A 72,089-nucleotide genomic window follows, 5' to 3' on the forward strand; every position below is an offset into this window, starting at 1 on the left:
AAAGGGGGAGTATTCTTTTTATTTGATATTGACAAAAAGGGGGAGATAAAATGATGAATTGATTTTCGAATTGATTTTCATAATTGTTTTGTCATCATCAAAAAGGGGGAGATTGATAATTTACTCTTAGTAATAAAATGGTTTTGTTAATGACTATATGAAAATCAATCTCTACAAAATAGATTACATAAATGAGAAAATAACTTTTATAATATGAAGCAAGGCATGGATTATACAAATGAGAAAATAAATTTTAATATGTGAATTGTAAAGAAAGGTATGGATTATATGAATGAGAAAACAAACTTTTAATACATGAATTTTGAAGCAAGATATGAAATCCTATAAAAGAATCATTGAGTTTGGTTGAGTGATATTTATTTCAAAATATACTTTTGATAATCTCAACTTGCTTTCAAAAAGATCTAAATGAGGTTTTGTTAAAGTTTTCTATGTTTTCAAAAGGATAGTCGACTATATGTTTCTTTCTGTTGACTATGCTTTAGAATAGTCGACTATGCTGTTAAGGATAGTCGACTATGCTGATTTGATCTGTCGACTATGTGAGGCATCTGTCGACTATCAAGTAAGGATAGTCAACTATGGCATTTCATCTGTCGACTATTTTTGTTCTGTAAATTCAAAATTTTCTTCACATTTTCTCATCTGTCGACTATACTCTTGTATCTGTCGACTATGGGATTTTTGTATTAAAAGATAGTCGACTATCACTTTCTGTCTGTCGACTATGCTTAGATTCATTTGTAAAAATAGTCGACTAACCTATTTTCTCTGTCGACTATGTATTTCACATAAACTTATAACGGCTAGTTTTTGGCGCATTAAATGCTCGCCCAACCACCCACAACGGTCCAAAAATTCAACTTGCCCACCATCAACTATAAATTGGTGGTTGAAGACGCATTAAAGGCTGCTGAAATACATTGAATATCTTGAACGATCGTGCCTTCACTGTTACATCGAGCTTTTAACTTTTCTCTCTGTATTTTCATTTAAGAGGCTTTGATATTTTACTGTTCTATTACTTTCAAGCCTCGATCCTTCATTTAAAGAGAGAATTTGTAATTAAGAGTTGTACTCTTAGAATCTCTATTTTCATTCTCTGTATTTTTTTCCTAGCGGTAGCTAGAGGGCCCATTAAGTTGGGAGGTTGTAAGTTCCCTAGTCAAGGACTAGAGGACCTGCTCGTATTGAGTAGGGGGTTTGAGAGTAAAGATTGGTTTTAAAAATCCTTAGTTGATAGCTAAGGTAGTGGACTAAGTTTGGAAAGCTGAACCACTATAAATTCGTGTCTTCACCATTTTCCATACTTTTCTTGCTTACCTTTGCATTTCTGTTTCTACTGACTTTGATTGTTCATTGATAAATTCCATATTTACTCTTCACCATTTGAAAGTATCTTTGCTTCTCAAAATAAATTTTTTAATTATACCAATTCACCCCCCCTCTTGGTGTGTGTCATATCAGTTCAATTCTATCAGCAACAAGTTTGTATACGGGACTTGGGTGCCAATGTGTGGCTTATGTGGGCCCCAAGAACCCTTTATATGCAGTTGATTTTATGTTATGTATTTAGAAATAAAGCACGTATAAATCATGACATGGTGTGGTTGCATTGGCATGAATTACATGGGGTGTCATGAGAAGAGTCATATCCTAAACCTATAGCTTTTCTTTCATGAGCTTGCTGAGCCTTGTAACACCCCAATTCCCGGGAGCGTTAACGTAACGTAAGATTCTGGGATAATTTTTTTTTTAAACAAAAACCCATCACAAAAACCATTCCCCGAAAATCCCGTTACACCTTCTCAGTATATCAACTATGAACCACTAATAAACCAAGACAGGTTCACCAACACAAATGCGGAAGCTAGATGGAAACCTCAACAGGTCATAACCGAAACCACTTTATTTATATATAAAGTTGCACCAACGTTTACATGACGTTTTCAAAAATAAATAACATAACTGAAAAGACATAATGTAAACTATCCGCTAATCGCCGTCACTCCTCGACGATTCCTTTCCCTTTTGCATCGCTGCCTTCACCTGGAACGTTTGAATATTCCAGGGACAAAGTCCAAATTAGATGATGAATCATCTAAGTGAGAGTTCAAAACACATTTTTCATGAATAATGCAAGACATGAAATAAACCAATATACCCGGTAAGCCCTAGCTCAAGAGAATTTCCACGCGCTTAACCCTACCATGGGGAAAGAGCAATCTCTCTAAAAGCTATGCCACCACACCGACTCGACGACACGACGACGCGACGCGATTCTAGCTTAAATGGGGCTGACAACGCATCTCACCAGAATACGTTCCCACCTTAAGCATCCAGGAACCACCATACAATCCCAACTCCAAAATTTCACATGGACCACCTAGTCGTCCTAGTGCAACTTCCCTGGCCAAACGGCCTGGCACGGAAATCAAGGCGGCTATCCTAACATGCACACCTAGCATCAGATACCCCTATTATTCCGTCACGCCCTTGGAGAATTACGGCTACACTATCCAGACAACATCCTAGGCTGACATCCCACATGAACAACACAGTATGGACCACCTAGTCGTCCTAGTGCAACTTCCCTGACCAAACGGTCTGGCACGAAAACCAAGGCGGCTATCCTGACATGCACACCAGCATCAGATACCCCTATTATTCCGTCACGCCCTTGGAGAATTATGGCTACACTATCTAGACAACATCCGAGGCTGACATTCCATACGTACACATAAAACCCAAGACAATGCCACAATTCACAATTCAATGCATCGTATAAACAACATTTATAAAATGCAATGCACAGTTCAAAACGTTTAGGGACAAACCTCCCTTATAAATCCAACCGTCACTGGTTACCATTTTAATGCACAATACCATTTTGCATGAAATCACCATATGTTCAGATAGAACAAGCACAATAAATCAAGTTTTGGAGGAGAACCACTCACAAGAAAGCCAAATTTTGGTAGCGAACAACTCACCTTGAACGAAACTCAGAACACCTCGAATCTTGTGCCCAACCTCAATTTTCGTGCAACTCCTCAAGTCTTTTAACCAAACCACCTCCTTACAGGTCCTCATGCGCTGCCTAAGTGCTCTACGCGTGTGATGCCTCGCGTATGCTTTAAAAACCCTCTATCCACTAAACCCGAAGCACTCTCGTCTAGCACAAATGTATCACAACTTCGAATGAGAGAATCCTTAGCCTTGAGCCCCTATTTATATGTTTAGGAAACTTAGCCACCAAGAAATATATATTCTGCAATCGTTTCAAATCTTTCAAAATCTTTTCCAATCATTCCAAATCTTCTAATATTTTCTATAATCATTCCAAATCTTTTGATATCTTTTGCAAATCATTCCAAAATCTTCTAAGATTCTCTACAATCATTGTAAATCTTCTATAATCATTCCAAATCTTCTAATATCTTTTGTAATCATTCCAAAATCTTCTGAGATTCTCTGCAATCATTGTAAATCTTCTATAATCATTCCAAATCTTCTAATATCTTTTGTAATCATTCCAAAATCTTCTGAGATTCTCTGCAATCATTGTAAATCTTCTATAATCATTCCAAATCTTCTAATATCTTTTGTAATCATTATTATCTAAATCAAATCTTTTCTTATCCAATCAAATCTTATATAAATCTTATCCTTAAAGTCATCATGAGCCTTCATCTTATCTCTAACGTCATCATGAGACTTCATCCTTATCTCTAAAGTCATTTATGAAGCTTTTTCCTGAATCTCCCAAATGCCCCTAGTAAAAAGATTTCAAGAATTACACTTTGGCCCGAACTTTTGGATAATTGCACTTAGACCCTTTTCAACATGGTCACCGGGCTAATTTTTAATTGTATTTTAGTCCCTGAAAAATGGACTAATTGCGCTAATGCCCCTAATTTTTCGGTAAATTACACTTTTACCCCCAACCTCAAAAATTACGATTTTGCCCCCGGCTCAAAAACTGAACTTCTCTTTAAAGACCTTTATAACCCTTTGAAATATCCCAAAACACTCTCTTTAAAATTCCGAAAAAATATCGTTTCGATCTCCCTCCGTCAATTTCGAAAAAACTGCACTTAGGCTCGAATCTTCGTTTTAGCTACAAACCCTTTTGTTTCTTCCAAAAACTACTGAAGGGTTACTCTATATGCCAAATATGAACTTCCTTGGGGTTCCATTGACTTCCCGGATGCCCCGTACGATAATTCGGTATTTCAGCCTAAATCACAATTGCCTTTTTTTAGCTGTACCGGGAACCGTTCCCGATCCAACTTCTTTTGATGCCTAAAATCATAACTCGTATTACTTGTCGATACTATACCATTTTCCTTGGCTATCTAGGGTCCAGGGTACTCCCTCTGACTAATTCGATCTTCCAAAGTTGCGTTAGTGTACCCTATAGTCTTATTTTCCACAAAGTCCATTTATGCCCTTCATCAAATATTATTTATGACCTCAAATCATTCTCGGGTATTACAAGCCTCGCGACTCATGTTTGCTTTACATTATTCCAAGTAAGAACATCCCGAGACCGCATGAGTGTATGCGCGGAGTTGGGTCCAGATAATCAAGTCACGATAGCAACTAGCAAGTGCAGAGCTCTCCCGAAACTAGACCCTGGGTATTATTGTGCATGTGTTAAGGTTAATGTTTTATGTTTGAGATATATGTGTATTATGTAAGCCAAATGGGTTCATGGTGATTCGGGTTTTTTTTATATTTTTAAAATAAAAAATAATTTGAAAATGCTGAAACAACGCATCCAATCCATTTCAGTGCTTCATAGACCATCAGATACTCCCTTGGATTAATTTAATATACATGCAAGAATATTTCAAAAGCAATAATGATAAATGGGGACATTTTATATACAACATCTTCAATATTTGTTTAAATTATATCAATTATTATTATATTTTTAAAAATAAGATCGACTCCCTTACTTTAATTACCATAGTCGCACTCTTTGCTGTTAGGAAATTTTGTTTGTAATCATATTTTTTTTTCTCTTCGCAGCCCACTTTTAATATTTCTACAATATCTTAATATAAAAATTTATATTTACCCTTCATTTAAATATTTGACACTCAACCATCCATTATTACTTTTCAAGCGCATGCACTCACTTTCTCGACCACCATCGCCACAACCACTTTACTCACCTACAATTGAACATCGCGCAACCACTATTATTCAACCCCGAGTATTACGCAGCCACTATTATTCGACACCAAACATTGCTCAGCCCAGTTCTCCTCACCATAACCAATTATCAGCTACTATCAGCAATTACTATCAGCGATAGAAGATTATTATCCTCAAATGTTTATGCAAAGTTTAACGAAGAAGATAACGAGTATTCCTGTTTCGGGGAAAAATAACATAATTTATAGCATCTATTACTAGTCAAATCACATAATTTACATATACATACACGATGGATGAATTAAAAAAATAAGATTAATTAAAAAATAAAAAATACCCCTTCAGTGCCTTGAAACAACCCCGGGGTTCAAGGGTTGGGGGATGCCCTAAATCTCGGGGTTTGGGGGACTCCCCAAACCCTAGGGTTCGGGCGATTTGGGGTTCCCCAGACTCTGGGGATCAGGGAATCCTTAATCGCTTGAACCCCAGCCTTCTGAGTGTTTGGGGAACCCCGAATCTCAGGGTTCAGTAAGTACCCCGAATCCATGGATTCGAGAAAAATTAATTCTCTCGAACCCATAAGTTTGGAAAAAATTATTTTTTTCAAATCCATAAATTCGGAGAATTGCATTCTCCCGAATTCAATTATATAATATAATGTTATACTATTATATAATATATTATACAATAGTATATAATATATACTAATATATACTATCCATTCTCCCGAACAATGGATGCTATTATATACTATTATATATTATATATATAATAATTTTATATATAAATTATTCCAAATGTATATAAATTATTTCGAATCATCGTGGCCCGAATCTTTAGATTAATATTATATTTATTTTTTCTTAAATTAATGTTGCTTTAATTTTAATTTTTTTTCAGTTAAATGCAAATCATAATAAAATTATGTTTATTTTTATTTCTTTAAAATTTATATTAAATTTATGATATTTTGTCATAAATTAAATAAAATAAAATTAAATAAAATTTAACAGTAAATACTAAAATAAAAGATTATTACAAATAATTTAATACACGTTCAAAATTTATAATTATAATAATACAGCAAATAACAACAAATAATTCTAGTGATTTGAAGAAAAAGAAGAAGAGAGTTTGATGTGCGTGAGGTGTCTTTTTTGAGGGATGGTGTTTGGAGGGTATGTTTGGAATATAAATGATTGCAGAAAGTAATAAATGTGGTTGTAAATAGTAAAATATAATATTTTACTTATACTGGTTGCGGAGAGTAAAAAGTATGGTTGCAAATAGAATTTTCCTTGCTGTTAACCAAGGATACTTAATTTTGTGAAAATCACCAAAATACCCTTCCGCTATCTATACTTCAAAAATCACACCAAAAAACTTTTAAAATACCATTATTAGCGAATATTAATAATGGATTTCTTCTCCATTGCCAACCTTAATTAGGGGAGTGAGAGAGAGAGAGATGGGATGGGGAGATTTAATTTGGATTTGATTCGCCTAAATTTATGGGTTTGTCTTTTAACACAAAATAAAGAGAGAAATGTACAATAAGATTAGAGAGGTAACTAAAATAGAGTGTAATTAACTCAAAATTACATAGCTTTAGGGTGTTTTTGAAATAATAACAAATTTAGGCTGCGTTCTCTTTACTTTTCAATTTTCAGTTTTAAATTTTGAATTCATTTTCAGTTTTCTGTTTTGGTAGTTTGTTTTTAGAAAATTAAAAACGCGTTCTGTTTGTCATTTTGAAAAACTATTTTTCAAAACAGAAAATTAGAAAATGCGTTCTCTTTGAAATTTTGAAAATATATTTTTTAAAAATATTTTATTCAATTAATATTTTAATAATATTTTAGGTATTTACAAAGAGAGAGAGAGAGAGAGAGAGAGAGAGAGAGAGAATGGGGGGAGGGAGGGGGGAGTCATGGTCATTAATGTCTATCAATTAAAGTGAGAAAGGAAAAAGGTGGAAATAGAAGAGAAAGAGAGATATAGAGATATAAATATAAGAATATTTTAGGTATTTACAAAATATTAACAATAATTTTAAGACGAAACAAGGAAACTGATACGGGGTAATAAAAGTCAAGGGAGGTCTATATTATTTTTTAAAAATACAAGAGTGACAAGTGCAATTTAGTAGTAATAGAATAATTTAGTGTTGGGATCGCTAGCGATGGCTAAGTGGTGTAGGGTCTTCGGCCTACAACTTCTCATATGATAGGGCCACCGGTCTCCTCTTGAGACTCGACTAGATAATGGCTTGAAGTGAAGGAATATGATCATGGAAGACTATCACTCAAGAAATGAACATTGGCTTGAAACAGATTCAACTTGGTTGTGTCTAGGTTTAGTTCAACTCGACATTGTCTTATGCTTACTAAACAATAGTAGAGTACTTGGCATTTTATAAAAGTTTTGAGACTTGAGTTTTGCCTTGTTACGTGTATATACTCATAACTCTTTTGATTTGACTGATAATAATCAAATTTATCAAGAAAGATATGCATATTATAAAGATAGACATTTTACTTATTATATATAAGCGCATTTATCATCTTGTTACAAGAGAACATAATCAGACTTCTTAAAATAAAGAGATAATGCTCAAACGGTCAAAAACTGTCATTTCTTTCTTCTCTGAGTAACGACTATAAAATTCAAAATCTAACAGAAAATACTCGAGTTATTTTTAAGCTTACTCGACTAATATCAATCCTTACTTAATATGATATACTATGTAATTGATTATATGAAGGGTTTACTTGAGTATGACCAAGTTATTACTCGACTAATGTAGAAACCATAGAAACTTGCATTATTCACTCGAGTACAAATACATGATACTCAATTAATTTTAAAACCAGCCAACATCCAATCTATCTTTACTCAATTAAAAGGATTATTCACTCGAGTATAAAATTACATTAGATTTATCAAGAAACTTTTACTTGTGTAAAAAGATACTCATAAGATTTAACATAGAAATACTCGATTATCAAAAAGGTTTACTTGTAACACCACACTTTCTCTGGCATGTTATAACTTAGGAAAATTGTGGGATAATACATTTTTTTCTTTCAAAACTAATGCTAAACCATATCATTCCTCGTATCCATCCCAAACTTTCCATACGTCTATCTCAAAAGAGAATTATTATATATATCAAATGCGGAAGATAGAATCAAATCTAACATCTTAACATTAATCATAAATCAGTTCTTACATCCTCATTAACCAAAAATAAGGTTATACATCATCATTCCTCAAAATGTTCAGAATTTGAAATAGCAGAACTTAAATATATGAGTTACATAATATACATGCAATTCATCATGCACTTTACTAAGTGACATTTCATGTCTCATTCATCCTCGTTTCTGCTACAATATCCATCTAGAACGTTTGAATATTTTAGGGGCAAAACCCAAGTTAGATGATGAATTATCTAAGTAAAGGAACAATAAACATATTTCGTGCATGGATGCAAAATGTTCTTTTCCATATCATTTCAATTTGAGCCGACCGTACCTTATTGCTACTCCCTATTTTCACAACCTCCTTACCAGGCCGAGGTGTATGGGTGCACCATTGGAAGAGCAGTAGTCCCGACCCGTACTCTCAAACCCTTATGCAAATGTATGATAAAAAATATCATCGTGTACATATGCATATTTCATCATCAACCCATGTAAATGTAATCTACATGAACATATTCACATCAAGACATGATAACATGATAAAATTATTTATTTAAAATCAGGTTTTAGGTAGAACCACTTACCTTCTCAATCTTATTGGGCTACCTTGATATTCGAGTCTTGCCTCAAAATACGTGCATTGTCTAGATTTGCGTGCCAACCTCAAAATTCGCACAAGTCACTTCAATAAGTCTTATAGCACCCTAATAATCATATTTATTTAAATAAGTATTAAAACTTATTTTTTCATAATTTCTTGCATTTTCTTTATTTTTCTCTCTATTTCTTCCTATTTTTCCTCAATAAATTCAAACTAAATATTTCTCAAATATTTCACTATAAAAATTCATAAAATAACATTCCTAAATTTTTGAAATTTTCTACGAAGTTTTACTCACCTTAACTTAGTCTCTCATGCTTTTTCGGTATGTGTGCTCTGACCTCAAAACGCGAGCCCGATCAATTTACTGGCTTCGGAATACTTCTCTAGCCTCAAAATAATTTCCAAATTTATTTTGGCATTTTCTAGAATTTCTCCACATTTTTTTCCTTTTTTTATAATTTTCTTTTTTTCCTTCTTTTCTTTCTTTTTCTTTACTTTTCTATTTTTCTTTTTCTTCTTTTTTTCTCCTTCTTCCTCACTTCATCTTCAACCTCCTACTGCTCTTGCGCGCGAGCAGCCAGGCCAGCCAGCAGCACGCCCGTCCCCACGTTGCCGGCCCTGCCACCATCCTCCCCGACCGCTACCAGCCACTTCTCATTGTCGCACGACCACCGTCGCCAGCCACCTGCACTGCAAGCCATTCACAGCCACCGCCTGCATGCAGCCACCTGCCATGGATGACCCCTACAGCTTCTCACCTCAGCCATCGCCGGCTACTCTGATGTCGCTGGCCGCCACGGCCACCAATTGCAGCCTTTGCACCACCATGAGCCTTCAACCACTGCCCTACTCTAGCTCGAGCTTGCGCCCATAGCCGCTTGGAGCTTGCGGTTATGGCCGCTTGTAGCTGCAACCAGCCACCACGATCAGCCATCTCTCTCTATCTCTCGCAAGCTCTTGCTGCCATGTTCGGCTATCAACTCTCTGCCTCAATCTCTCTTGGCTCTTTCTTCTCATTTGGCCACTCTTTGCTTCAAAACTCTTGGCCATTTCCTCTGTTTCTCTCTACAACTCTCTAATTTCTTCTTGCTTCATTTCTCTTCAATTTCCTCCCCTATTTATAGAAAACCCACAGTAGCCTCAAGCCTTGTCTTGGCCAATCACTCCGACCAAAATCTCGATCCCTCTGCATCCTTTCGGTGGACATTGCTTCTTTCCGTGGAAATTGCTCATTTTGCAATTTTTTTTTCACAAAAATACTCAATTAAAGCGCAACCCCACATACATATATTATATATATATAATATATATTTCACATATTTGATGCCCATAATTTATCTTAATTACACATGGTAATTTCTCCAATTATAAATACACCCTCTAACATCCAATTAATTTGCATTACAATACTGAAAATGCAAAATTAATAATTCATAACTTACTCAATAGTGACGATTTCATCCTAGTATCCTCACCGAGCTATTGATTCATCCCGAAATCACCTCAATGTTGATCCTTACGAAACCAGATCCTCCTCAGGATTTCATTTATTTTTCGAAAGTCTCCTATGATGATTTGGTTTTTCAGTCTGAATCGAAGTTGTATTTTAGCTGTACCGAAAATTGTCTCAATTCTGATTTCTTTTAATACCATAAATCCTATCTCAGGATGCTCGTTGAGATCATATCTATTTTCTTAGACAATTACACTCTGGGGCATTCTTTGTAGTCGATTTAACACTTATAATTGTAAAAAATTATACTTAAGTCCTTAATCTTTTGATAATTTTACCTATAACTCAAGTTAAAATTACTCTTAAGTCATTTAGAAAATTTGGGATATTACATTCTCCCTTCTTTACAAAAATTTCGTCCTCGAAATTTGCCATATATTCTAAATCTCAAATTTTCATCATCGAATTTAGCACTTGACTGATCAAATAACTAGAGAAGAACCTACGTCATTACCTTTTTTCATAATAATCATGTTGTAGCTATTCATAGGTAATCACATATTCCAAGTAAGACTATACCATCTATAATCATATCTTAATCACAAGACCTTTGACACATATATCCTATTCGAAACTCGAGGATGCCATCGCTCATCTCAAAATTAGAACCCCTAGGTTAGCCATGTTCATCAATCCCTAGACAAATACACTTGTCAGTCACACATGCCTTTTGAATTTCACTTTTAAAGCCCATAACCACATATCCTAGTCCTTGGGCCACGAGTCTCAACCCGAACTTTCATCCAAGCCGGTACACACATCATCATAATGAGCCTGCGGCTCTTATATTCACATCATCAATTTGTTTTTTTAATTTTTGCTTTCATTAAATCATCTAATCAATACCCTTATACATATCACCTCTCTATTGTCGATTCGTTTCCCTTTATTATTATTATTATTATTATTTTATTTTATTTTATTTATATATATATTTTTTGTACTATCTCATGGTTTCGATCTCTTGTAAATGTTTTAAACATATGGAATGAAAGTTATGTTTTAGTTACTCTAATGTCTCATTCCCTTATCTTACCCTCGATTGTATATCAATCTTAAAAATGTCCCAGCCTCTTACAATAATTTATCAAATCGAGGTAAAGATACTGACTCTTAATTATCACCTCTTTTAAAACCTGATAATTTATGTCCCTAGTCAAGCCACACATAGCTGAGTATCAAATAACCTCAAGTTTATTAATAGCAAATTCAAACTTATTTATCAAGAATTGATTTCTATACATCTTCTGAGAATAAATTCTAGCACATCTGTCATCACTTGTTTTCTCTCAAGCATGTCGAAAGAATCACACAATCATCACAACAATCCATAAATGTCTCACCAACTAAAGCGCGTAGATACTTACTTCACCTATAGACTCCAATTCTTACCGGATTTCTTCCTGAAAACTCTAAAGTTTCTCACGAATTCTTAGATTCTCAATGGTTCTTAAAATCAATCATTTAAAGAAATTCCTCAGGAATCTCAAACTAATTTATCTCTGAAGACCTCAAATCAGACCACGATATCTAGTTCCAACTATCTTTTATAAATTTGAAAACAACCGAACCTCAAAAATCTCTAAGGACTCTTTACCCAAGCGTATCTTAATCTCATAATAATTTAGGTCCCTAAGTGGTTACACTCATTCACATGTCTTTCCTCACAGATTTTTGAATCCCAAGCCCACTTGGCACACTAAATCGTAATCACAAATTCTGCCGACTAGGCTTTTCATCATCCTCCCTTAGGGTCGATACGACTTATCTCACGATCCCACTAGTATTGTCATACTAGATACCGAGGTTAATCTACCTCTTGAGCCTCACAACGCTCGTCTCATCACCTATTCACAAGATGACCACGAACCCTGATGCAATTCCTTAAATAGGACACAGTCCACATTTAAGACATTACTTGCTCCTCTTTCCTTGGATTGTGTCTTCACAAAACGGTCTATCTTATTCTGGGTTGATTCCTTTCCAACCTTGTTCAACACGCTAGTGACACACCTCACACCCTAGTTCGTTGGGACTTGGACCCATCATTTTAGCCAATACTATTTTCCTATCTTTAGAATAGAAATATCTAAGTCTGACATCATATCTTTTGTCTTGACCCAAATCCTAAGGTTCTCGATCTACACATTTTATTTCCGAGACTCTAAATGATTCTCGAAAATACTTATCATTCAATCCTAACTCAACAGCTAGGCTATGTCACATCATACTGATCATCCATGATTCAATCATTCTCGATAACTACCAGTCATCCTATCATTCATCGTAATGATTTCAACTAATGACCTTAAATCAATAGTCTCCAAATTTCTTAGATCTATAATCATGGTTACCGAACCATCCTTACGTTTGAATCATATCATTAGACCCTATCTTTCATAGTTAGGTCATCCTGACTAGTTGTCTTATCACTTAACAAGGTTAGATCCTCAATTAAAAATCTCTAAGATTTTAACTGACAATCCACGAATCTCTAAATAGGGATTTCATTCTACGAACCATTAGTTTATTTTTCCCTTTAGTTTCCACTTGGGGTTCTTACCAACTGGTTCTAACGATATCAGATCCCCTTAAATCTCCAAGTTATTATTCCCTAAATTTCAAAATAAGGTTAAACTATGAGAATTCTCAACTGAAATAACAGTTAATCTCGAAGTCAAACTTTTCCAAGTCTGTAATTATCAATTCACTTTGATACCAATTGTAACACCCCACTTTCTCAGACATGTTATAACTTGGAACAATTGTGGGATAATAATTTTTTTTCTTTCAAAACTAATGCTAAACCATATCATTCATCGTATCCATCCCAAAATTTCCATACGTCCATCTCAAAAGAGAATCATTATATACATCAAATACGGAACCTAGAATCGAACCTAACATCTTAACATTAATCATAAATCAGTTCTTACATCCCCATTAACCAAAAATAAGGTTATACATCATCATTCCTCAAAAAGTTCAGAATTTGAAATAGCAGAACTTAAATACATGAGTTATATAACATATATTCAATTCATCATACACTTTGTTAAGTGTCATTTCATACCTCATTCATTCTCGTTTCTACTACAATCTCCATCTAGAATGTTTGAATATTCTAGGGGCAAAGTGTATGGATGCAAAATATTCTTTTCCATATCATTTTGATTTGAGCCGACCGTACCTTATTGCTACTCCCTATTTTCACAGCCTCTTTACCAGGCCGAGGTGTATGGGTGCACACTTGGAAGAGCAGCGGTTCTGGCCCGTACTCTCAAACCCTTATGCGAATGCATGATAAAAAATATCATCGTGTACATATGCATATTTCATCATCAACCCATGTAAATGTAATCTACATGAACATATTCACATCAAGACGTGATAACATGATAAAATTATTTACTTAAAATCAGGTTTTTGGTAGAACCACTTACCTTCTCAATCTTATGGGGCTACCTCGATATTTGCACTGGGGTTATCTCGATATTTGCGCCTTGCCTCGAAAACATACATTGTCTCGATTTACGTACCAACCTCAAAATTTGCACAAGTCACTTCAATAAGTCTCAAAGCACCCTAATCATTATATTTATTTAAATAAGTATTAAAATATATTTTTTCATAAGTTTTTGCATTTTCTTTATTTTTCTCTCTATTTCTTCCTATTTTTCCTCAATAAATCCAAACTAAATATTTCTTAAATATTTTCTCAAATATTTCACTATAAAAATTCATAAAATAACATTCCTAAATTTTTAAAATTTTCTAAGAAATTTTACTCACCTTAACTTAGCATCTCATGCTTCCTCGGTATGCGTGCTCTGATCCCAAAACGCGAGTCCAATTAATTTGCTGGCTTCGGAATACTTCTCTAGCCCCAAAATAATTCCTGAAATTATTTTGACATTTTTCAAAATTTTCTCCACTTTTTTTTTCCTATTTTTTATAATTTTCTTTTTTTCCTTCTTTTCTTTTCTTTTTCTATTTTTTTTCCCTTTCTATTTTTCTTTTTCTTCTTTTTTTCTCCTTCTTCCTCACTTCATCTTCAACCTCCTGCTGCTCCTGCGTGCGAGCAACCATGCCAGCCCGCTGCACGCCCTCATTGTCGGCCTTGCCGCCATCCTCCCCGGCTGCTACCAACTACTTCTCATAGCCGCGCGACCACCTGCACCACAAGCTACCAGTGCCTCGCAGCCACCGCCTGAGCACAGCCACCTACTTTGGATGACCCCTGCAGCTGCTCACCTCAGCCATCGTCGGCTACTCCGATGTCGCTGGCCACCACGACCACCACTGGCAACCTCTCCACCATCGTACGTCCTCAGCCACTGCCTTGCTCCAGCTCGAGCTTGCGACCATGGCCGCTTGGAGCTTGCAGTTATGGCCGCTTGTGGCTGCAACCAGCCACCACGATTAGCCCACTCTCTCCATCTCTCGCAAGCTCTTGCTGGCATGCTCGGCTATCAACTCTTTGCCTTAATCTCTCTTGGCTCTCTCTTCTCATTCGGCCACTCTCTGCTTCAAAACTCTCGGCCATTTGTTCTCTCTCTCTACAACTCTTTAATTTCTTCTTGCTTCATTTCTCTTCAATTTCCTTCCCTATTTATAGAGAAGCCACAGTAGCCTCAATCCTTGCCTTGGCCAATCACCTCGACCAAACTCTCGATCCTTCTACATCCTTTCGGTGAACATTGCTTCTTTCGGTGGAAATTGCTCCTTTTGCAATTTTTTTTCACAAAAATACTCAATTAAAGAGCTACCCCACATACATATATTTTATATATATAATATATATTTCAGACATTTGATCCCCATAATTTATCTTAATTACACTTGGTAATTTCTCAAATTATAAGTACACTCTCTAACGACCAATTAATTTGCATTACGATATTGAAAATGCAAAATTAATAATTCATAACTTACTCGATAGTGACGATTTTGCCCCAGTGTTCTCACCGGGCTATTGATTCATCTCGAAACCACCTCAAGGTTTCGTTTATTTTTTGAAAGTCTCCTATGATGATTCAGTTTTTCAACCTAAATCGAAGCTGTATTTTATCTGTACAGAAAACAGTCTTAATTCTGATTTATTTTAATACCATAAATCCTATCTCGAGATGCTTGTCGAGACCATATCTGTTTTCTTAGACAATTACACTCTGAGGCATTTCTTGTAGTCGATTCGACACTTATAACTATAAGAAATTACACTTAAATCCTTAATCTTTTGATAATTTTACCTATAACTCAAGTTAAAATTACTTTTAAGTCCTTTAGAAAATTTGGGATATTACATTACTCGAGTACAAAAGATCGATACACGATTAGAAAAAATTCCTTACTCGATTATCTTTTTGAAAAAATAAAAAATTGTATAACATACTTGAGTAGGAGATTATGATAGTTGATTATAAAACATTTTTTACTCGATTAAACTGATACGAGTAATTGACTAATTTGCAAATGGCTTGAGCGTTACTTGATTAGATTCAAAGCATACTCGATTAAATGAGAAAATATATTTTCAGTAAATTTGGTTCATTAGTGATATCCAAAACATTTTTAAGTATTATTGTGTTTGATAACTTTATACTTAAGCATGTTTTCGAAATAGTTGAGTACATATTCTTATTAATCAAGTATATTCTCAAAGTAATCGAGTATATATTGAATATAATCAAATATGTCATAAAGCATGTGAGAGTCAATCGAGTAATCTTTTTGTGTTAATGGAGTAAAGTTTTTGAAAATATTTTGTAAAAATCCAATCAAGTATGTTTTGTATATATTCAAGTAAGGCTCAAGTTATTTTCAAATTAGTCGATTATATGTATATATATAATCGAGTAAAGATGTTTTATAATCGACTATCATAATCTATTATTTGAGTATATTATGCAATTTTCTGTCATTTCAAAAATCAATCAAGTAAGGAATTTTCATAATCAGTATCAATCTTTTATACTCGAGTAAAACTTTTTGATAATTGAGTATCTTTATGATAAATCTTCTGAGTAGCCTTTTAATCGAGTAAAACTTTCTTTATAATCAACTAATGTGTTTTTATACTCGAGTGAATTATCTTCTTAATCAAGTGAAGGTAAGTTGGATGCTAGCTAAGTTTTTTGTCTTAAAATTAATCGAGTATTAAGTGTTTGTACTCGAGTAAAGTTTTACATTAGTGAAGTAAACTTAGACTTGTAATTGAATAAATATTGCAAGTTTTTGAGGTTTCTATATTAGCCGAGTAATGATTTGGTCATACTTGAGTAATCCCTTCATATAATCGATTACATAGTATATCCAATCGAGTAAGATTTTATATTAGTCAAGTAAGCCTAAAAGTTAGTCGAGTATCGACTAACAAATTTTAATAAATATAGTCGTTGGATGCATTGAATTTTGTCAATTTTATCCTTTCAGTTCATTAAATGCATTTCAAACAACATGAATATACTTTTATGAATTTATATTGTTGTTTAATGCTCATAAAAACAAAAAATGACAATTGTGACTCAGTTGAATCATTCCAAATGTCATTTGCCATATCAATTAACATTTAATGCAGTAAATCTATAAATAAGATAAGAAGTTACCTGAAAAAGATTACAGTGACAACAACAACACTTAGAATATCTGCTTCTCAAGAGCTTCAAACAATCATTCAAAACATTTTCAAAAGCCTTCTGCATCTCACAAGTTTATATATATTATTATTCTTTTGTGAGATTTTTTAAAAAGAGTGTTTTATATTCAAATCTTGTAACTCTCTTTCAAGAGAAAAGTTTCAATTCTTGTTGTTTTATCTTATATTTTTCTCTTGAAAAATCACTACACAATATTTGTGAAACTTGTAAAGGTTAAACCTAATCTTTAAAAATGTTGTTTGATTGTGACAGAGCCAGGTGTAAACAACCAACATTTGTAAATGTTACGCCTTATCTTTTGAAAGACAGTGGTTGTGGCTGAAACTTGTTTGAAAAATCCAACTATAAAGATTAAGTAGCTGATATTGTGAAAAACTACAAGATAATAGTATACACTTTGTGTGTTTGTCAAATCCTTGATTGTGAACCAAGATAATAAACTAAGTTTTATAACTAAACTACTTCAAATCCCGTGTGCTGTTTTTTTAACTTTCCTTACATTCTTATTATAGTTTTATTTATTTAAGGTCAATTTTTAAGAGGGTAAAAAAGCTTATTTCACCCCTCTTAAACTAACAGATTCATCAAAAACCAATCACAAAATTACAGTGATAACGATAGAATAACACAATTGCAGCTGGTGGGAACAATAGCATGAAATAATGAAAACAAACATATTATGTCAAAAGTAACAAAATATAAAAAATATTGCATGACAAGCAAGCGATAAATTGTAAAAAACCATTTGCTCTCGATGCATATCAGAAGGCAAAAAAATATGATCTATTGCTAAATTCGTTTTTTTCTGCAGTGAGATGGGTGTTTTATAATTGTTTTGAACTTTGCCAAATAGGTTAAGTTACGCTAAACACCCATTGAGTCAACAACAATAATATAAGGTTTGTTGTTGATGGATTGATGATAGAAAGCAATTTGATACCACAGCCAATCGGCTAAAGGCAACAATGGCAACATAACATTGGCAATAAGGGAGAAATGGATGGCAGGCTACTGGTCATTGATGAAATCGGTCAAGAAATGGCATCGATGATGCAGACAACATCCATTAGGTTTTCTAACAATGTGCAAACTTTCGACCATTTCAACTTTTTAACTTTCCAATTCCCCCCATACTGTAGAACCCTCCCTTACTGCCTCCCTAAGCCCACCCATTCCCCAAAGTCTCATGCCTTTTTACTCTGTATATTTATGCTTGGCTTCTTTAATGCAACTTTTGACAACTAGTTAATTATCTAAATTATTGATTATTGATATAGAATGTAAAAATAAAACTACTAAAATGCTTATCCCATATATATAAGAAACAACAATTAGGAGGCAGCTGTTTGCAGTAACTCACTCGGTTTGAGAAATTTAATAAAGCGACAATTTTTTATTAATTTAAATAAATATTTGGTCCCAAACATTTTTCCCAATCAAGTAATGTGAATGATGGGAAAGGGCCAACTACCATCACAAATTCACAATTAGTGGAGGCTTTGAATGGGAACCCTTCAGACTGCAACTTGGATATGACGTTATAAATTAATGCCAAGCTTCATTTAAAAGAAGACTGGACAAATTCACAATGTTTCTTTTCACAACTATCCAAATGAAGCTTCATTTGGATATGCTGTTACAAATTCACAATGTTTCTTTTGACAAGACACGGTGGTGGTGCGTGCATGCACACGCACTAATGTTGGACTTGGAGAAGCTTTTAATATCATACATATTTTCTGGAACTTGGCTCAGCTGGGCTATGCCGTTCGCACCCTCCTACTTATTACATCAGCTATATATATATATATATATATCATTTTCCAAAACAAGATGCAGGAAAATGTACTTTATGTAATGTTTGACTAATTTATCAAATTAAGTAATTATATATCAAAGAATTCTTCTCAAACTTTTAGGTCTGAGATTATTTTATGATAAAACTTTTTCTCTTGTTACAATGAGTGCCCTCACTAAGTCATGAATCCCTTGTCAGCTTCCAATTTCAATACCTGACTACATCAAAATTAAGACTTTCCAATTTACCCACTCTCTACATTAAAATTTAATTCCATGTCTTACTTCAAACAGGAATTAATCTTAAAATATTTTTTAGCTTCCACCTACTTATTATTACTCCAAAAGTTAATTTTGCTATAATTTATTAGGATTAGTGCCTTTTAAGTTAAGGTGCATGTAAAACACTTTTTTTTTTTCAATATCATATTCTAAAATATTTGACCATTAAACAAGAGTGTGCTTAACTGTTAAAAATAAAATATATTAAATACATCTTAATAAATATCTTAAGAGCTACTGTTATCAAAATCCAATTTATAATATCATATGATGAATCTTTTACTGAGATTAAATAACATATTCAATACGTCCCTAACAAATCATCATCGCAAGACAGGATTAAGACAGAAATACGTGACTTACAAGTTTTCAATTGAAATGGTGGAATAATAAATTGCAATATTCTTTCATACATATAAAATAATTTTTTTTATCCAACATCATTCAAAACTACAAAGGCGACACAGTCTAAAAGATCTGATCAAGAAGATCTGTTACATAACATGGTCGAAACAGTGGCCTTATATTATATATAAAGGCTAAAGGCATAATCAGCCCTTTCACCATTTAATTATTTAGCCCCCTTAACTTAAACAAGGACCTATTAAATCCCTCAACTTCCAATTTTGAATCTATTAGATACCACAACTACTAATTTTGTAACAGCTACATACCTTAGTGCAGTAGGAATAGCGTGTGAGTCACACGTGCTATATGATATGGGCCCCATATTAACCAAGCAAATGGGAGCATGCCATGTGTCCAAATCTGCAAGAGAGGAAGAGGCCGGCGGAGACGACAAAGAGAAAGCGAATGGGACCGACAAAGCGAGAGAGGGGCAGAGAGAGGAAGAAGACGACCACCTGCCCACCAACCCCAATCAATGCCATCGCCGCCCCCCCGACCCAAATTGATGCCTGTGCCGCCCCCCCTCAACGCCATTGCCGGCCACCTGCATGAGGAAGGCGAGCGGCCAACCGACCGCTCGCCTCCCATGCTGTCAGCTCAGATCTGCCCGCCCCACGCCCAGCCTCTACTATCGACGGCCCCCCAACCCTGGTCGATGCCTCCCATGCCGCTGACGACCACCGACAGAGAAATAATGAGAACAAGAGAGGGGCAGGTGGCTAGTGAGAAGGAAGGAAGAAGAAGATGATGGTGCTGCGGCGGTCGTTGGCAATGAGAAGGAAAGAAGAAGAAGATGGTGTTGCGACGATCGCTGGCGACCAGAAATAAGGAAGAAGAAGATGAAGAAAATGGTGCTGCAACTGCGGCAGTCACTGGCGACGAGAAGGAAGGAATAAGAAGATGAAGGTGCTGCACGCACCTCAATAGCGTGTGTAACACACGCGTTGACCCAAGTATTTACTTGGTTCAAAATTGGAAGTTAAGAAACCTAAGAGGTCCTTGTTTAAGTTAAGAAGGCTAAATGGTGAAAGGTGAGGGAGTTGATTATGTCTTTAGCTTATATATAAATACAACATAAGTTAATAGGGTAATTGTTTGTGTTGTTGCTTAGAGCATAGTAATAAATTATTTTGTTGGAAAATTTGTTTTCTAAGCTCTTAAGATGTTACAAGAAAGAAATTGTCAAATAATGTAAAGTATTCATTAAACACTTCTATATTTAAGTTAGATTAGTAAAGATTGTCAAAAAATCATAGAACTCTTAAACTATTAAAAGAGACTTACATTAGAGGATAAATCCTCCTCTATTTATAGTTGAATTGGAGGGGTTTTGTGATAACACTACAAGAAAAATCAGTTTTAGTGATGGAAAAATCCGTCACTAAAAACATAAAATCCGTCACTAAATTTTTCTGTGACGGGTTTAGTGACGGGGTAAAATCCGTCACTAAAGGGGGCGTGACAGAATTTTAGTGACGGGGTGAGTGCTACCCGTCGTAGATCTGTGACGGGATAGCAATTCCGTCACAGATTTGTGACGGGACACCCGTCACAGATCTGTGACAGGGCAGTAGTACTCGTCACAGATCTGTGACGGGAAAGTGCTGCCCGTCACAAATCTGTGACGGGAAAATAGTGCCCGTCACAGATCTGTGACGGGGAAGTACTGCCCGTCACAGATTTGTGACGGGGATTCCCGTCACAAATCTGTGACGGGGAACTGTCCGTCACAAATTTGTGACAGATATGACAAGCCGTCATAGATCTGTGATGGGAAGTACTGCCCCGTCACAGATCTGTGACAGGCGCTACCCATCACAAACATTCTTAAAATAAAATAAAAAAATAATTAAAACGAACAATCTGTGACGGGTAGTACCCCCGTCACAGATCTGCGACGGGAGTACCCGTCACAAATATTCTTAAATATAAAAAAAATAATATTAAATAAATAATTTTATTTAAAAATAATAAAATTAATATGATCAATCTGCGACGGGACAGCCGTCGCAGATATTTTTTAAATAAAAAAAATAATTTTGAAAAAAAATATTAAATTAATATTAATATTTTAAATCAATAATATATTTTTATGAAATTAATATATTTTTAATTTCAAAAAAAATATTTTTAATTTTTAAATTTATAAAATTAAAATTTATATTTATTAAAATTAAAATTAAAATTAAAATTAATATTAATATTTTCTTTTATAAGAATAAAAAAATTTAAAATAACAAGAATTTTTTTAAAAATTTAAATAAAATATTAAAAATAACATTAAATAAAATTAATATTACCCACATTCACATTAAAAATAAAACAAATTTAACATTAATTTTTTAAATAGAATTATCTAATTTATTTCATATGTTAGTTTTAAAATTTTTAATTAAAATTTTATTTATTATTTATTATTTTTTATATTTTAAATAGAATTTTTTTATATTTTTAATAGAATTTTTTTAATTTTTTAATGTATACACATAAATATTTTCTTATGACAATAAGAAAATATTAAGTTTATTTTTAGTATATATTTTTAGTATATAAACTTAAAATATTAAGAAAATATTTTTAGTATATAAACTTAATATTTTTAGAAAATATTAAGTTTCTTAAAATATATGCTTTCATAAATAGTAAGTTTATTTTTAGTATATAATTTTTTACGTATTTTATTTAAAATTACAATATTTTTCATTAAAAATATATCTAAACTTAAAAATAAAAAAATAAACATTATTTACACATGCACGAGTTTCCTAGTCCAATTATTACATATCAAAATAACTAAATAATTAATTAGTTGTAGTTTAATTATTTAATTAAGCATTACAAATAATATAAACAATTAAACTAAAACTAAACTAATTAATATAAAAATAAACTGCTAAACTAACACAAAAATAATAACTACAAATAAACTAACACAAAAATAAAATAACTACAACTAAACTAACACAAATAAATTATAATTAAACTAACAAAATATAATTAAAACTAAAACAAAATAAAAAACATAAAATACTTAGCTTGAGAGCACCGAAGATAACTGAAGAAGAAGAAGAACCAAGAAGACTGTGAAGAACCAAGGAGACAAAGAGATTGTGAAGAAGAAGAAGAACCAAGGAAATTGTGAAGAAGAAGAAAAATCGAGACAGTGAGAGAAAGGGAAGGGGGGCCGTTCAAAGGTGTGGAGGAAGAGTGGGAGGGAAAGGGGGGGCGTGAGTTATTTTAAAGGAACGATTGCGACGGGATGTCAGTCCCCGTCATAGAACTGTGACGGGGCGTCAGTCCCGTCGCAAAACTATGACGGGACTGACAAGGCTCGTCGCAGTTTTGCGACGGGGCGTCAGTCCCCGTCACAGAACTGTGACGGGGCATCAGTCCCCGTCGCAGAACTGTGACGGGGCGTCAGTCCCGTCGCAGTTCTGCGACGGGGCTGACATGTCCCGTCGCAATTCTGTGACGGGGCGTCAGTCCCCGTCGTAGAACTGCGACGGAACATCAGTCCCGTCGCAGTTCTGCGACGGGAAACCTCGCTCCCGTCGCTGATTTGCGACGGGAGATTATTTTTTGTCACTATTTTGTGACGGGATACACTATCCCGTCACTGATTTGAGACGGAAATAGATATCCCGTCACAATTTTGTGACGGTAATTTCAGACCATCACTAAACCACTTTAGTGACGGCTTTCCATCACTAAACCCGTCACAAATTAGTGATGGGAGCATCCCCGTCACAAAACCCGTCACTAAAACTGATTTTTCTTGTAGTGTATAAGTATCATAATATCCCAATATTGCTTAGGATTTGCACGATTGTAGGTAAGTTTTATCCTTCACATAATTCTTGGAGCAAATTTTAGAGATATGTGTTTGCACATGAGATATGTCCATAGTTGTTAAACTCCCAATTTTACGAGTACGATTTTACGATTTTTTACATTGAAAACACTTACGATTTTAAAGTTGAATCGCACTCGATTTTACAATTTTATATGTCGAAAACCCTATTACGATTTTAACAACCTTGGATAGGTCTCATAGGGAATGAGTTTACGGACTCCAAATGAGGGAGTCTCCTAGAGACCTTCAGGTCTCTTGGGAGAGTTTACCTTATGGAGTTTTTCTAAGGTTTCTTGGCAATCTTCTAGTCTCCCAGGTTTTTTTTGATTTTTTTTCTTTATTTTATTCATTGTTTTTGGACTTCCTTTTTAAAATGGCCTTGGTTCAATGTAGGTCGCATAAAAATAAAAATAAAAAACGAATACGATATGAAATGAAAATAAAAAAATAATATTTTTTAAAAAAAAATAGGACGCAGAGAAAATGAGTAAGTAAAAAAAATATAAAGATCTTTTTGTAAATATAATTTTTAATATAAATATAAATTTTATTATTCATCAGGGAAATATAAATACAAGTTTTTTTTATTTCTAACGTGGAACACTAGAAATAGAATTGATTTCATCTTTAATATGGTTGTGGAACATAAATACGTTTCTATTATTGCAAAATGATCTTGAAAAGTTTTCAAAATTTTAGAAACAGCTTAGAAACGACAACTTTTTATGTTTCTTGACATTTTGAGATAGATAACATTTCAAAAATACTAAAATAACATCATTTTGATAGTTCTGTGCAATCAAAAGGTTCCATATGGGCCTTAACCTATTCCTGTCAGTTTGATATCTCCATATTTGATAATACTTGTAATAATTCGAATTAATAAGACATGGTGTTTGATCAATGAACTAGAAGAATTTAATTGACTTGGGTAAATAGTAAACTAAAATGAACATATTGTTCGTTTTTAAGATTTTATTAAAGCATTACATTATAACTTGGGTACCAAGATTCATCTGATCACCAGTACTGTTAATGATTTCTAATAATAATAATGAATAAAAATCATATGATCATGTCAATTAACAAATTGACAGGCTGATGAACGGAAAGAACCCAATGGGGTGGAGTGGAATGGAACCATCAGTCGGGAGTATTTAAGGTTGTCGTCATGGCTTGGAAGGTTGATTTGATATTGTATGAGATGGATGCTGACGTTGTATAGTTTTGACTTAACACTGGGTTCATGTCAGATGGGTCATCAATGAGCTCAGCCTTCTTTTTGTTTGGCTTTGAATCGATTGGTGTATCAAAATTTGGGAAGTCTATATATATTTCCCCGAAAGAAGCAAGTAGTTTTCCAATACGATATTAGTCTAATCATTTTTGGCGGCCAAAGAACTTATTAAATACACGTGTACAACATACATATAAAACAACAAAAGTTCGTAAGTCAACTCAAAATATAGACCCCAAAAGTCCAACCTGCACGATTCATCAACCAACCGAAGCCTCGACCACCAGTTCCTCTCTCTCTCGATCTGTCTATGTATCCCCATAGAACACCCATGTTAAACCTATATTAACAAGCCAACGCAAAGCGCGGAAACGCGCACGCAAACACTCACATAGAGGCTGATCAAGTTCACAGTGCATATACAGCATATATATAGATTTTATCAGCAAATTAAGATCAGAAGAAAGGGTACCTGTGATCTGTTGATAATTAGTTGATCTGTTGGAGAGCTTCTAAATATGCCGAGAAAAGGAATGAGAAGCCTATGGTTTTCCACGAAGCCACCATCATCGTTTTTGGTTTCACACAGCCCTTCTCCTTCAAGGAGGCTCTCTGACGCAGCCATGGAGCGAAGTATTGCAGCTGCGGAGACGATGATCATGAAATGGAACCCGGAAGCTTCGACCTTCGCCAAAGTTACTTCCCTCTTCTACGAGAACCGTGGAGAAGCCAGAGATTTCATCAACTCCGTTGCTGAATTACATAAAGCAATGCATTTCCTAGATAAGGAAGATCCGCAATCAGAGAAACTCGTGCGTAGTCAGAAACTGATGGAGATTGCCATGAAGCGACTTCAGAAGGAGTTCTATCAGATTCTATCCATGAATCGAGCTTACTTGGATCCGGAATCAGTTTCTGCAAGATCATCGCTAACCTCGACACGATCTAGCATGTCGGATTATGACGATGACGATGGGTCCGAGGAGGAGATTCGTATCGCAGGAGAATCCGTCACGAAAGTCGAGCAAGTTTCGGTCGCTGTCATGGCCGATCTGAGACTGATAGCCGAGAGTATGATATCAACTGGTTACGGAAAAGAATGTCTGAAGATATACAAGACTATGCGAAAATCGATTGTTGATGAAGGTATATATCGACTCGGTGTTGAGAGAGTCAGCAATTCGACGATTCACAAGATGGATTGGGAGCTGGTAGAGATGAAAACGAAAAATTGGTTGAGTGCTGTGAAGATCGCAGTGAAGACACTATTCAATGGGGAGAGAACTCTCTGTGATCACGTCTTCGCAGCCTCCGACACCATCAGAGAATCATGTTTCGCTGAGATCACGAAAGAAGGAGCGCAAATTTTGTTTGGATTCCCTGAACTTGCGGTGAAAAACAAGAAGAACTCGCCGGAAAAGGTTTTCCGCATGCTTGACATGTACACCGCAATCTCGGAAAACTGGCCCGAGATCGAGTCCATCTTCTCATTTGAATCCACCTCCGCCGTACTATCACAAGCCATCACCGCGCTGGTCAAGCTCGGCGAATCTGTTCGGACAATGGTAGCCGATTATGAATCGGCGATCCAGAACGACAAATCCAAGTCGCCCGTTCCCGGTGGTGGAGTTCTTCATCTAACGGTTGCAGTCATGAATTACCTGTCTCTCCTCGGCGATTACAGCAACATTCTGCCGGACATCCTTGCCTATTCTCCACTGCCGGAGAAATCATCCTTACCTGAGTCTTATTTTGATTCCTCCAACTCCAACGGATCTCCCAAACGGGCTATCTCCCTCCGGTTCGCGTGGCTGATCCTCGTCCTCCTCTGCAAACTCGACAGCAAAGCTGCCCATTACAAAGACGTCTCCCTCGCTTACCTCTTCTTAGCCAACAATCTCCAACACGTTGTCGACAAAGTACGCAAATCGAATATCAAGTACCTCGTCGGCGATGATTGGATCTCAAAGCAAGAAGCCAGAGTCAAGCAGTTCGCCTCCAGCTATGAAGGGCTAGCGTGGGGGTCCGTTATGGAATCGCTGAGGCGAGATCCAACGGCAGGGATGTCGGCGGAAGAAGTAAAAGAATGTTTGAGGAGATTCAACAGAGCGTTGGAGCAGGCGTACCTGAAGCAATCTGGGTGCGTCGTGGACGATAGCAATCTCAGGCAGCAAATCAAACTGTCGATAACGAGGAAGGTTGTGGAGGCGTATAGAGAGTTCTACCACACGCAGGGAGTGGAGGCGTGGAAAGGAGATCGGCATTTGGTAAGATTTGCCCCTCAGGATGTGAGAAATTACCTCTCTGATCTGTTCTTTGCTACTGTAGAGGCAGGGAGTTCTTCGCTGCCATCGAGATTGCGATCTCACCGATCTCGATTCGTTTTGAAATGCACTTTATTCTTTCTATTTCGTGGCCGTGGCGATGCATAGGAAGTTGGGTTCTTCATTTTTCACATGTAAATCCACTTCTTCCGGGAATTATATATTCTATTTTTTTAATTTCATCTTTATTATTTTTTTATTATTTTTTTATTTTTTTGAAAAGAAAAATTATTTATTTATTTTTTAGACCTGAGAACCATCACTCAAGTAGCATGGAAGCAGAAATTAGAAAACAACATTTTTCCAAAAAGGTAGAACCGAAAACAAGAGTAAACCGTAAATTTACAAAATATAAGAGTTTTTTGTAAATATAATTTTTAATATAAAAATTATAAAAAAATAATTCAAGCATAAATAATAAACATAAATTCCATAATGTATTCAAATAAATATAAACCTAAAGTCCACAATGCATTCAAACAACTATCAACGATATTTATAAAATTCTATATCATCCTTACATGACTTGATAATAATTAAAAATAAATAATAAATTTAAATAACAAAAGAAAATAAGAAGCAGGAACAATATTCAGCTTCATCTTTAAGAAGAAAAAATTATTATCCTCCCAATCTTCACCAAATTCAAAGTGATAACTGATTTTGATGTATATGTGATGCATAAATGAATCAAACACATAACTCATAGACAGAACTCCATATTGTAGTTGTACATAACTCAAATAACAAAGCAATCCATATCTAAAAGCACACTAACTCAAATAAGATAACAAGTAGTGAAGTAGTAAACAAACACAAATACATAGCTTAGACTTAAAAAGAACACAAACACACGAGAGGAAGGAATACTAATAGCTAGTTAGTCACAAATGTCGAATGAACAGAGAGAGAGATTAGGGAATAACCAATAACCAATGACGAAGGAAAAGGGAACGATCAACGATCAGGGAAGAGGGCACCATTGGGGGAACGATGGTGATGGAATACTAGAACAGCAAGAGGGGACTTCGAGTTCGGGATTTGGAGTGCTAAAAGAATAAGAAGAAGAAAGAAGTAGGAAAAAGAAGGTCGGTCGTTGGAATTCGTGCACTAGGTGAGAGGTAATATCGTCCACGTTTTTGACAAATTTTTAGAATTTGTGAATTGACCTGAAACTTTTCACTTATTATAGAAATAACCTGTAAAACGTTTTGGGCTAATTTTTACTTTTTTGAAACAAAAAATGGTTTAGAAATACTGAAATAACATGTTTGATCCGTTTTCGTACTTCATAGACCATCACATACTCCCTTGGATTAATTTAATATACATGCAAAAATATTTCCAAAGTAATGATGATAAATAGGGACATTTTATATATAGCATCTTCGATATTTGTTTAAATTATATCAATTATTATTATATTTTTAAAAAATAGGATCAACTCCCTTGACGTTAATTACCACACTCACATATTCTTTACTTAATTTTGTGAAGATCACCAAAATACCTTTCCTCTTTCCATTTTTTAAAAAGTGTCCTCTAAAATACCATTTTAAGGCATAATCTAAAAAAGTGCCCCAATACAATAACTTTAATGAGGCACAACAATTAAGTGCCCTATAAAATATCATGTTAAGACACAATTTAAAGAAGTGCCCCAATAAAATAACTCTAATGAGGCACGACAATGAAATGCCCTAATAGACAAATGTAAGTGTCTTAATAGATAAATCTAATAGGGCAGAATTTTTGAAATGCCCCATTAAAATAATTCTAACAAGACACTCTAACAAAGTGCCCTAACAGACAAATCTTAAGTGTCCCAATAAAATAATTCTAATGAAACTTAGATATACTATAAAATAAACATAGACACATATATTAATAAGATAATGTGCAGATTAGGTGGTCACGTGTGTGCAAGAAGAAGGAAAGGTTCAGGGTTCGAGCTGAGGGAGAAGTAAGTTAGAGTTAAGAGATGGCCTTGTGGGGGATATGAAAAATAAATTTATAGTGATTTTTGAGGCATTTTTAAGTGTCGCAACAAACTTAAATTTATAGTTGTTTTTAAGGCATTTGTAAGTGCCTCAATACGTTTTTGGGACACAGTTACATGAGGCATTATTATTAATGCCCTAATAGTTAAAATGCCCCAATAAACTATCTATTAAGACATTTTTAAATGCCTTTTAATCCAAAATTTGTTGTAGTGCATACTCTTCTAAAATTACATACAAAAAAAATTAAAAATACCATTATTATCAAATATTGACAATGGATTTCTTCTTCATAACCAACCTTAATTAGGTAAGAGAAAGGGAGGGGGGGATTGGCCGGACTTGGGTTTGATTCGTCCAGATTCATGGGTTGTCTTTTAACACAAAATAGAGAGAAAGAAATATACAATAAGATCAAATGTGTAAATGAAATAATAAAAAATTTAAAAGTGTAATTGATTCAAATTTGCATAGTTCGAATGTGTCTTTGAAACAACAAAAAATTTGAATATCTAAATGAAAAAAATATACAAATACAGGAGCTAAATATGTATTTGGCCAAGATTTTTCCAATGAAACCCCAAGATGGGTTATCTCTACCCACTGTCGATGTTCAGAATTAGTCGATCGTGATTCGTAGGCCCGCAATGAGAAGATTAGCACAAGCACAAAGTGGAAGAACGAAAATAGAAGCAAAGATAAACAGTACACAGGAAAATTTTATGTGATTTGGCCAGAACAATGCCTACTCCACGACTACTGTAACAGCCCGCCTTCTTGGGCATGTTATGCCTTAAGAAATTTGGTTAAAATTTTTTTTTGAACATTATTTTAAAATTCCCTAAGACCGTATCTAGTGCCAGATAAGATATCTAGACTAGAAATAAATGTAAAGCGGAAGCTGAATCGAACCTGCTCATGGTAATATAATTTAATAATTGTACATGGCATTTAATACAAGTTAATACATAAGGCGTTTGATGATGGAACAATATACATAAATCTTAAACTAATCATGGTACATTCACTTGCATTTTGATGTCTCGTGTCACTACACATCACCACTCTCTGAATCATCTCTGCAAGTCCCGGCTGGAACGTTAAATGTTCCAGGGACGAACCCAAGTTAGATGATGAATCGTCTAAGTAAGAATACCAAATGCAATGCTATGAGTGTATGCAATGTCTTTCATCGTAGGTGTCAACTACACCCCTCATGCTGCCTATCATTTTAGCGGCCACCTCTTCGAAGTCGGGGTGTATGGGTGCACCCTTGATAGGCCAGCGGTGTCAGTTCGTACTCCTACGGCCTCATATGCACGTGATCAACAGTATCATTGTGCATGTATGCATTTCATAGTTATGCCATTGATGCAGTCTACATGATGGTTTCATATCATAGCATGCCAATATGATAAAAGCGTTTACGTTTATAACTGTATTAAACTCAGGCAGCATACTTACTGCTAATTTGTCTTGATCTATGTGCCAAGCGGCTATCCCTTAATTTCCTTGCTCACGAGGACCCCTACAACATAGATTTATTTTTAGAATACCAATTGCTAATTTTTTCATAATTTCTTCCTTTTTCTTTTATTCCTAAGCTCTATCTCTTCCAAAATTACATAATAATTATCTAGGCTTCATAAAATTTTACTTTCTTTTTACCAATATTCCTTAAATAATATTCTTAGTATTCTGGAATTTTTCTTGTAATTTTCTAACTTTCATTCCTATTTTCTCTTATTTTATAATAGCTAAATATGTAATTATTACATAATAATTACCTAATCTTTCCATTTATTAAATTTCTCTTCACTAATATTTCTCACATAATATTTATAATATCCTGAAATTTTCTTGGAATTTTCGGAATTAAAAATCTTATTTTTCTCTATTTCCATAATAGAAAATTCCATTTAATAATTAATAAATTTAGCATTTCCAGAAATATTTTTCACAAATATGGCATACATAAAATTTCTTATTTAATAAAACTTTTTACAACATTTTCTTTCTTCTATTTCTATTTTTCTTTATTTCTTTCCTTTTCTTTTCTTTTCTTTTCTTTTCTTTTCTTTTCTTTTTTTTTTCTATTTTTTTGATGGGCGCGTGGGCTGCACGCGCCATCTTCCTACTCGCGGGCGCGTGCAGCCATGCGCCCGTGCTGGGTCGTCTTCTCCGGCGGCCCCTTGGCCGCCGGCGGCCCCTCCGAGCTTCCGAGCTTCAAAACGAAGCTCTCCCCCTCCTATTTTCGACCTCCAGAACCCAAATATAGCATTAAAATTGGAGAAAAATAATATTCCTTAAATAATATTCTTAGTATTCTGGAATTTTTCTTGTAATTTTCTAACTTTCATTCCTATTTTCTCATATTTTATAATAGCTAAATATGTAATTATTACATAATAATTACCTAATCTTTCCATTTATTAAATTTCTCTTCACTAATATTTCTCACATAATATTTCTAATATCCTGAAATTTTCTTAGAATTTTCGGAATTAAAAATCTTATTTTTCTCTATTTCCATAATAGAAAATTCCATTTAATAATTAATAAATTTAGCATTTCCAGAAATATTTTTCACAAATATGGCATACATAAAATTTCTTATTTAATAAAACTTTTTACAACATTTTCTTTCTTCTATTTCTATTTTTCTTTATTTCTTTCATTTTCTTTTCTTTTCTTTTCTTTTCTTTTCTATTTTTCTGATGGGCGCGTGGGCTGCACGCGCCATCTTCCTACTCGCGGGCACGTGCAGCCACGCGCCCATGCTGGGTCGTCTTCTCCGGTGGCCCCTTGGCCGCCGGCGGCCCCTCCGAGCTTCAAAACGAAGCTCTCCCCCTCCTATTTTCGACCTCCAGAACCTAAATATAGCATCAAAATTGGAGAAAAATAGCTCGAAATACCTCGATTTAAGGCTTGAACTCTCGGCTCCGGCGAAGTCGCGATTTTCCGGCGACGCTCGGATCTCCCTCTTCGCTGCTTCGTTGGCCTCCAAACTCTCCAGAAACGAAGCCCACGACTTGTAGATCAGAACCCTACTCTCAAATCTCTCAAACCCTCTCCCAATCGACCGATCTAAGCTTTGCAATTTTCGGATGGGTTGGCTTGTGCGAACTGGGCTATTTATAGCCGAAAAAGCACGCCACTCATGTCAAATCGAAGCCCACGTGGCCGGGACGGCCATGCCACCGATCAATCGCCATTAAAAACCCCCCCTTGCTTCATTAATTCCTGGTTGCAGGCGACCATGCGCGCTGCCTGCAACTTCCGGATTTTTCGGATTTTCCTGATTTTTTTTTTTTTATACACGATATACATATTTATATATTTACATAAAACGATTTCTTTTAATCTTAAGTTAAATCACATTAATCTTACTACTTTTTATTTACATATTTATATCTCACATACATACTTAAGCCATAATTAATTTAAACCATAAACTTAATATCATATAGACTAAATTTATTTATTGAGACTTAGGGTATTACATTCTCCCCTCCTTACAAAAATTTCGTCCTCGAAATTTAATCATTCCTCACTCATTCTAATTATAGGGTTTTCAAACAGGTATGGATAGTTGAGTTTCATATCTTCTTCTCGTTCCCAGGTTATTTCTTCGCTTACGGGGTTTCTCCACAAAACTTGTACCAGGGGAATTGATTTGTTCCTTAGAACTTGATCCCTACGATCCAAAATACTGACCGGTCTTTCTACATACGAGAGATTTTCTTGAATCTCGATAGTTTCAGCCGGCATTATCTGGGAAGAATCTGGCTCATGCTTTCGTAGTTGCGATACGTGAAACACGTCATGGATGTTTGATAGAGTCAAGGGTAGAGCGAGTCGATAAGCAACTGGTCCAATTCTTTCCACTATATCGTATGGCCCTATATATCGAGGGTTTAACTTGCCCTTTTTCTTGTTGCTTCTAGTCACCATCCTTAGTAGAGATATCTTCAGGTATACTTTGTCGCCTACTTGAAACTCTAATTTCCTTCTTCTTGTATCTGCGTAGGACTTCTGGCGATTCTGAGCTTCCTTAATTCTTTCTTGAATGATTTTTATATTTTCTGTCGTTTTCTGAACTATCTTGGGTCCCAAGATTTGTCGTTCACCTACCTCAGTCCAGCATACCGGGGACCTACATTTTCGGCCATACAAGGCTTCATAGGGAGCCATTCCAATGCTGCTGTGGTAGCTATTATTGTAAGCGAATTCTACTAATGGTAAATGCTCTTCCCAGCTACCCGAAAAATCAATCGCACAAGCTCGCAACATATCTTCTAGGGTCTGAATGGTCCTTTCTGATTGACCATCTGTCTGGGGATGATAGGCCGTACTTAGCCTAAGCTGAGTACCCAAACTCTCTTGTAGACTTCCCCAAAACCTAGAAGTGAATCTTGGGTCACGGTCTGATACGATGCTTACTGGCACTCCGTGTAATCTGACAATCTCATTCACATACTGTTGAGCTAATTTGTTGATTGGTTGACTTACCCTTATGGCCAAGAAATGAGCAGACTTAGATAGTCTGTCGACTATTACCCAAATAGCATCGTTTCCCTTAGGACTCCTTGGCAGTACAGTCACGAAATCCATCGTGATGTGCTCCCATTTCCACTTTGGAACTTCCAATGGTTGCAGGCTCCCACCAGGCTTTTGGTGTTCAATCTTAATTCTCTGGCAGGTGTCACATTGACTAATGTACCTTGCCACGCTTTTCTTCATTCTTGGCCACCAATACACAGTCTTCAAGTCTTGGTACATCTTGGTGGCTCCGGGGTGGATCGAGTATCTGGATTGATGGGCTTCTCCCAAAATTGTTTGTCGCAATTCCCTCACACGAGGCACATATATTCTTCCTTGAAACCGAAGGATGTTTTCTCTTACCTCAAATTCTGGTTTCCTTGCTTGCCCATATTCATCAATCCACATTTTGATTCGGGAGTCTTCGGGGTAGGCTCGTCGTATTTGATCCATTAGCTCTGGCTGTACTGTAAGACTAGCTACGTAGGCCGAGTTTCCTCGGGAAACTACTTTTACTGTCATCAGGCTAAATGCTTCTACTAGCTTCCATTCTGACACCATCATTTCAGCCACACAAGCAGTTTCTTTCCTGCTCAGGACATCTGCCACAACGTTAGCTTTACCGGGATGGTATTGAATAGTACAATCGTAATCTTTTAACAGCTCCATCCATCTCCGTTGCCTCATGTTTAATTCTTTCTGTGAGAAGACGTACTGTAGGCTCTTATGATCAGTAAAAATTTCGAACTTCTCACCGTACAAATAATGTCTCCAAATCTTTAGAGCAAATACCACTGCGGCCAATTCCAAATCATGGGTCGGGTAGTTTCTTTCATGGTTCTTTAGCTATCGAGATCCATAAGCAATGACTCTCCCGTGCTGCATTAGCACACATCCTAAACCGTTTCTCGAGGCGTCAGTGTAGACCATAAAACCTCCTGATCCGTTTAGCATAGCCAGGACTGGAGCGGTTGTCAGCTTAGCCTTAAGTTTCTGAAAACTTTCTTCGCATCGTTCGTTCCAGTCGAACTTTACCCCCTTCTGAGTTAACTTGGTAAGGGGTGCCGCAATGTTTGAAAACCCTTCCACAAACTTTCTATAGTATCCTGCCAATCCTAAGAAACTCTTAACCTCAGTGACTGACTGGGGTTTCTTCCAATTTGTCACAGCTGTAATTTTGACCGAGTCAACCGATATCCCTTCGGCCGATATAACATGTCCTAAAAATGACACCTGGTACAACCAAAATTCACATTTTGAGAACTTGGCATACAACTTATGTTCTCGCAATGTTTGCAATATTATCCTTAAATGTGATTCGTGCTCTTCTTCCGAGGGAGAATATATTAGTATGTCATCTATAAACACGATCACGAATTTGTCCAAAAATGGCCTGAAGATTCGATTCATGGTGTCCATAAAAGCCGCTGGGGCGTTGGTTAGTCCGAACGGCATCACCAAAAATTCATAGTGCCCATATCGAGAACGAAACGCTGTCTTAGGCACGTTTTCGTCCTTGATCCTTAATTGATAATATCCTGATCTTAGGTCAATCTTCGAGAAGACCTTGGCCCCTTGCAATTGATCGAACAACTCCTCGATTCTGGGGAGTGGGTACTTATTCTTGACCGTTATCCTGTTGAGCTGTCGATAATCGATACACATCCTCAGACTCCCGTCCTTTTTCTTGACAAAAAGTACTGGTGCTCCCCATGGTGACATACTAGGTCTGATAAATCCCTGTCTAGCAATTCTTGAAGTTGGGTTTTTAATTCCCTCAATTCTGCAGGAGCCATTTTATACGGGGGTATCGAAACCGGACCTGCTCCTGGTATGATCTCTATCGAGAACTCGATCTCTCGCTAGGGTGGCAGTCCAGGTAATTCTTCGGGAAACACATCCCCGAATTCTTTAACGAGTCGCACTTCTTCGATCTTTAAGGGCTCATTGCTTTTCTCTTGAACACAAGCCAAGTATCCCTGTGCCCCTTGACACAACAGTCTTTCAGCCTTCAGAGCCGAGATCCACTTCTGTTCACTTACCCTCATTTGCCCTCGAAACTTGACGTTCAAGTCGCCGCTATTAAGGCAGACTGTCTTAGCTTTACAGTCCACTGTGGCGTTGTACTTAGTTAGGAAGTCCATTCCTAGAATCACATCAAAATCTTGAAATTCCAGAAGAATTAGATTGACTGAGAACTCAACTTCTCCTATTTGAATCTTTCTATCTTTGTACCCTGATGAAGTTTCTAGAGACTTCCCCATTAGGGTTGTGACAATCATTCGACAATTCAAATTTTCTGGTTTGTCCCCTACTATTTTAGCAAATGCATGCGAAATGAATGAGTAACTTGCACCTGAATCTATTAATGCATGCATGGGGATACCAGATAGAAACATAGTACCTTCAATTACTGTTGGATCCTCTGCCGCATCCTGCCGTGTTAGATGAAACACTCTTCCTTGATGTGCTCTAGCATTCCCAGACGTCCCCTGGGGTTGGCTTATCAGTCGCGGCTTGGGACAGTCCTTTGCGAAATGGCCCGTCTGCTGGCAGTTGAAACAAGTAATTCCTTTCTTTGGACAGTTCTGGTTGAGATGCCCTATTTCTCCACAATTGTAACACCCCTTTGTCCCTAGCCGGCACGGCCTTCTTGGGTGCTGCTTCTGGCATTTTGCGCATGGGGTACCAGGCTTGAATTTCGGCTTCTGGGGTTCTAGCTTCTTGCCAGCTCTATGATTGCTCCCCTGCTGAATTTCTCCTTGGATAGCGTCAATCCGGCTCAGGTTAGCCTCGATGGTATAGGCTTGCAGTACCGCTTCTGTATAGGTCTGGGTACTTGCACTACTCAATGCCCTCTGAAGTTTTAGGTTTAGCCCTCCCAAAAATTTCTGAGCCTTGATCCTTTCGTCTCCTTCGTAAATCGGCATGTATCGGATCAATCGACTGAAGGCGTCCTCGTACTGGGCGACAGACATGTCTCCGGTCTGTCTCAGCTCCATGAACTCTCTTTCTTTCTTCATTCTTAAATTCAGAGGGAAGTACTTCTCGTTGAAGACTTCTTTGAATCTTTCCCAAGTGATGTAAGGTGCCCTGACTCGAGGGGTCATTGATCTCTTGACTCCTCTCCACCATCTGTCTGCCTCTCCTTGCAACATAAAGGTAGCACAATTAACTTTCTCTTCTTCGCTACAGTGAAGGTGATCCAGCAACTTCTCTGTTTGCTCGATCCAAAATTCCCCTTCACTGGGGTCGGCACCAATTTTCCCCTGAAAGACGCGAGGGTTCTGCCGTCGGTACAAGTCAAGCATGTTGGCCACGTGACCATCCCTGGAGTGAGTCTCGTGTATGAGACCCACCACACCTCCCAAAATTCGCTCCATCTGGTCCAGTCTACTACTCCCGGTTTCTTGGCTAGAGTCGCCTTCTGGGTGTCTACTCGTGTTTCCTTTGGTGTTACCAGCTTGTGGGACGGGCGTCCTAGGTCCAACTGCTAATCTTCTTTGAGTATTCACCATCTGAAAGGAAAATAGCATTCGAGATTAGACAACAGGATCTTGCCATCTGATTAGTTCTATATTATACATTCGACTGCAAAACGTTATATGTACATGCTACATAGTCCCATGGATTACAGACAACACTGTATGTAAATAGTTAGGGGTTTCTGAGATGGGTCTATTTTGGTCCTGATGACCTCCAGATCCAAATGTTCTTTTCATCATCAGATTCGTATGGGGGTGCCTCGGGGTCGTTCATCATCACTTCTGTCTCTTCCTCGTCTTCAGAATTGGTGTCCTCTAACTCAAGAAGGTCATCCTCGGCCCAGAATATGGGTATATCGTCTTCTTCTTCTTCTGCTTCTAGTGGATCTGCCATTTCTTCTGCTTCCTCTGGCTCAATTGGGTTTTCCATACCTTCCTCTTCTTCCTCTAGCGGTTCCTCCATGTCTTCATCTTGCTCCTCCACTGGTACTGGCTCGTACATTTCTATGAGTAGCTCGCGGACACGCGCGCAGTAAAGGCGAAATTCGGGGAATTGTTCGCCTTGATGCCTGACCCAATCTGTAAATTCCTGCAGCTCATCTTCCAGTACACCGACCATCATATTTATCTGAAACTGAGCGAGTTCAGGCCAAAGTCGGTAGCTCGGGGGCACATCGTCGATAATTTCTTCTATTTGGACGAGGTACTCCATGATCCCTTCATTTGGTAGCGGAACTCGATGTTCCAAACGATGTGCCCAATGGTCAACTAAGATTTGCTCTGAAAAATTTCCATCCATCCTGTCACCACAACTTTCGTTAGTACCCCTAATCGTTCTCATATTGGTACTCTTGTCCTGTTAGGCTTAATCCAAGTTTTCCCTTCCTAGGTATTCTGTTTGGGCTCTGATACCAACTGTAACAGCCCGCCTTCTTGGCCATGTTATGCCTTAGGAAATTTGGTTAAAATTTTTTTTTGAACATTATTTTAAAATTCCCTAAGACCGTATCTAGTGCCAGATAAGATATCTAGACTAGAAATAAATGTAAAGCGAAAGCTGAATCAAACCTGCTCATGGTAATACAATTCAATAATTGTACATGGCATTTAATACAAGTTAATACATAAGGCGTTTGATGATGGAACAATATACATAAATCTTAAACTAATCTTGGTACATTCACTTACATTTTGATGTCTCGTGTCACTACACATCACCACTCTCTGAATCATCTCTGCAAGTCCCGGCTGGAACGTTGAATGTTCCAGGGGCGAACCCAAGTTAGATGATGAATCATCTAAGTAAGAATACCAAATGCAATGCTATGAGTGTATGCAATGTCTTTCATCGTAGGTGTCAACTACACCCCTCATGCTGCCTATCATTTTAGCGGCCACCTCTTCGAAGTCGAGATGTATGGGTGCACCCTTGATAGGCCAGCGGTGTCAGTTCGTACTCCTACGGCCTCATATGCACGTGATCAACAGTATCATTGTGCATGTATGCATTTCATAGTTATGCCATTGATGCAGTCTACACGATGGTTTCATATCATAGTATGCCAATATGATAAAAGCGTTTACGTTTATAACTGTATTAAACTCAGGCAGCATACTTACTGCTAATTTGTCTTGATCTATGTGCCAAGCGGCTATCCCTTAATTTCCTTGCTCACGAGGACCCGTACAACATAGATTTATTTTTAGAATACCAATTGCTAATTTTTTCATAATTTCTTCCTTTTTCTTTTATTCCTAAGCTCTATCTCTTCCAAAATTACATAATAATTATCTAGGCTTCATAAAATTTTACTTTCTTTTTACCAATATTCCTTAAATAATATTCTTAGTATTCTGGAATTTTTCTTGTAATTTTCTAACTTTCATTCCTATTTTCTCTTATTTTATAATAGCTAAATATGTAATTATTACATAATAATTACCTAATCTTTCCATTTATTAAATTTCTCTTCACTAATATTTCTCACATAATATTTCTAATATCCTGAAATTTTCTTGGAATTTTCAGAATTAAAAATCTTATTTTTCTCTATTTCCATAATAGAAAATTCTATTTAATAATTAATAAATTTAGCATTTCCAGAAATATTTTTCACAAATATGGAATACATAAAATTTCTTATTTAATAAAACTTTTTACAACATTTTCTTTCTTCTATTTCTATTTTTCTTTATTTCTTTCCTTTTCTTTTCTTTTCTTTTCTTTTCTTTTCTTTTTTTTTTCTATTTTTCTGATGGGCGCGTGGGCTGCACGCGCCATCTTCCTACTCGCGGGCGCGTGCAGCCACGTGCCCGTGCTGGGTCGTCTTCTTCGGCGGCCCCTCCGAGCTTCCGAGCTTCAAAACGAAGCTCTCCCCCTCCTATTTTCGACCTCCAGAACCCAAATATAGCATCAAAATTGGAGAAAAATAGCTCGAAATACCTCAATTTAAGGCTTGAACTCTCGGCTCCGGCGAAGTCGCGATTTTCCAGCGACGCTCGGATCTCCCTCTTCGCTGCTTCGTTGGCCTCCAAACTCTCCAGAAACGAAGCCCACGACTTGTAGATCAGAACCCTACTCTCAAATCTCTCAAACCCTTTCCCATTCAACCGATCTAAGCTTTGCAATTTTCGAATGGGTTGGCTTGTGCGAACTGGGCTATTTATAGCCGAAAAAGCACGCCGCTCATGTCAAATCGAAGCCCACGTGGCCGGGACGGCCATGCCACCGATCAATCGCCATTAAAAACCCCCCCTTGCTTCATTAATTCCTGGTTGCAGGCGGCCATGCGCGCTGCCTGCAACTTCCGGATTTTCCGGATTTTCCTGATTTTTTTTTTTTTTATACACGATATACATATTTATATATTTACATAAAACGATTTCTTTTAATCTTAAGTTAAATCACATTAATCTTACTACTTTTTATTTACATATTTATATCTCACATACATACTTAAGCCATAATTAATTTAAACCATAAACTTAATATCATATAGACTAAATTTATTTACTGAGACTTAGGGTATTACAACTGTTCTCTGAGTATTTCAACAGAGTAATAGTATATTATTTTGTTGTTCTACCCCTTACATTAGTATTTTGATCCCTATTTATAGTGAGGGGTGTTTACAATTGCATAAAAATACAAAAGTGAGTGGATGACATCATGGGGACAAGATATCCTTATCAATTCCATAAAATCGGGAGTGAGCTTCGTATTATCAGGAATCTGATTTGCATCAGATAAAGTATGTGGGTTTCTGCCTTCGGTTATTGAGTAGTAATGTTGTTATACGAGCTGAAAGGTGAGGCTGGCGACCTGGAAGTATTGCTGGAAGCTCGTTGGAAGCATCGCTGGGAACTCATTGGATTCTGCAATTTGAGTTCGGGTTTCAGCAATGTAGGAGTTTCCTCTGACAAGCTCGGCTTGAGCCTACTAGGCTTTAGGCGATTGAGCCGACCTACTGGGTCAAGTCCATCTCATAAGGAGTGGTCCAGAAAATACCCATAACACTCACAAACTTTTATTTTGTGATTTTTTTTCGTATTGCATGAGAAATCAATTTTAAAAATATACTTTATTTAGCTTTTCATTAACATAAATGATCATGTGCGATCATAATATTTTACTTTGTCTCATTTAGACTTAAGATGGTGTGGTTAGAGACCTTTTAAGAAGCGTCTAGGGTATTGGTTAAGAAAACTCTTAGAATGATGTCAACATAATCGCAAGAGGCATCGTAAGTAAAAACTAACATTATCTTTCATGTATTTTAACAAGATTTAAATTCATTAGATCTAACTAATAATTATATATTTTTAAATAATTTTACCATTACATTAAGACTCATTTGGCACCCCTTTTAAGGCACATAATGTTTTTATTAATTTAAATAAATATTAAAGTGACAACTTTTTATTAATTTAATTAAATATTAAATGTTAAAATTCTATTTAGATTTGGTCCCAAACATTTTTCCCATTTAAGTAATGTGAACGATGGGAAAAGGCCAACTACCATTACAAATTCACAATCAGCGGAGGCTTTGAGTGGAACCCTTCAGACTGCAACTTAACTTGGATACGATGTTATAAATTAATGCCAAGCTTCATTTAATTTCCCAGCCCTTACAATTAATCCTTAACTACTCTACAAGTCCAAATTAATTTGTGCACCACATAATCAATTTTAACCCATCAATAATTAATTAGGTAAATTTCACCTACTTTACGAGATTTTTTTAAATTGTATTGATTATTTTTGTATTTTAAAAAATAATATAAATCTCTTTTAATTATAACGGACTATAAAAATTAATTATTTTATTTCTCTATTTAAATTACCTTTTTTATATTTCACTCTCCTCTCTTTCTCTCTCTCTCTCTGACCCTAATAAACACTATGCTTTGGCAACAATCCACAATCATTGTTAGACTCACCAATATTGTCTCTTTTCTCGTTCACCTTTCGCTTTCCTCTGCTTTCTCTATCTTTCCTTGTCTGTCTAACAGAAAACCAAAGTTACACTGAACTAAAAATAAAAAATATTTTTGATAGTGAATGAAAATAAAAAATAATATTTATAAAAATGAGGAATAAAGTGTAAATTAAAAAATATATATATTTTTTTATAAATAGAATTTTTAATATTGAAAAATTATAAAAAAAATAATTATTTATAAAATTTTAAGTAAAAATATAGCATGCTAAAGTTAATGTACAATTTCATTTTAATAATATATATACAACTAATATTAATAGGATCATTAACAAACACTAGAACTCATCTTAAATTTTTCTTTCCTGTGCTTTCATTATCTTTTCTTGTCTTACAGAAAACCTAAGTTACACAAAAATAAAAATAAAAAATATTTTTGATACGAAATGAAAATAAAAAAATAATATTTTAAAAAAAATAAAAATGAGAAGTAAAATGTCAATTAAAAAAAATATAAGACTTTTTTTATAAATATAATTTTTAATATAGAAAATAATAAAAAATAATTATTTAGAAGATTTTAAGTAAAATTAATATAGCATGTTAAAGTTAATGTACAATTTTATTTTAATAATACATGTACATACGATCATAAACAAACACAACAATTAAAGTAATTACTTAAATTTATAAGTTTCATATCATAATAGCTTAATGGCGTAAAACAGTAGAACTCATCTTCAATCATCCTTGTGCAAAAACAAATTAAACTATAATAAGTGGAAATTGCAAAAAATAACCCCTCCACAAATAGAAAATTCGTTTTTAGCCCTCTTTAGACAAAAAAAAGTTTTTACCCCCTACAAACAAATAGTTACAAAAAATAGTCACTTTACCACTTTTTCACCTCAACCTTTGACTTTTCAACTCCCCCACTTTAATTAAAAATTAAGAATAAAAATAAAGACAATATATTACTAAACTACCCTCAATATAAAACAAACAAAAGAGTTGAATTTCTATTTTACCTCACAGGAAAACCCGAGAAACCCCTCATAATTATAATAATAAATTTTTAACTATTAAAATATTATTATTATTTCTCAATATGAATTCCTATTTTTTAATAATTTAATTACTGTGTGGATTTTGAACCCACGGTGAGTCCCCCATCTCTTTTTTATTATTAAATATATGTATTGTTATATATAAATAAAATTAATTAAATAATAATAATTGAAAATTTTAAATATATATGTATTATTAAATAAATAACTAAAAAATTGTTATTTAATGATTCTTATATTATTTTTCAATTGTAATAATAAATACAAATCTTAATTATAATAATAAATTTTCAACTATTAAATTATTAGTATTTTCAAATAAATACTATTATTTTTAATAATAATTATTTTTTAAAAAATTTAATAACTAGTTGAGTCTCGAACCCACGCTCAGTTCCCTCTCTTCATTTTTTTATTATTAAATATATATATGTAATATTACATATACAATAAATAAAATGGATTAAATAAAAATAATTGAAAAATATATGTATTATCAAATAATAAAAAAATTGTTATTTAATTATTATTAAAATAATTTTTTTGATCTTTTTTTTTTTTCTTGGCCATGAGATTTTTTCAAGTTATCCAATAGTCCAAAAAATAAATTATTGTTTAAAAATTATACTTGAATTTTTGGGTAAATTTTATAATCATTATATCAATTTAATCCAATGTTATGTTATTAGTGGTTAGAACACTTAATCATGTATTGGTTGTGTTTTATTATCATTCCATTGTTATTTATTGGGAATTATAAATTTAATTAAGCTAAAAAATGTAAAAATACATAATTTTTTATTGGATAACTTTGAAAAATCCCATGGACGAAAAAAAAAAGATCAAAAATCCATTTTATTAAAAAATCAGGTTTTGTAGCCTCACAAAACCCAGGCCAGGCTTTGTGGCCCCACAAAGTCTGATTTCTTTTATTAAAATGATTTTTTTGATCTATTTTTGTAACATCCCGCTCGAGCGATAGGAAGAACCGGAATAACTTACCCTGATGGACCTACACGAACTTCCCAGGGGGGTCACCCATCCCTGAATTACCCCAGGTCAAGCACGCTTAACTTGGGAGTTCTTTGCCAACATTCAGCCCAAAACGTATCCAATTGGTGTTGTTTCCTTTCTTACACTATCCTCGATATATACTAACTTTTTTGGGCTCTCAGGGTATTACATTCTCCCCCCCTTGAGCACATGACGTCCTCGTCATGCGACCTTACAACTGGTCCCAGACCTTCTCCCCTTGGGGGCTGCCATCCTAGAAGCCTGCCAGAAGCCACTCCTTGTACAGGCCCTCAAACCCCGGCGCCACTCCTCGCCCTCATCGGACCGCCTTCGCCAAGGGTCGGCTCTGATACCACCTGTAACATCCCGCTCGAGCGATAGGAAGAACCGGAACAACTTACCCTGATGGACCTACACGAACTTCCCAGGGGGGTCACCCATCCCTGGATTACCCCAGGTCAAGCACGCTTAACTTGGGAGTTCTTTGCCAACATTCAGCCCAAAAGGTATCCAACTGGTGTTGTTTCCTTTCTTACACTATCCTCGATATATACTAACTTTTCTGGGCTCTTAGGGTATTACAATTTTTTTTCTTTTCTTGGCCATGGGATTTTTTCAAGTTATGCAACAGTCCCAAAAATAAATTAATGTTTAAAAATTATACTTATATTTTTGGATAAATTTTATACTCATTACATCAATTTAATCCAATGTTGTTAATAGTTAGAACACTTAAACATGTATTGGTTGTGTATGTTTTATTATCATTCCATTATTGTTTATTGTGAATTATAAATTCAATCAAGCCAAAAAATGTAAAAAAACATCATTTTTTTTGGGTAACTTTAAAAAATCCCATGGCTAAAAAAAAAAAAAAAGATCAAAAAATCCATTTTTATTAAAAAATCAAGTTTTATGGTCCCACAAAGCCCAATTTCTTTTATTAAAATGCATTTTTTGATACTTTTTTTTTTTCTTGGCCATGGGATTTTTTCAAGTTATCCAATTGTCCCAAAAATAAATTATTGTTTAAAATTTATACTTGTATTTTTGGGTAAATTGTATAATCATTACATCAATTTAATCCAATGTTGTTAGTAGTTAGAACACTTAATCATGTATTGGTTGTGTTTTATTATCATTTCATTGTTATTTCTTGTGAATTATAAATTTAATCAAGTCAAAAAATGTAAAAATACATTATTCTTTATTGGGTAACTTTGAAAAATCCCATGGCCCCCCCCCAAAAAAAAGATCAAAAAATTTATTTTTATTAAAAAATCAGGTTTCATAGCCCCACAAAACCCGGGCCGAGTTTTGTGGCCCCACAAAGTCTGATTTCTTTTATTAAAATGGTTTTTTTGATCTATTTTTTTTCTTTTCTTGGCCATGGGATTTTTTCAAGTTATGCAACAGTCCCAAAAATAAATTAATGTTTAAAAATTATACTTATATTTTTGGATAAATTTTATACTCATTACATCAATTTAATCCAATGTTGTTAGTAGTTAGAACACTTAAACATGTATTGGTTGTGTATGTTTTATTATCATTCCATTATTGTTTATTGTGAATTATAAATTCAATCAAGCCAAAAAATGTAAAAAAACACCATTTTTTTGGGGTAACTTTAAAAAATCCCATGGCTAAAAAAAAAAAAATCAAAAAATTCATTTTTATTAAAAAAATCAAGTTTTATTGTCCCACAAAGCCCGATTTCTTTTATTAAAATGCATTTTTTGATACTTTTTTTTTCTTTTCTTGGCCATGGGATTTTTTCAAGTTATCCAATTGTCCCAAAAATAAATTATTGTTTAAAATTTATACTTGTATTTTTGGGTAAATTCTATAATCATTACATCAATTTAATCCAATGTTGTTAGTAGTTAGAATACTTAATCATGTATTGGTTGTGTTTTATTATCATTTCATTGTTATTTCTTGTGAATTATAAATTTAATCAAGTCAAAAAATGTAAAAATACATTATTCTTTATTGGGTAACTTTGAAAAATCCCATGGCCCAAAAAAAAAAAAAAGATCAAAAAATTTATTTTTATTAAAAAATCAGGTTTCATAGCCCCGCAAAACCCGAGCCGAGTTTTGTGGCCCCACAAAGCTCGATTTTTTTTATTAAAATGGTTGTTTTTATTCTTTTTTTTTTCTTTTCTTGGCCATGGAATTTTTCCAAGTTATTCAATAGTCCCAAAAATAAATTATTGTTTGAAAATTATACTTTTATTTTTGGATAAATTTTATAATCATTACATCAATTTAATCTAATGTTGTTAGTAGTTAGAACACTTAATCATGTATTGGTTGTGTTTTATTATCATTCTATTGTTATTTCTTGTGAATTATAAATTTAATCAAGTCAAAAAAGGTAAAAATACATTATTCTTTATTGGGTAACTTTGAAATATCTCATGCCCCCCCCCCCCCCAAAAAAAAGATCAAAAATCCATTCTTATTAAAAAATCAGGTTTCATGGCCCCACAAAACCCCGGCCCACAAAACCCAATTTTTTTTATTAAAATAGTTATTTTTATCTTTTTTTTTCTTTCTTGGCCATAGGATTTTTTCAAGTTATTCAATAGCCCCAAACATAAATTTTTGTTTAAAAATTATACTTTTATTTTTGGATAAATTTGATAATCATTACATCAATTAAATTCAATGTTGTTTGTAGTTAGAACACTTAATCATGTATTGGTTGTGCTTTATTATCATTCCATTATTATTTCTTGTGAATTATAAATTTAATCAAGTTAAAAAAGGTAAAAATACATTATTTTTTATTGGGTAACTTTGAAAAATCCTATGCCCCCCCCCCTCAAAAAAAAGATCAAAAAATCCATTTTTATTAAAAAATCAGGTTTCATAGCTTGACAAAACCCGGGCCGAGTTTTGTGGCCCCACAAAGCTCGATTTTTTTTATTAAAATGGTTATTTTTATCCTATTTTTTTTTCTTTTCTTGGCCATGGGATTTTTCCAACTTATTCAATAGCCCCAAAAATAAATTATTGTTTAAAAATTATACTTTTATTTTTGGATAAATTTTATAATCATTACATCAATTTAATCCAATGTTGTTAGTAGTTAGAACACTTAATCATGTATTAGATGTGTTTTATTATCATTCCATTGTTATTTCCTGTGAATTATAAATTTAATCAAGTTAAAAAATGTAAAAATACATTATTCTTTATTGGGTAACTTGAAATATCCCATGGCAAAAAAAAAACAAAAGATCAAAAAATCCATTTTTATTAAAAAATCAGGTTTCATGGCCCCACAAAACTTGGGCCAACAAAACCGGGGCCGGGTTTTGTGGCCCCATAAAACCCGATTTTTTTTATTAAAATGGTTATTTTTATCCTTTTTTTTTCTTTCTTGGCCATGGAATTTTTCCAAGATATTCAAAAGCCCCAAAAATAAATTTTTGTTTAAAAATTATACTTTTATTTTTGGATAAATTTGATAATCATTAAATCAATTTAATCTAATATTGTTTGTAGTTAGAACACTTAATCATGTATTGGTTGTGTTTTATTATCATTCCATTGTTATTTTTTGTAAATTATAAATTTAATCAAGTCAAAAAATGTAAAAATACATTATTCTTTATTGGGTAACTTTGAAAAATCTCATGGCAAAAAAAAAAAGATAAAAAAAATTATTTTTATTAAAAAATCAGGTTTCATGGCCCCACGAAGCCCGATTTTCTATATTAAAATTGTTATTTTTATCCTTTTTTTATTTTCTTGGCCATGGGATTTTTACAAGTTATCAAATAGTACCAAAAATAAATTATTGTTTAAAAATTATACTTGTATTTTTGGGTAAATTTTATAATCATTATATCAATTTAATCCAATATTGTTAATAGTTAGAACACTTAATCATGTATTGGTTGTGTTTTATTATCATCCCATTGTTGTTTATTATGAATTATAAATTCAATTAAGTAAAAAAATGTAAAATACATCATTTTTTATTGGGTAACTTTGAAAAATCCCATGGCCCCCCACCCCAAAAAAAGATCAAAAAATTCATTTTTATTAAAAAATCAGGTTTTGTGGCCCCACAAAGCCCAGGCCGGGTTATGCTTCCCCACAAAGCCTAATTTTTTTTATTAAAATAGTTATTTTTATCCTTTTTTTTTTCTTTTCTTGGCCATGAGATTTTTCCAAACTATTCAATAGTCCCAAAAATAAATTAGTGTTTAAAAACTATATTTTTATTTTTGGATAAATTTTATAATCATTACATCAATTTAATTCAATGTTATTAGTAGTTAGAACACTTAATCATGTATTGGTTGTGTTTTATTATCATTCCATTGTTATTTCTTGTGAATTATAAATTTAATCAATTCAAAAAACGTAAAAATATATTATTTTTATTGGGTAACTTTGAAATGTCCCATGGCCAAAAAAAAAAAAAATCAAAAACTCTATTTTTATTAAAAAATCAGGTTTCATGACTGTCGGGTTTTGTGGCCCCACAAAGCCTAATTGTTTTTTATTAAAATGGTTATTTTGATATTTTTTTTCTTTTCTTGGCCATGAGATTTTACCAAGTTATCCAATAGTACCAAAAATAAATTATTGTTTAAAAATTATACTTGTATTTTTGGGTAAATTTTATAATCATTATATCAATTTAATCCAATATTGTTAGTAGTTAGAACACTTAATCATGTATTGGTTATGTTTTATTATCATCCCATTGTTGGTTATTTGAATTATAAATTTAATTAAGCAAAAAAACGTAAAAATACATCATTTTTTATTGAGTAACTTTGAAAAATCCCATGGCCAAAAAAAAAAAAGATCAAAAATTTATTTTTATTAAAAAATCAGGTTTTGTGGCCTCACAAAGCCCGGGTTGAGTTTCGCTTCCCCCCAAAGTCTGATTTTTTTTATTAAAATGGTTATTTTTATCCTTTTTTGTTCTTTTCTTGGCAATGAGATTTTTCCAAGTTATTCAATTGTCCCAAAAATAAATTAGTGTTTAAAAATTATACTTTTATTTTTGGATAAATTTTATAATCATTACATCAATTTAATTCAATGTTGTTAGTAGTTAGAACACTTAATCATGTATTGGTTATGTTTTATTATCATCCCATTGTTGTTTATTTGAATTATAAATTTAATTAAGCAAAAAAACGAATAAATACATCATTTTTTATTGAGTAACTTTGAAAAATCCCATGGCCCAAAAAAAAAAAGATCAAAAATTCATTTTTATTAAAAAATCAGGTTTTGTGGCCTCACAAAGCCCGGGTTGAGTTTCGCTTCCCCCCAAAGCCTGATTGTTTTTATTAAAATGGTTATTTTTATCCTTTTTTTTCTTTTCTTGGCAATGAGATTTTTCCAAGTTATTCAATAGTCCCAAAAATAAATTAGTGTTTAAAAATTATACTTTTATTTTTGGATAAATTTTATAATCATTACATCAATTTAATTCAATGTTGTTAGTAGTTAAGAACACTTAATCATGTATTGGTTGTGTTTTATTATCATTCCATTGTTATTTCTTGTGAATTATAAATTTAATCAATTCAAAAAATGTAAAAATACATTATTTTTTATTGGGTAACTTTGAAATGTCCCATGGCCAAAAAAAAAAAAAATCAAAAAATCCATTTTTATTAAAAAATCAGGTTTCATGGCTGTCAGGTTTTGTGGCCCCACAAAGCCAAATTTTTTTTTTTATTGAAATGGTTATTTTGATATTTTTTTTCTTTTCTTGGCCATGAGATTTTTCCAAGTTATCCAATAGTACCAAAAATAACTTATTGTTTAAAAATTATACTTGTATTTTTGGATAAATTTTATAATCATTATATCAATTTAATCCAATATTGTTAGTAGTTAGAACACTTAATCATGTATTGGTTATGTTTTATTATCATCCCATTGTTGTTTATTGTAATTATAAATTTATTTAATCAAAAAAATGTAAAATACATCATTTTTTATTGAGTAACTTTGAAAAATCTTATGGCCCCAAAAAAAAAAAAGATCAAAAATTCATTTTTATTAAAAAATCAGGTTTTGTGGACTCACAAAGCCCGGGCTGAGTTTCGCTTCCCCCAAAGCCTGATTTTTTTTTATTAAAATGGTTATTTTTATCCTTCTTTTTTCTTTTCTTAGATTTCTCCAAGTTATTCAATAGTCCCAAAAATAAATTAGTGTTTAAAAATTATACTTTTATTTTTGGATAAATTTTATAATCATTACATCAATTTAATTCAATGTTGTTAGTAGTTAGAACACTTAATCATGTATTGGTTGTGTTTTATTATCATTCCATTGTTATTTCTTGTGAATTATAAATTTAATCAAATCAAAAAACGTAAAAATACATTATTTTTTATTGGATAACTTTGAAATGTCCCATGGCCAAAAAAAAAAAATCAAAAAATCTATTTTTATTAAAAAATCAGGTTTCATGGCTGTCGGGTTTTGTGGCCCCACAAAGCCCAATTTATTTTTATTAAAATGGTTATTTTGATATTTTTTTTCTTTTCTTGGCCATGAGATTTTTCCAAGTTATCCAATAGTACCAAAAATAAATTATTGTTTAAAAATTATACTTGTATTTTTGGGTAAATTTTATAATCATTATATCAATTTAATCCAATATTGTTAGTAGTTAGAACACTTAATCATGTATTGGTTATGTTTTATTATCATCCCATTCTTGTTTATTTGAATTATAAATTTAATTAAGCAAAAAAATGTAAAATACATCATTTTTTATTGAGTAACTTTGAAAAATCCCATGGCCCAAAAAAAAAAGATCAAAAATCATTTTTATTAGAAAACCAGGTCTTGTGGCCTCACAAAGCCCGGGCTGAGTTTCGCTTCCCCCCAAAGCCTGATTCTTTTTATTAAAATGGTTATTTTTATCCTTTTTTTTTCTTTTCTTATATTTCTCCAGGTTATTCAATAGTCCCAAAAATAAATTAGTGTTTAAAAATTATACTTTTATTTTTGGATAAATTTTATAATCATTACATCAATTTAATTCAATGTTGTTAGTAGTTAGAACACTTAATCATGTATTGATTGTGTTTTATTATCATTCCATTGTTATTTCTTGTGAATTATAAATTTAATCAATTCAAAAAATGTAAAAATACATTATTTTTTATTGCGTAACTTTGAAATGTCCCATGGCCAAAAAAAAAAAAAATCAAAAAATCTATTTTTATTAAAAAATCAGGTTTCATGGCTGTCGGGTTTTGTGGCCCCACAAAGCCCAATTTTTTTTTTAATAAAATGGTTATTTTGATATTTTTTTTCTTTTCTTGGCCATGAGAATTTTCCAAGTTATCCAATAGTACCAAAAATAAATTATTGTTTAAAAATTATACTTGTATTTTTGGATAAATTTTATAATCATTATATCAATTTAATCCAATATTGTTAGTAGTTAGAACACTTAATCATATATTGGTTATGTTTTATTATCATCCCATTGTTGTTTATTGTAATTATAAATTTAATTAAGCAAAAAAATGTAGAATACATCATTTTTTATTGAGTAACTTTTAAAAATCCCATGGCCCAAAAAAAAAAAAAAAGATCAAAAATTCATTTTTATTAAAAAATCAGGTTTTGTGGTCTCACAAAGCCCAGGCTGAGTTTCGCTTCCCCACAAAGCCTGATTTTTTTTTATTAAAATGGTTATTTTTATCCTTTTTTTTTTCTTTTCTTAGATTTCTCCAAGTTATTCAATAGTCCCAAAAATAAATTAGTGTTTAAAAATTATACTTTTATTTTTGGATAAATTTTATAATCATTACATCAATTTAATTCAATGTTTTTAGTAGTTAGAACACTTAATCATGTATTGGTTGTGTTTTATTATCATTCCATTGTTATTTCTTGTGAATTATAAATTTAATCAATTCAAAAAACGTAAAAATACATTATTTTTTATTGGATAACATTGAAATGTCCCATGGCCAAAAATCAAAAAATCTATTTTTATTAAAAAATCAGGTTTCATGGCTGTCGGGTTTTGTGGCCCCACAAAGCCCAATTTTTTTTTATTAAAATGGTTATTTTGATATTTTTTTTCTTTTCTTGGCCATGAGATTTTTCCAAGTTATCCAATAGTACCAAAAATAAATTATTGTTTAAAAATTATACTTGTATTTTTGGGTAAATTTTATAATCATTATATCAATTTAATCCAATATTGTTAGTAGTTAGAACACTTAATCATGTATTGGTTATGTTTTATTATCATCTCATTGTTGTTTATTGTAATTATAAATTTAATTAAGCAAAAAAATGTAAAATACATCATTTTTTATTGAATAACTTTGAAAAATCCCATGGCCCCCCAAAAAAAAAAGATCAAAAATTCATTTTTATTAAAAAATCAGGTTTTGTGGCCTCACAAAGCCCGGGCTGAATTTCGCTTCCCCCCAAAGCCTGATTTTTTTTATTAAAATGGTTATTTTTATCCTTTTTTTTTTCTTTTCTTGGCAATGAGATTTCTCCAAGTTATTCAATAGTCTCAAAAATAAATTAGTGTTTAAAAATTATACTTTTATTTTTGGATAAATTTTATAATCATTATATCAATTTAATTCAATGTTGTTAGTAGTTAGAACACTTAATCATGTATTGGTTGTGTTTTATTATCATTCCATTGTTATTTCTTGTGAATTATAAATTTAATCAATTCAAAAAACGTAAAAATACATTATTTTTTATTGGGTAACTTTGAAATGTCCCATGGCAAAAAAAAAAAAATCAAAAAAACTATTTTTATTAAAAAATCAGGTTTCATGGCTGTCGGGTTTTGTGGCCCCACAAAACCCCATTTTTTTTTATTAAAATTGTTATTTTGATATTTTTTTTCTTTTCTTGGCCATGAGATTTTTCCAAGTTATCCAATAATACCAAAAAGAAATTATTGTTTAAAAATTATACTTGTATTTTTGGATAAATTTTATAATCATTATATCAATTTAATCCAATATTGTTAGTAGTTAGAACACTTAATCATGTATTGGTTATGTTTTATTATCATCCCATTGTTGTTTATTGTGAATTATAAATTTAATTAGGCAAAAAAATTTAAAAATACATCATTTTTTATTGAGTAACTTTGAAAAATCTCATGCCCCCCCCCCCAAAAAAAAAGATCAAAAATTCATTTTTTTTAAAAAATCAGGTTTTGTGGCCTCACAAAGCCCGGGCTGAGTTTCGCTTCCCCCCAAAGCTTGATTTTTTTTATTAAAATGGATATTTTTATCCTTTTTTTTTTCTTTTCTTGGCAATGAGATTTTTCCAAGTTATTCAATAGTCCCAAAAATAAATTAGTGTTTAAAAATTATACTTTTATTTTTGGATAAATTTTATAATCATTACATCAATTTAATTCAATGTTGTTAGTAGTTAGAATACTTAATCATGTATTGGTTGTGTTTTATTATCATTCCATTGTTATTTCTTGTGAATTATAAATTTAATCAATTCAAAAAACGTAAAAATACATTATTTTTTATTGGGTAACTTTGAAATGTCCCATGGCCAAAAAAAAAAAAAAATCAAAAAATCTATTTTTATTAAAAAATCAGGTTTCATGGCTGTCGGGTTTTGTGGCCCACAAAGCCCAATTGTTTTTTTATTAAAATGGTTATTTTGATATTTTTTTTCTTTTCTTGGCCATTAGATTTTTCCAAGTTATCCAATAGTACCAAAAACAAATTATTGTTTAAAAATAATACTTGTATTTTTGGGTAAATTCTATAATCATTATATCAATTTAATCCAATATTGTTAGTAGTTAGAATACTTAATCATGTATTGGTTATGTTTTATTATCATCCCATTGTTGTTTATTGTGAATTATAAATTTAATTAAGCAAAAAAATATAAAAATACATCATTTTTTATTGAGTAACTTTGAAAAATCCAATGGCCCAAAAAAAAAAATCAAAAATTCATTTTTATTAAAAAATCAGGTTTTGTGGCCTCACAAAGCCAAGGCTGAGTTTCGCTTCCCCCCAAAGCCTGATTTTTTTTTATTAAAATGGTTATTTTTATCCTTTTTTTTTCTTGGCAATTAGATTTTTTCAAGTTATTCAATAGTCCCAAAAATAAATTAGTGTTTAAAAATTATATTTTTATTTTTGGATAAATTTTATAATCATTACATCAATTTAATTCAATGTTGTTAGTAGTTATAACACTTAATCATGTATTGGTTATGTTTTATTATCATTCCATTATTATTTCTTGTGAATTATAAATTTAATCAATTCAAAAAAGGTAAAAAAACATTATTTTTTATTGGGTAACTTTGAAATGTCCAATGGCAAAAAAAAAAAATCAAAAAATCAATTTTTATTAAAAAAATCAGATTTCATGGGCCCACAAAACCCGATTTTCTTTGTGAAAATGGTTATTTTGAAATTTTTTTTCTTTTCTTGGCCATGAGATTTTCCAAGTTATCCAATAGTACCAAAAATAAATTATTGTTTAAAAATTATACTTGTATTTTTGGATAAATTTTATAATCAATATATCAATTTAATCCAATATTGTTAGTAGTTAGAACACTTAATCATGTATTGGTTATGTTTTATTATCTTCCCATTGTTGTTTATTGTCAATTATAAATTTAATTAAGCAAAAAAATGTAAAAATACATCATTTTTTATTAAGTAACTTTGAAAAATCCCATGCCCCCCCCCCCCCCCGCAAAAAAACAAGATCAAAAATTCATTTTTTTAAAAAAATCAGGTTTTGTGGCCTCACAAAGCCCGAGCTGAGTTTCGCTTCCCCCCAAAGCCTGATTTTTTTTATTAAAATGGTTATTTTTATCCTTTTTTTTTCTTGGCAATGAGATTTTTTCAAGTTATTCAATAGTCCCAAAAATAAATTAGTGTTTAAAAATTATATTTTTATTTTTGGATAAATTTTATAATCATTACATCAATTTAATTCAATGTTGTTAGTAGTTATAACACTTAATCATGTATTGGTTATGTTTTATTATCATTCCATTATTATTTCTTGTGAATTATAAATTTAATCAATTCAAAAAAGGTAAAAAGACATTATTTTTTATTGGGTAACTTTGAAATGTCCAATGGCAAAAAAAAAAATCAAAAAATCAATTTTTATTAAAAAAATCAGATTTCATGGGCCCACAAAACCCGATTTTCTTTGTGAAAATGGTTATTTTGATATTTTTTTCTTTTCTTGGCCATGAGATTTTCCAAGTTATCCAATAGTACCAAAAATAAATTATTGTTTAAAAATTATACTTGTATTTTTGGATAAATTTTATAATCAATATATCAATTTAATCCAATATTGTTAGTAGTTAGAACACTTAATCATGTATTGGTTATGTTTTATTATCTTCCCATTGTTGTTTATTGTGAATTATAAATTTAATTAAGCAAAAAAATGTAAAAATACATCATTTTTTATTAAGTAACTTTGAAAAATCCCATGCCCCCCCCCCCAAAAAAAAGATCAAAAATTCATTTTTTTTAAAAAATCAGGTTTTGTGGCCTCACAAAGCCCGAGCTAAGTTTCGCTTCCCCCCAAAGCCTGATTTTTTTTATTAAAATGGTTATTTTTATCCTTTTTTTTTCTTGGCAATGAGATTTTTTCAAGTTATTCAATAGTCCCAAAAATAAATTAGTGTCTAAAAATTATATTTTTATTTTTGGATAAATTTTATAATCATTACATCAATTTAATTCAATGTTGTTAGTAGTTATAACACTTAATCATGTATTGGTTATGTTTTATTATCATTCCATTATTATTTCTTGTGAATTATAAATTTAATCAATTCAAAAAAGGTAAAAAAACATTATTTTTTATTGGGTAACTTTGAAATGTCCAATGGCAAAAAAAAAAAATCAAAAAATCAATTTTTATTAAAAAAATCAGATTTCATGGGCCCACAAAACCCGATTTTCTTTGTGAAAATGGTTATTTTGATATTTTTTTTCTTTTCTTGGCCATGAGATTTTCCAAGTTATCCAATAGTACCAAAAATAAATTATTGTTTAAAAATTATACTTGTATTTTTGGATAAATTTTATAATCAATATATCAATTTAATCCAATATTGTTAGTAGTTAGAACACTTAATCATGTATTGGTTATGTTTTATTATCTTCCCATTGTTGTTTATTGTGAATTATAAATTTAATTATGCAAAAAAATGTAAAAATACATCATTTTTTATTAAGTAACTTTGAAAAATCCCATGCCCCCCCCCCCCAAAAAAAAAAGATCAAAAATTCATTTTTTTAAAAAAATCAGGTTTTGTGGCCTCACAAAGACCGAGCTGAGTTTCGCTTCCCCCCAAAGCCTGATTTTTTTTTATTAAAATGGTTATTTTTATCCTTTTTTTTTTTCTTTTCTTGGCAATGAGATTTTTCCAAGTTATTCAATAGTCCCAAAAATAAATTAGTGTTTAAAAATTATACTTTTATTTTTGGATAAATTTTATAATCATTACATCAATTTAATTCAATGTTGTTAGTAGTTAGAACACTTAATCATGTATTGGTTGTGTTTTATTATCATTCCATTGTTATTTCTTGTGAATTATAAATTTAATCAATTCAAAAAACGTAAAAATACATTATTTTTTATTGGGTAACTTTGAAATGTCACATGGCCAAAAAACAAAAATCAAAAAATCTATTTTTATTAAAAAATTAGGTTTCATGGCTGTCGAGTTTTGTGGCCCCACAAAGCCCAATTTTTTTTATTAAAATGGTTATTTTGATATTTTTTTTCTTTTCTTGGCCATTACATTTTTCCAAGTTATCCAATAGTAATAAAAACAATTTATTGTTTAAAAATTATGCTTGTATTTTTGGGTAAATTTTATAATCATTATATCAATTTAATCCAATATTGTTAGTAGTTAGAACACTTAATCATGTATTGGTTATGTTTTATTATCATCCCATTGTTGTTTATTGTGAATTATAAATTTAATTAAGCAAAAAAATGTAAAAATACATCATTTTTTATTGAGTAACTTTGAAAAATCCCATGGCCCAAAAAAAAAAAATCAAAAATTCATTTTTATTAAAAAATCAGGTTTTGTGGCCTCACAAAGCCCGGGCTGAGTTTCGCTTCCCCCAAAGCCTGATTTTTTTTTATTAAAATGGTTATTTTTATCCCTTTTTTTTATTTTCTTGGCAATGAGATTTTTCCAAGTTATTCAATAGTCCCAAAAATAAATTAGTGTTTAAAAATTATACTTTTATTTTTGGATAAATTTTATAATCATTACATCAATTTAATTCAATGTTGTTAGTAGTTAGAACACTTAATCATGTATTGGTTGTGTTTTATTATCATTCCATTGTTATTTCTTGTGAATTATAAATTTAATCAATTCAAAAAAGGTAAAAATACATTATTTTTTATTGGGTAACTTTGAAATGTCCCATGGCAAAAAAAAAATCAAAAAATCTATTTTTATTAAAAAAATCATGTTTCATGGGCCCACAAAACCAGATTTTCTTTGTGAAAATGGTTATTTTGATTTTTTTTTCTTTTTTTGGCCATGGAATTTTTCGAAATTATCCAATAGTACCAAAAATAAATTATTGTTTAAAAATTATACTTGTATTTTTGGATAAATTTTATAATCGTTATATCTATTTAATCCAATATTGTTAGTAGTTAGAACACTTAATCATGTATTGGTTGTGTTTTATTATCAGTCTATTGTTGTTTATTGTGAATTATAAATTCAATTAAGCAAAAAAAATGTAAAAATACATCATTTTTTATTGGGTAACTTTGAACAATCCATGCCCCCCCCCCAAAAAAAAGATCAAAAAATCCATTTTTATTAAAAAATCAGGTTTTGTGGCCCCACAAAGCCCAGCTCGGGTTTTGCTTCCCCCCAAAGCCTGATTTTTTTTATTAAATTGGTTATTTTTATCCCTTTTTTTTTATTTTCTTGGCAATGAGATTTTTCCAAGTTATTCAATAGTCCCAAAAATAAATTAGTGTTTAAAAATTATACTTTTATTTTTGGATAAATTTTATAATCATTACATCAATTTAATTAAATGTTGTTAGTTGTTAGAACACTTAATCATGTATTGGTTGTGTTTTATTATCATTCCATTGTTATTTCTTGTGAATTATAAATTTAATCAATTCAAAAAAGCTAAAAATACATTATTTTTTATTGGGTAACTTTGAAATGTCCCATGGTAAAAAAAAAAATCAAAAAATCAAAAAATCTATTTTTATTAAGAAAATCATGTTTCATGGGCCCACAAAACCCGATTTTCTTTGTGAAAATGGTTATTTTGATATTTTTTTTTCTTTTTTTGGCCATGGAATTTTTCGAAATTATCCAATAGTACCAAAAATAAATTATTGTTTAAAAATTATACTTGTATTTTTGGGTAAATTTTATAATCATTATATCTATTTAATCCAATATTGTTAGTAGTTAGAACACTTAATCATGTATTGGTTGTGTTTTATTATCAGTCTATTGTTGTTTATTGTGAATTATAAATTCAATTAAGCAAAAAAAAGTAAAAATACATCATTTTTTATTGGGTAACTTTGAAAAATCCATGCCCCCCCCAAAAAAAGATCAAAAAATCCATTTTTATTAAAAAATTAGGTTTTGTGGCCCCACAAAGCCCGGCTCGGGTTTTGCTTCCCTCCAAAGCTTGATTTTGTTTATTAAAATGGTTATTTTTATCCCTTTTTTTTATTTTCTTGGTAATGAGATTTTTCCAAGTTATTCAATAGTCCCAAAAATAAATTAGTGTTTAAAAATTATACTTTTATTTTTGGATAAATTTTATAATCATTACATCAATTTAATTCAATGTTGTTAGTAGTTAGAACACTTAATCATGTATTGGTTGTGTTTTATTATCATTCCATTGTTATTTCTTGTGAATTATAAATTTAATCAATTCAAAAAAGGTAAAAATACATTATTTTTTATTGGGTAACTTTGAAATGTCCCATGGCAAAAAAAAAAAAATCAAAAAATAAAAAAATCTATTTTTATTAAGAAAATCATGTTTCATGGGCCCACAAAACCCGATTTTCTTTGTGAAAATGGTTATTTTGATATTTTTTTTCTTTTTTTGGCCATGGAATTTTTTGAAATTATCCAATAGTACCAAAAATAAATTATTGTTTAAAAATTATACTTGTATTTTTGGGTAAATTTTATAATCATTATATCAATTTAATCCAATATTGTTAGTAGTTAGAACACTTAATCATGTATTGGTTGTGTTTTATTATCAGTCTATTGTTGTTTATTGTGAATTATAAATTCAATTAAGCATAAAATGTAACGGCCCTAAAGTGGGTCTAAATGTTTTAACACTTAAGATTAGTTTAATGGTATTTTAAATGTAAGTCTAAGTATTTTAATATTTAATGGTAAATTTCTTTGAGGGCATAGAAATAGTTTTAGATTGTACAATCTTATTTTATGGTTCTTGTGATCATGAATTTAAGTATATGGGTCTAATTTTTTTAAGAATTTAGGAAACTAATGTTTTGGACTCAATTTAGTTAGTGGAGGAATTATGGGCTTTTAGATAGGCCAATAAATTGTTGAGTTGGGCTAAGTCCAATGGTAAAGGAAATTTAGGTTTTATATAATAATAATAATAATAATAATAATAATAATAATAATAATAATAATAATAATAATAAAAGCATCTATGCTTGAAATACCCCAGAAAATGCTGTCCACTAGAAGGGCAAATCTGCCTATTTCTAAAAATAGGCGCAACTTGCAGCCTTTTCTCTCACTTTATCCTTCTTCTTTTCTGTGAACCTAATACTGTACCATTGTTGTCTCCTATTTTATTTGGCCGTCATTTTCTTTTCTTCTTCCTTGCCTTCTTCTCCCATTTTCTGTTGGCAACTGGAGCTGCGAAGGAAAGTCACAGCTGCTTCTCTTCCATTGGATCGATTCAGGCAAGCTCCTTCCCACATTCTCTTTAATGTTCATCAAATTCTTGGGCAAGCTCTGTCTCCTGGACGTTTACAAATATATCCATATATATATATATAAGTATATACATGTTTCTCTCTCTGCAAGTAATTTAATCTTCTTCTTCTCTTGTTATAACATTTCTTTCTTTCTTTGGAAATTTCTCCTAAGCATCTTGTTGTCCTTTGATGTATCGAAATGGGGTTTGATTTACTCCTAAATTTATTTCTGGAATGGCCACTTATATTTCTTTCAAGAGTCTATTCTTCCGTAAGGTAAGTAAGTGTTATATATATATTTATATATATATATATATATACATGCTCCGGCTCCTTCTTGTTCTGTTCTAAGCTAAACCCACCTATATACATATAGATATATATATGCGAACAGCCTCTATGGTTGCCCAGCCGAGTGACCCACTTGTATATCTCTATATATTCGTGTATAACCCTGTTCGGTGAGTCCTTATATTAGCCGAAATCAGAGACCCACTTATATATATATATATATGTATACATGCTCTGTTAGAATGCCCTGTTCCAGCCGAGCAACCAGTTACTATATATATATACATACACATATATACTCTGTTCGATGTATTGTGCCTATGTGAACTGTGACCCATATTTATATACACATTCATGCTATCCAAAAACCTCTTATGCATTGTTTGAATCAATTACATATATATATTTAGCACCATGTGTTGCCCCTGTTTCAGCTTACTGGTGACCCACTTATGTATATTTATATATATACTCATATCCAGTTCGTCTGTTTCCTCATTCCAGCTGGCCCATTTATATATATATATCCATATATACTTATATATATAAATGAGAAAGGGTGGCCGGATGGAAGTTTCTTCCCCTCACTATTACATTTGACTATCCCCCCAAGTCATATTCAATCCACCCATTTATGAGTTCATATACGTGCACACAGTAGAGAGAGAAATTGAGGCATTAAAGCCCAAGAGAAAATAGGATTATTAGGTTTTATTTTATTTTAATATATTCATATTATAAAGGTGCTAAAAGTCCATAAGCGTTCCCTTTCTTTCTTTAATTAAATATCATTTATATATATATAGATATATATATACACATGTTAAAGCACCCACGCAGCCTCTGTAAAGAATTGAAGTTCAACCCAAATAATATATATATATATACATAAAATAATTCCTTCCCTTAATAATGTTTGTAAAGGGGAATTTTTTTGTTTATACAGAAGACTTTTTTTTGGTTTTTCTTTAATTATGTTTATATATATTGTATCTGATTTTGATGTCTTAAATTGAATAATTCGAATTTATGTATAGAATTATACATATATAAATGTTTGGTATGCATACAAATAAATTGTAAAGAATTCATTAATAAATTGATTAAACTGATTTATGAGTAAATTATTATATTTCGTGTGCATACTTGATATGAGTGGAAAAACTATTTAGTATCGTAAGATGGGTATAAAATATATATATAACTATGGTATCAGTTTGTGAGATGAAATTCATGATGTTTATATAGATGTGGAAGTAAATGCGTGACACATTCCACATGCATTCAATATGATCATATTATGTGGTACAATATTATTTATCTTTGCGCACCTATTATTTTGTGCGGAGGGAAAGGGTACCCTAGAGCACCTGGCGCGGGACGAGGTGGCCATAGCCTGGCAGGTTGGCTCCATATTATTTGTGAATTTTATTTACATGAATGCACGTTGGCGTATGTGAATTAATGGCTTGCGAGCCTACGAGATTTGATTCTGACACTTAATTTCATATGCACATTTTCATAGTAATATATAGTGACATGATGCATTTAAATTGAAATTTATAAAGTCATAAATTTTGAATCTTGTATAAAGCTATCGAGTTCCTGATTATTCTTTTGGTGTCACCATATTCTTGATTCCTGTTCGCTATTCATTATTTTTCGAACTTGTTGAGCTTTGTGGCTCACTTGATCTTCCTTGCCATTCCAGGTAAAGGAAAGACCGTTTTCGGGGGCGAGTCCAGTGGGACTAAGGCCCAAGGATAGTGGTGTACGGAGACGCGTCCTAACTTGAAGATCCTGATTGGTGTTTAGGTGAGGCTTGAGATAAAATGATTTTTATTTTGTTAGTTAACAACAGAGCCTCTTATTTATTTGTATGGCCTTCGAGCCCAAACTCATGAGATATTAGGAATGTAACTAAACCCTAATTTAGTTTCCGCTGCTAGTAATGAAATGAGATATCTATTTATTTATGATTTGTTCTATATCATATCTGTGATGACCTCCTTTCGAATATCCTATGCTAGCGGGAATATTCAAGAGTGGGCCCTTACATAAAAAATGTAAAAATACATCATTTTTTATTGGGTAACTTTGAAAAATCCATGCCCCCCCCAAAAAAAAGATCAAAAAATCCATTTTTATTAAAAAATCAGGTTTTGTGGCCCCACAAAGCCCGGCCCGGGTTTTGCTTCCCCACAAAACCTGATTTTTTTTATTAAAATGGTTATTTTTATCCTTTTTTTTTCTTTTCTTGGCAATGAGATTTTTCCAAGTTATTCAATAGTCCCAAAAATAAATTAGTGTTTAAAAATTATACTTTTATTTTTGGATAAATTTTATAATCATTACATCAATTTAATTAAATGTTGTTAGTAGTTAGAACACTTAATCATGTATTGGTTGTGTTTTATTATCATTCCATTATTATTTCTTGTGAATTATAAATTTAATCAAGTCAAAAAAGGTAAAAATACATTATTTTTTATTGTGTAACTTTGAAATGTCCCATGGCAAAAAAAAAAAAAAAATCAAAAAATCCATTTTTATTAAAAAATCAGGTTTCATGGCCCCACAAAACCCGATTTTCTTTATTAAATTGGTTATTTTGATTTTTTTTTTCTTTTCTTGGCCATGGGATTTTTCCAAATTATCAAATAGTACCAAAAATAAATTATTGTTTAAAAATTATACTTGTATTTTTGGATAAATTTTATAATCATTACATCAATTTAATTCAATGTTGTTAGTAGTTAGAACACTTAATCATGTATTGGTTGTGTTTTATTATCATTACATTGTTATTTCTTGTGAATTATAAATTTAATCAAGTCAAAAAATGTAAAAATTATACTTATTTTTTATTGGGTAACTTTGAAAAATCCCATGCCCCCCCCCCCCAAAAAAAAGATCAAATATCCATTTTTATTAAAAAAATCAGGTTTGATGGCCCCACAAAGCCGAGACAAAGCCCGAGCTGGGATTTGTGGCCCCACAAAGCTCGGGCCGTGTTTTGTGGCCCCACAAAGCCCGATTTTTTTTATTAAAATAGTTATTTTTATCCTCTTCTTTTCTTTTCTTGGGCATGGTATTTTTCCAAGTTATTCAATAGTTCCAAAAAATAAATTATTGTTTAAAAATTATACTTTTAGTTTTGGATAAATTTTGTAATCATTACATCAATTTAATCCAATGTTGTTAGTACACTACAAAAAAATCAGTATTTAGCAGCGGTTTTTTTTGCATTTAGCGGCGGTTTTTAACCGTCGCTAAGTCAGCCGTCGAGGAGCGTTTAGCGGCGGTTTTTTGTAACCGCTGGAATAATCACCGCTAATTTTAAATTTTACGGCGGTTTTAAAAACCGTCGCTAAATAAGTGATTTAGCGGCGGTTTCTATAATATTTAGCAACGGTTTCAAAACCGCCGCTAAAATTAAAATTTTATTTTTTAATTTTTTTTAAAATTTTATTTTTAAAAATTAAAAAAATATTTAATTTTAGCGGCAGTTTCAAAACCACCGCGAAAATTAATAAAAAAAATTAATTTTTTTAATTTTAGCGGCAATTTTGAAATCGCCGCTAAAATTAATAAAAAAAATAATTTTTTAATTTTAGCATCGGTTTCTAAACCGCCACGAAAATTAATAAAAAATAATAATTTTTTTAATTTTAGTGGCGGTTTTGAAACCGTCACTAAAATTAATAAAAAAAATTATTTTTTTAATTTTAGCGGCGGTTTCAAAATCGCTGCTAAAATAAAAAATTTAATTTTTTAAAAACCTGCGCAGGCCAGCCTAGCCCGCGCCCGCCCGGCCGCTCGACCTGCACCCGCCTGGCCGCTCAACCCGCGCCTACTACCCTCGCCCAACCCTTGCATGCCACGTGGCCATCTGTGCGCGCGCCACGTGCCGATGCTGGAAATTAAATCCAGCACCTTTACTAAACACCCCTTGTCATATGTGGACATATATATATTATATACATTAGCAAAATTATATATTATATATTTTAAAAACAAATATATAAAAGAATAATAGAATAAATTAAAAATCTATATTAAAATTTCATAATTCTGAAAATAAGTTTCTAACAACTAATTTTATATTTATTAAAATAGTTTATTTAAATTTTAGAATTATATTTTAGAATTATATTTATAAATAGATTTTGAACATTTAATAAGTTTATTTATAAATAAATTTCAGAATTTTATTTATTAAAATTTCAGAATTATATTTTATATTTTTTAATATATATTAAAAACATTTATTAATTGATTATTTTTTAAAAGAATAATAGAATAAATTAAAAATAAATTAATTGAGTTAAATTAAATAAATTATCAAAAAAATATTAAATTAGATTTTTTAAATTAGATTTTTAATGAATTTTGCTATTAATTTAAATGCAATTTTAAATTTATTTTTAAGATTTTATATTTAATTTTATTAATTTAATTTTTAATTATTTTCTTAAGCTAAATTTAATTTTTTAATGAAAATAATGAATTTTAATATTTAAATTTTTTATTTAATTTTAATTATATGATAATTATAAATATAAATTAAAACTCTTAAATATGAGTAAGAATAAGGTTTTTCAATAATAACAAAATTTTAAAAAAATTAATTTTGATTTCTTCCATAGTCTTAAAAATGTGATATCTTAAATATTAATTAACATTGAAAAACCGTAGCATTTGACAACCTTAAATAACTTTTTATGAATTTGTTAAGACATCACATTTTTAAAACTATGATATAATTATTAAAGAAATTAATAATTAATTAATCACTACCTTTGATTTAATGCAAGTTTTTTAGGGAAAAAATTCACGATTGATTGACACTTGGCAAAATACTTTATTTGACTATCATATTTTAATATTATATAAATATACATAGAATAAAGATATAAAAATAATATTTTAAATAAATGAATAATTTTCTATAACTTAATTAATAGTTTAAGTTGTCTATTAATATTTCTTATAAAACTCATGCAAATTTAATACAAAACAATTAACATTGAAAAACTCGTATATTTAAAATTTATTATTAATTTTACAATAATTAGTACATATTATTTCAAAATAATTGAAAGATTTAAATTATTAATGCAAATTACAAAATGTAAATTATTAATGCGATAAGTAGTAAACGCAAATTATTAATGCAAGTTTTGGGAGAAAATTTTAATACTACTTATTATTTCAAAGCAATTGAAAATTTTAAATTATTAATACAAATTACAAAATATAAATTATTAATACAATAAGTATTAATTGTAAATCATTGATTAATGCAAGTTTTGAGAGAAAATTTCTTTTTTTCAAGACTATCATACTTTTATATATATAAAGATGCAAATTACAAAATATAAATTATTAATGCAAATTACAAAATGTAAATTATTAATACAATAAGTATTAATTGCAAATCATTAATTAATGCAAGTTTTAGGAGGAAATTTCTTTTTTCAAGACTATCCTACTTTTATATATATATAAAGATGTAAATTACAAAATATAAATTATTAATGTAATAAGTACTAAATGCAAATCATTAATGCAAGTTTTGGGAGAAAATTTTATTACTTTAAAGCAATTGAAAATTTTAAATTATTAATGCAAATTACAAAATATAAATTATTAATATAATAAGTATTAATTGCAAATCAATAATTAATGCAAGTTTTAAGAGGAAATTTGTAAGCACCCCCACTCGGATATCCCCAACCACCCGAACTACCCGAACGGGAGCGCCTACAGGAGGAGAAAAGTAATAAACACAAGACAAAGACCACCCCGGCATGCATACACAAAAATAAGAACAGTGGAAGCAAAGTTCAAGACATGCATGCACTATGGGTACCCCGCTAACACAGCGGTTACAAGATAAATAAATCACCACAAACTCCTGTGCTGACATACACAAGACTCGAGAAAAGACCTGGCACAGTACGAAATAATAGAGTAAATTCTACTTAGACATCAGAGTGGATAGGGATTGACGGGACTCCCTGTACACCACACCGACTCTGCCGCTAAAGCTGACTCTCTTGCCATGGCCCATGCTGCAACTACCTGGAATGATAGAAAAATAAGATGAGTCGAGAGAGTCAGCAAGCATAAGGAAAAGAAGGCTGAATGCTGTTTAAATCCAATAAACTCTTCCCAGAATAAACCCCCAGGTACACACAAGTCATGAGACGCTACAACACAATAGTATAGCATAATAAAAGCACATATCGATCATTGGGGCCCACATAAGACACCTGGCACCCAAGTCCCATACCAACCTGTCGCTGCCCTGGACGGTAACAAATACCTTCAGCATCCTGTGCGCGCCATCCCGGGTCGGTACTCCCGCCACCCGTCCATGTCGGTACTCGCGACACCCGAGCCATAGGCTCCCTCGGAACGGTACTCCCGTCCGAGAACTATATACTACCAGTAGCCATGCAATGCACATAAAATGCAATGGCGTAATGAGCATCAACATGATACAAGGCGCCCATACATCCAGGCATCAGGTCATGCTCCACCCACATAGTAAATCACACGCGATGCATATGCCCGTGCTGGATGCAACCTGACCAAGCTAGCATGTTCGTGTCCAAGCATACTCAATAAATGAATATCCCAACATGCAACCCGTACCCATGTGCATATCAAATCATGAACAGTAATATAATGAATCTACACGCCCAGTAAATCACATACTGGTAGAGCTAGTCAGCAGTGCCCGACACCGGTCAACGTTCAGTGACTAGGAGTGTCCACTCGTCGATCCACATCAGGGCCATACAATAGTCTACCCCAACGTCACCAACAGCCGACCCATGCCCTACTGCTCGGTAGCTCTAACCGAACCATAAATAAATACGAGAACAACTATAAATAAACTCGATAAAATCGTAAATAAACCCGCATGTCTAGGAACCTAGTTCCCAAGCTGGTTCGGCATCATTCCCAAAGGGAGTGGGGGCGGTACAAACCCCCATAGGCTCATAACAAATAAAATTCTAGAAGTCTCAAATTTAATTTAAATTAAAAATAAATGAATAATAATTCAACAGATAAGGCTAAGTGCCAAATTAAAGTAAGGGAGGGGATAAAATACGAGAAATCACGGGGTCTTTCACAAGAATTGAAGATCATGAGGAGGGGGTTAGGAGCTTGCCTTTACACGGCCGTTTCCTGCCCTTCTTACACTCCCGCTGTGAGGTAAAACGTTTAATAACGATTAATAAATCCCGTGGCTCACATTAATTAAATCTAACCGTGTAATATAAATAATTTAACCGTCTAAAATCCCACGTAGGCACACCGTAAACAAAACCCCAACAAATCTTATATTTAATTTAAATTATATCACACCAATAATATCCTCAAATCATATAATTAATATATAATACTATTAACTTAATGCATCCTACTATACAAACATCATGCACATCTCCACCAATATGCATACACGGCTAGACATCCCTTTTCTTTTCTTTTATCCTAATTTTATTGCACTCACACACTGAAACATTCACACTCACACACTGTGTTCACACACATATATGTATATATAGATTGACACACGGCACACTCACTGCAACACAAACCCTCACAATCAAATTAACATACACGCTCACCACTTGCACACAGTGCACTCGTGTAGATATATATATATATATATACACTTACGTAACAAATTATTACACATAACATAGCATAATCATCCACAATTACTAGAATCAAACTTTTAAATAAATTCTAACCGAACAAAATTATTAATACATAATTATTTACTCACCTGAGTAATTAATCCGCAATTAAACTTGATTTAATCCTCAAATTCTCTCAATTTTCCTCAAGATTTCCAGCCTCTATGCGCCATTTTCTTCTTCTCCCGAGCTCTCTACTTCGCTCCCAATTTAATCTAAATTTTTAGCTTCAATTGAAGCAATTTATGGCAGCAAAAGCGATAGAAAAACTTGGCCAATTTGGCCTTAAAAAGCGTGCAAACAGCGGGCGTGAGAGAGGCAGCCGCTAGGCGCACCAGCGCGCGCCACGTGGCAGCCAAGGGCTGCCCACTGCCTTACATGAAACGGCGCTGTTTTGGGCGCCTGAAGCTTAATAAAAATCAGCAAAACAACATTAAATCATGCCATAGGGGGATTTAACATATATATCTCACGATGCTTTGAAGTCCAGTGTAAAGGTTGGAATCCTCTTTGAGGCAGCAATGGTTGCACATCAATAACTTTCTAAAAGATAACCGATTAGATTGAACTGTCCCTTGAAAGCATGATGTGCCTAGTTACCCCACGCTCCGGGTAAAGAATGAATCCTACAACTTAACTTATGTGCTACCCAAACTAAATGCAAGAGATAAAAGCTAAATGGATTCCAAAAACTAATATACTCTCTATTGGGTTGAACTTGTTACATTAGCAATAATGGAATCAAGAGTAGAATATGAGTAATGGCTAAGAGAATTCCAATTAGAATGAGAAAAAAAAAGAACTTATGGTTGAGATAAAATGTAACGCTTTGTTTATCCAAGGTGTTAGATAACGTAAGATTTTGGGGATATATTTTTTTTTCCATCATAAACTTAACACATAAATCGTTCCCCGACAATCTCGTTACACTTTCTCAGTATATCAAATTTAATAATGAATAAACTAAGACAGGTAAATCATCATAAATGCAGAAGCTAGATCAAAACTTCAAATGATACATAACCGTGATTCCTTTATTCATAATATTAGAATCGTATAATCGCTTAACATGACATCATTAAAACGTAGTACATAGGTACACATCTCTTAACCATAACAACGGAAACATGCTAAAGATCATTTATGTAAATAACAACTACATCTCGATAATCTCTTTCCCTTTAGCGCTGCTGCTTTCACTTGGAACGTTTGAATATTCCAAGAATATAGTCCAAATTAGATGCTGAATCATTTAAGTGAGAGTTTAAAAATATTTTCATGAATGTATGCAAGATATGAAACAAATCAACACATCCCAACAAGCCCCAACCCAAGAGAATCCCACACAACACTAAACCCCTACCACGGGAAAAGTGCAATCTCTCTAGAGGCAATATAACTATATTGACACATTAGCATAACACCGTCCTAGCTTAAGAGGGGCAAAATCACTCCATGAACCTGGGAATCACCCCATCATCATTACGTTCCCACTCAGAAGCATTCCGAACAACGTCAACACAAACCCTGGCCATAAGATTATCAACACTATCCTTGGAAATCCACGTCCACCTCGGAAATAATGATACCGCTTAAAGGCCCCGGGGTGGCGTCCACTCGCAACCCCGTCACTTAACCCGATCCGGGGTGGTGTACACTCTCAGCCCCACCACTTGTCGACTCCCAAGGGTGGTGTCCACTCTCAGCCCCCGTCACAAGTGTGCATTAATCCTTGGCAAGCTTCCCTAGTGCTATCACTCAAGTGCCACATCATAGGTTGATATCCTACATGGACAAACACAAAAACATGCTTGCCAATGCCATATACCATGATTCGATGCATAATTTAAAACAACATTTCATATACATAATTTATCGCACAAAATTCAATGTACATGCATAAAACATTTAGTAACTAACCTCCCTTATGAAAATAACCATCACAGGTTAAACCATTCACATGCAATAAAACCCATTTTTGCATGTAATCAAATCAAGTTTAGGTAGAAACAAAACCAAGTTTTAGGATAGAACTACTTATATTGAACGAAACTCAAAACATCTCGAATCTTGTGCCCCACCTTGATTCTCGTGCTAGGCTTCCAACTGTTCTCAAACCTGAGTCTCAACATACATTAGCCATCGTATATATTCAAGAAATTCAATATTCAATCTCTTATTTCTTCATTTATTCTCCAACTTCTCCAAATGGTGCTTCATATTTATAGTGTAATACCCCGAGAGCCCAGAGAAGTTAGTATATATCGAGGATAGTGTAAGAAAGGAAACAACACCAGCTGGATGCCTTTTGGGCTGAATATAGGTAAAGAACTCCAAAGTTAAGCGTGCTTAACCTGGGGTAATCCAGGGATGGGTGACCCATTGGGAAGTTCGCGTAGGCCCATCAGGGTAAGTTGTTCCGGTCCTTCCATCGCTCGAACGAGATGTTATAGGTGGTATCAGAGCCGACCCCCGAGCCTCTGAACGCGTTGGTGGGGCAAACCTCAGCGAGGAGGCTGAGTCCCGAGGGGGGTGTGTGTAGGCCCCTATGAGGGGTGCGTGTAGGCACCTTAGGTGAATCCCACATCGGCCATGCAATGGGGGAGATCTGGGACCGTTTGTAAGGTTGCATGACGAGGACGTCATGTGCTTAAGGGGGGGAGAATGTAATACCCCGAGAGCTTAGAGAAGTTAGTATATATCAAGGATAGTGTAAAAAAGGAAACAACACCAACTGGATACCTTTTGGGCTGAATGTATATAAAGAACTCCCAAGTTAAGTGTGCTTGACCTGGGGTAATCCAAGGATGGGTGACCCACTTGGGAAGTTCGCGTAGGCCCATCAAGGTAAGTTGTTCCGGTCCTTCCTATCGCTCAAACGGGATGTTACATATAAGTCTTGAAACTTGGCCATCAAGTAAGACATATTATATTATAATATTGCTTAATCATTTCAAATCTTCCAAAATGTTCTTCAATCATTTCAAATCTTCTACAATCATTCTAAATCTTCTAAAATTTTCTATAATCATTCAAAATCTTCTAAGATCTTTTTCAATTATTACAAAATTTTTAAGATATTCTCCAATCATTCCAAATCATTTCAAATCTTCTAAAATATTCTCTAATCATTTCAAATCTTTTATAATCATTCTTATCCGAATCAAATTTTATTCAAATCAAATCAAATCAAATCTTCATCTAAATCAAATCATATCCAATCAAATCTTATGCTTAAAGTTATCATGAGGCTTCATCTTTATCTCTAAAGTCATCACGAATCTTCATCTTATCTCTAACGTCATCATGAGCTTTTATCTTATCTCTTACATCATCATGAGCTTTTATCTTATTTCTAAAGTCATCATGCCTTTATCTTATCTCCAAAGTTATCATGAACCTTTATCTTATCTTTAACGTCATCATGAGCCTTTATCTTATCTCTAAAGTTATCATGAGGATTAATCCTTATCACTAAAGTTATCACGAGTCTTTATGGAAAAAGGTTTCAAGAATTACACTCTTTGGGCCGAACTTTTTGGGTAATTGCACTTAGACCCCTTATAACTTAGTCCCAGAGCCATTTTTTAATTACACTTATGCAGTTGAAAAAATGATTTATTATGCTAATACCCCAAGATTTTAGGTAAATTACACTTTTATTCGAACTTCAAAAATTATGATTTTGCCCTTAGCTTAGAAACTGAATTTTTGCCTCCAGACTTCCACAATTCCTTGCAATATCATATTTCCTCAACTATCTGAATTTAAAAATCTTGAGTATTATATCCTTTATGATCATTCGGTTTTTCAGGCTAAAATTAGTTATACCGAAAACTATTTCTATTCTAATTGCTTTCAGTGTCATAAATCCCGATTCAAGACACTTATCAATGACATACATTTTTTTCTTAGATATTTATGTTTCGGGATACTCTTTTCCATCGATTCGACAATTACTTAACTAAATTCTCAAATCGATTACTAGTTTTTTGAACTTACTTAATACTACGAAATATGGGGTATTATATAAAATATAGCAACAACTTGTAATTGGCCAAATGTTTCTCACATACCCTTCCAATTCTCTCCATGATCACCTATTTATATAGGAGGAGATGACCATTTTATTTTCACTATAATATATCACATATTATATATAATGAAAATGTATTTTTCTTTTCAATATAATAAATTATATATTATATATAATGGAAGTGCATTTTTCTTTTCAATAATATATCATATACATTATATATTGAAAGTGCTCTTTTCTTTTCCATATAATATATTATATAGATAATAAAAATTCTCTTTTAATTTTCATATATTGCATTTAAATTAATTCTCTTAATATAATATAATATATGTATACCTATTATACATAAAATATTATACAAGAATTAATTACCCAATGAGAACCATTTTTATTATTAAT

The 72,089-nt window shown here is 32.6% G+C and overlaps 2 protein-coding genes across 2 annotated transcripts; one reads left to right on the forward strand and one right to left on the reverse strand.

Annotated features, from left to right (window-relative positions):
- The first annotated feature begins 25,112 nt into the window (after positions 1-25,112).
- Positions 25,113-27,223, forward strand: LOC127788004 (exocyst complex component EXO70H1-like). The gene has a single exon (XM_052316121.1). It carries the CDS (start codon positions 25,265-25,267, stop codon positions 27,176-27,178), a length of 1,914 nt encoding a protein of 637 aa, XP_052172081.1. The 5' UTR covers positions 25,113-25,264; the 3' UTR covers positions 27,179-27,223.
- An 8,251-nt stretch (positions 27,224-35,474) lies between these two features.
- LOC127788825 (uncharacterized) lies at positions 35,475-37,130 on the reverse strand. The gene has a single exon (XM_052317458.1). The coding sequence runs from the start codon at positions 37,128-37,130 to the stop codon at positions 35,475-35,477; it is 1,656 nt and encodes a 551-aa protein (XP_052173418.1).
- Positions 37,131-72,089: the final 34,959 nt, after the last annotated feature.

The sequence above is a fragment of the Diospyros lotus genome, chromosome 13 (assembly GCF_014633365.1).
Source record: "Diospyros lotus cultivar Yz01 chromosome 13, ASM1463336v1, whole genome shotgun sequence".
In the NCBI taxonomy this organism is placed as follows: Eukaryota; Viridiplantae; Streptophyta; class Magnoliopsida; order Ericales; family Ebenaceae; genus Diospyros; species Diospyros lotus.

Coding starts and splice junctions, on each gene's coding strand:
- LOC127788825 (XM_052317458.1), bottom strand. CDS start 37,130: ATGGTGAATACTCAAAGAAGATTAGCAGTTGGACCTAGGACGCCCGTC.
- LOC127788004 (XM_052316121.1), top strand. CDS start 25,265: ATGCCGAGAAAAGGAATGAGAAGCCTATGGTTTTCCACGAAGCCACCA.